The sequence below is a fragment of the Oryctolagus cuniculus genome, chromosome 13, assembly GCF_964237555.1.
Source record: "Oryctolagus cuniculus chromosome 13, mOryCun1.1, whole genome shotgun sequence".
Classification (NCBI taxonomy): Eukaryota; Metazoa; Chordata; class Mammalia; order Lagomorpha; family Leporidae; genus Oryctolagus; species Oryctolagus cuniculus.
In genome coordinates this window covers 98,635,918-98,707,573 of record NC_091444.1, presented here as the reverse complement: position 1 = coordinate 98,707,573, position 71,656 = coordinate 98,635,918, and the positions used below count along the sequence as shown (strand labels likewise).

The 71,656-nt window shown below is 49.0% G+C and overlaps 1 long non-coding RNA gene across 1 annotated transcript; it reads left to right on the top strand.

Moving 5' to 3' along the window:
• The first annotated feature begins 43,054 nt into the window (after nt 1-43,054).
• On the top strand, nt 43,055-59,959 carry LOC138845073 (uncharacterized). Its single transcript, XR_011381799.1, has 2 exons — nt 43,055-43,443; nt 59,658-59,959. It is a non-coding gene; the product is annotated as an uncharacterized lncRNA (long non-coding RNA).
• The last annotated feature ends 11,697 nt before the right edge of the window (nt 59,960-71,656 follow it).

Here is a 71,656-nt window from a genome sequence, read left to right as displayed (position 1 = left end):
GTGCTACCGAGGCTCAGCTAAGCCCTTCATGAAAACACACGGTGGCCATTTCTCACACTGGGAAGGAGACTTCTCGTGCAGTTAGACTGAGATGTTATATGAAAGCGGGGTCTCCTTCCAAGTCATGATGGAATAGAGCGGTGGTTATGAGGTCCAGGCTCTGGAGTCATTGTAAGCACATCCTGGTGCTCTGTGCACCTCAATGTTTCCATCTTTACAATGGGAATACTCACAGTGGCACAGAACTTATCCTAGTGGTACTGTAAGCATTAAATAAGGGCAGGTAAATAAAGTTCCTAGCACAGCTCTTAGTTACCACTCAATACATCACTCGGGCTTTCTTTGGCTAACAACTGACGTTATCCCATGTTTTTAAAAGGTGGGTTCACCTGTCTTTTTCTAAATAGGATTTGAAGCCGGCGCCGTGGCTCAATGGGCTAATCCTCCACCTTGCGGCGCCGGCACACCGGGTTCTAGTCCCGGTCGGGGCGCCGGATTCTGTCCCGGTTGCCCCTCTTCCAGGCCAGCTCTCTGCTATGGCCAGGGAGTGCAGTGGAGGATGGCCCAGGTGCTTGGGCCCTGCACCCCATGGGAGACCAGGAAAAGCACCTGGATCCTGGCTCCTGCTATCGGATCAGCGCGGTGCGCCGGCTGCAGCGGCGGCCATTGGAGGGTGAACCAACGGCAAAGGAAGACCTTTCTCTCTCTGTCTCTCTCTCTCACTGTCCACTCTGCCTGTCAAAAATAAAAAAATAAAAAAATAAATAAATAGGATTTGAAGCATCTGTGGCTTACAATAGATGAAAACAAAGCTAACTGATCGAACAGAACAGAGAACTAAAACAGGATGCAAATCTTCTAGCTGACATGGTTAATGTGATTGCCTAAAGACTTTTGCTCTGTCTGGCTGTCTAGGTTCTGAAGCTGCATGGCTTCCTTTATCAGAAAGGAAAAAGATAGTGGCAACTTCAGGGAAGACGAAATTTTCCTGACAATAAATTCCAAGAAGGATTCTAAAATTAGAATTGTCTACGTGGAGATCAGCAGTGCCATGGGGGTTGTTATTTGGGCCAGTCGCATTTTACAGTAAATGTTGACGAGGATTTTCAAGGCTGATTCTGAGGGAGGACATGATGGCCCAGACCAGTGGTGGAGCTCTGACTTCCAGAGCCTGAAGCAAAGTCCCGGATGCTACGTTCATTACGGCTTCTACCTGCAAATAAGCCAGGGTCCTGAGAACAAGTGCTGGCCACTGAGAGACAACCCACGGGGTCAGTGTGGAAGTCTGTTTCCTATACACAAGTCATATTCAAGACAAAGGGCAGAGAATGGACAGGGCGACGTACACCCCATGTCAAGAATGGGGGTGGGGGTGGAGTTCTTACAGTGGATTTAAAGCAACAGCCAGCAGCCAACTCCAGCTCTGGTGCTGCACAGAGGAGAGTTCTGTTCTTTTTTTTTGTTTTCAATTAATTTATTTATATTTATTTTCACTTTATCTGAAAGGCAGAGAGACTGAAAGAGACAGAGTTAGACAGAGATTTTACATCCACTGATTCACTCCCCAAGTGCCCACAACAGTCGAGGTTGGGCCTGGCCAAACCAGGAGCCTGGAATTCCATCTGGGTCCCTTATGTGGGTAGCAAGGATTCCAGGACTGGAGCCATCATCACTGCCTCCCTGGGTGCATACTCGCAGGGAGCTGGATTCAGAAGCAGAGCCAGGACTCAAACCTAGGTGCTCAGCTACAGGCTGCGTGCATCTCAAGCAATACCTTCACCACTGTGCCGAACGCCTTTCCCTGTGGGTGCGTTTTGAGCAGTGGCACTTGTACCAGACATCTTATAAATATTATCTGTTCTGTGGCACTCCATGGACTGGAGGTGGGTGAGCAACTCTGGATTTCTTTGTTTCTCTAGGTGTGCAGCGTAAATATCGATAGTATTGTCACTACAATAAGAAATCCCAAAGTGACCAAAACAACCTGCTAAGGTTAATGTGTCGCTGACTTCTGATGGTGCTCAAGGCGATAGAAGAGGGTGAGCAAGAGGCGATAGAAGAGGGTGAGCAAGAGGCACAAAGCAGCAAAGACCACACGGTGTATGGATTTGGGAAATGTTGCAATTGCACGGCCCTGACCTTGCTGCAGCCTCCCCGGAAGTGACGCTGTCCACTCATTGCCACTTTGTGGCATTGCTGTCACCTTTGCAGTTCAACCCCAGGATAAATCTGGGAGCCTGCAGTGCCAGTCTGGAGAACAAACGGCAGTGAACTCCAAAAGGAAGCCCTGGGGTTATCGCAAGTGCCAGCAGCGTGCGTGGTGTCACGCTGCCAACTCCGACACGGCTTGACCTGGAGCTGAACTCCACACTGCCAGGCTCCAGGGAGCCAAGTCCAGCAAGCACCGCCTGCCCAGCCAAGCAGTGTCCACCTAAAAGAAACCTGTAGCCTTTCCCCAAGAGAACTCAGCGTGTGTGTGTGTGTGTGTGTGTGTGTGTAAGTGGCAGAGTCACACTGTCTCCAGACTTCAGCTCCCCCAAACCGCAACTCTGTTATCACCAGCAAGGAGCTGTTCTCGTCTTGAGATTTCTTGGAACCCTGAGCCCAGGAGAAGCGCTTCATGGGATCCTCACTCCACCTTTTCCCCGAACGTGCCAAGATTTGAAGTTCAAGATTTGATGTCATGAAGATGATAGCTGCTTGACCTGTGTCCCGGGGTGAGCACACTGCTCACGGGCACACATGAATTCATGCAATCCTCAGACCGACCCTGTGGGTGCAGAGAATGGACATTGTCAGCAAAGCTGCACTCACAGCTGGGAAAATCCAGGCACGGAACAGATAGGAAACCTCAGCTCACAAGTAGAGGAGGCAGGGACCACCACCAGGTCATCTGAACACGGAGTCTGCACCTTAGCGTTCGAACACAGCTTCTTCTTTTTTTAAAAGATTCATTTATTTATTTGAAAGGCAGAGTTACAGAGAGGCTGAAGGCAGAAAGACAGAGAGAGAGAGAGAGAGAGAGAGAGAAAGAGAGAGAGAGAGAGAGAGGGAGAGAGAAGTGTCTACTCTCCGCGGGTTCATTCCCCAAATGGCCACAACGGCCGGAGCTGGGCCAGTCCGAAGCCAGGAGCCAGGAGCTTCTTCCTGGTCTTCCACTTTGGTGCAAGGGCGCAAAGGTTTGGACCATCTTCCACTGCTTTCCCAGGCTGAAGCAGAGAGTTGGATTGGAAGTGGAGCAGCCAGGACTCGAACCGGCACCCATATGGGATCCTGGCACTATAGGCAGTGGCTTTACCAGCTACGACACAGCATCGGCTCCGTAACACAGATTCTTAACCTGCTGCCTGAAAACAGTGGTATCACATATGGGTGCCTGTTTGATTCCAGGCTGCTCTGCTTCCAATCCAGCTCCCTGCTAATGTGCCTGGGAAAGCAGTGGAGGATGGTCCAAGTGCTTGGGCACTTGCCACTCATATAGGAAGAAGCTCCTGGTTCCTGGCTTCAGCTTGACCCAGTCCTGGCTGTTATGCCATTTGGGGAATGAATCAGTGAATGGAGACTCCTCTCGGTCTGTCTCTCTTCTTTCTTTGCAACTCCGCCTTTAAAATAAATAAATAAATTTTTTTAAAAAGTTACATAGAGACAGAGGCAGAGAGAGAGAGAGAGAGAGCGAGCCTGGCCCAGCCCTGGCCATTATAGCCATTTGGGGTATGATCCAGCAGATAGAAGATCTCTCTCTCTCTCTCTCTCTCTCTGCTTCTCCTCCCTTCACACCTATCACTCTGCATTTCAAATAAATACATCTTTAAAACAGGAAAACTCTTGATCGGCATTGTGGTGTGGCCAATAAAGCCACTGCCTGCAACGCCAGCATCCCATACTGGTTCCTGTCCCAGCTGTTCTTCCAATCCAACACCTTGCCAGTGGCATGAAGGCCCAAATATTTGGGCCCCTGCACCCACATGGAGACCTGGATGAAGCTCTTGGCTTTGGCTTGGCCCAGTCCTGGCCCCTGCAACCATCTGGGGAGGGAACCAGTAGGTGGAAAATCTCTTTCCCTATCTCTCCCTTTCTCTGTAACCCTGTCTTTCAAACAAATCAATAAAACTCTTTCAAAAAATAACATTAAAAAATTGGCACCATATCTGATAAACACCAAATACATGTGTGGATTTTTTAAAAAACCACTCCTCTACTAAACAGCTCACCCAGGTAGGGGAAGCCCCTGTTCAGGTGTGAAAGCAGGAAGGTTTGTGCTGATCAAATGCCAAGATGGTGATTCCAAATATCACCGGGGTCCACCACTTCCAGGTGCCCCCAGTTGACAGGATGGTAAAACCAAAGTTCTCAAACTGGAAGGCGGGTACAAGTGCCCTGGGTCCAGCTCAAATGCTGGTTCTGACTCAACAGGTACGGGAGGAGAAAGACTCGGGGGTCTGGGTCTCCAACAAGTTCCTGGGGTGCTGCTGGGGCTGTGGACCCTATGTGGAGGAGCAAGCCTTACAAAGCTCGACTTCACTTCGAGACTTGGTGTTTTGGATGATGTTCTACAAGTTGAGACAACCCAGAAACTTCTAGAATGTGTTCTTGTTTCTCAGGGACACCCATGAAAGAAAACGGCATGGATTGGCATGGGTTCTTTGGGTGGGAGGATTGTTTAAAATATTTATTTGGTTATTTTCATTTTTTTAATTTGAGAGAGAGAGAGAGAAGAGAGAGATCTTATATTCACTGCTTCACTCCTTCAAATACCTCCAACAACCAGAACTGGACCAGGCTGAAGCCAGGAGCCGGGAGCTCCACCCTGATCTCCCACCTGGGTGCCAGGGCCCCAAGCACTTGAGCTCTCACCTGCTGCCTCCCAGGGTGCACATGAGCAGGAGCTCGGTCAGAAGTGGAGGAGCTGGGATTTGAAGGAGGCCCTCGCTCCCGCTTGTGGGCATCACAAGTAGCAACTTCACCCTTGCCCCAAGCGCCTGCCTAAGGAGAAGCCTTTTAGATCCTAATAGTTTTAGGTTTCTTGACTAAGTGCTTTCCCATTACTTGGCAAATCTTTCCTATTGGACAGTGTTCCTGTCTCAAACAAAGACTCACTCCACCTCAAGGGAACTCCCTGTCTCGGAGCGTCAGCTCAGTAAAACCTGGCTGCATGGTTTATTTCATGTCTCCACATGTGCATTCCAGGATCGGGCTGCAGTGACGCGAGACGAGCATCCAGTCCGTTAAACCTGGAGCAAGAATCTTGAGCTTTTGGAGGAGAGTCATCTCACCTAACTTGAATCAGCAAACAACACAAGAGGCGCTGTGAGAGCCTGGGGTTTGCAGAAGCAGAGACCCCCACGCAGGTTCTAGCTCCGGCATGCAGGAGAATTGTCCTGTGTTATCCTGGCTCCCATAGGCAGGCGAGGATGTCATGACCAAAAGTGTGTTGATGAGATATCAAAGGTCAGACTTAGCCACCTGAGAATTTCCCCATGACAGGACCTCGAGGGGCCCCAGAAAAAGGCATGTAAGGTTGTCATCTGCCAATGAGAGGAACCCAACTTCCAATGCCCTACAGGAAACGCCTTCCTACCATGACCGAGAATCAGTCGTGGGCTCGTTGGACAGAACTTCATCTCAGCTTTCCCTGTGGGACCTGTGCATTCTGAATGCACCAATAGGGTGGGGCTTCGCGTGTGTGAGGCTTTCTGGGTGTTCCTGGCACCCCCATGTGGTGTTTATCTTCCTCGTGGCCATCTTGGCCTCGCCTCCTTCCTGGTCCAGATGGGATGCAGCTGCATCATGGGAAAGAGGGAGTATTGGATTGACAGGTGAGGGGATAGAGCTACAGTACGGGACTATGCAGACATTCCAGCTCACCTGTTCCTAGCTAGCTCCCTGCCTGGTTCCCCCATATCTTATCTGTGGGTTCCACATCAACAGATTCAACCAATGAAGGATGGAAAAGCAAAGAAAAAAAGTTCCATTGTTACTGACTTGTACAATGCAGTTGGGCCTGACCTGAACATACATCCTTTATTTTTTCTTCTGACTCCCAAACAATACAATGTAACAACTATTTTACACAGCATTTGCCTTGCCTTAGGTGTTACAAGGAATCTGGAGATGATTCGGAGTACACTGGAAGATGCACGCAGGTTTCACAATGTCATTTTACATAAGGGACTTGAACTGCACTGGAAGTTGTCCTCTCTGGGTTCCCATGGGTCACTGTACTTGGAAGACACCATTCAAATGATGGCTTTGGAGAAAACAGCATTCAAAAAACATTTCGCTTCCTTGGTTGAGTGCTTCCCTAAAGATACACTAATCCACCGTTGGCGGGAATGTAAAATGGTGCAGCCCTTGTGGAAGACAGAATGGAGGTATCTCGGAAATCTGAATATAGGCCTGCCGTACGACCCAGCCATCCCACTCCTGGGAACTTACCCAAACAAAATGAAATCAGCGTATGAGTTATTTGCACCCCTATGTTTATTGCAGCTCAATTCACAATAGTTAAGATATTCACAGTAGCCAGATGTCCATCAGCTGATGACTGGATAAAGAAATTATAGTACATATACATGATGGGATACTACTCAGCCATAAAAAAGAATGAATCCTGTCTTTTGCAACAAAATGGATGCAACTGGAAGCCATTATGCTTAGTGAAATAAGCCAGTCCCCATAAGACAGATACCATATGTTTTCCCTGATCTGTGATAGTAGTCAATAAAGTACCAAAAATGTAACGTATAGGAGTGAAGTTGAAACTTTGTGATTCGGTGATTCTTTGCAGTCCCTGTCTCTACTGTTGAGGAATAGCGTTATTTCCTTCATACTATTTGTTGAACTTTTTACTTAGTGTAGGGTTAATTTTATGTGTATAAAGGGAACTGAAATCAGATCTTTGTATAACTTAAGAGAAGGAATAAGAGAGGAAGGAGGAGAAAGTGTGGGAGTGTGGGCAAGAGGGAGGGTAGGGTGGGAAGAATCACTATGTTCCTGAATCTGTATATATGAAATGCAGGAGGTTTGCATACCTTAAATTTAAAAAATTTTTTTTAAAAGTATTTCCTCCCAGACTTTGTTTTTCTGTCTCAGTGTAACAATCTCTGATTTAAGGGGACTGATTTCAATGACATCCCAGCCCCATGCATTCAACCCAAGCTGTGGGTAATATCTCCGTTGGGTCACCAAGCAGGTGGAGTTCTCATGCACTTTCCAATGCTGCCAATCCCACCACCTCCATGGCAGCAAAAAAGGGTTTTGCTTCAAGAGTTTTTCTGCCCCCATGTGCATCCCAGCAAGCTGGCCTCTGGATATCTAGGTCGCTAGGATCTCCGGCTCCCAGGGTAGTCCTCAGAGCGCATCTCATGACCGCAGCCACAGCTGGTTCTTGAACATCTTGATTTTAGGGGAAGAGGTGAAGGAGCTCCACTTCCCGCCGGGGTCCAAATATTAAGGTATAAACAAGCCACACTGAGGATCGGTCTTCCATGCAATTGAATCCAAGTACTTGGGTCACCTTCTGCTGTTTTTTTCCAGCTCATTAGCAGGAAGCTGGATCAGAAGTGAAGCAGTCAGAACACGAACTGGTGACGTCACTAGCAGTGGCGTATACCTGCTACGCCAGGACGCCGGCCCCCAAAATGGGTTTATTTGCTGATTTATTTTTAAAATGATTTATTGGCTGGCACCGTGGCTCAATAGGCTAATCCTCCGCCTTGCAGCGCCGGCACACCAGATTCTAGTCCTGGTTGGGGCGCCGGATTCTGTCCCTGTTGCCCCTCTTCCAGGCCAGCTCTCTGCTATGGCCCGGGAGTGCAGTGGAGGATGGCCCAAGTGCTTGGGCCCTTCACCCCATGGGAGACCAGGAGAAGCACCTGGCTCCTGCCTTCAGATCAGTGCATTGCACTGGCGGCCATTGGAGGGTGAACCAATGGCAAAGGAAGACCTTTCTCTCTCTCTCTCTCTCACTGTCCACTCTGCCTGTCAAAAAATAAAAAAAAAATGATTTATTTATTTGAAAGCCAAAGTTACACAGAGAGAGGAGAGGCAGAGAAAGAGAGAGAGAGAGAGAGAGAGAGAGAGAGAGAGAGAGGTCTTCCATCTGCTGGTTCACTTCCCAATTTGCCGCAATGACTGGAATTGCACCGATCTGAAGCCAGGAGCCTGGAGCTTCTTCCGGGTCTCCCATGTGGGTGCAGGGGCCAAAGACTTGGACTATCTTTCCCAGGCCATAGCAGAGAGCTGGATGGGAAGTGGAGCAGCCAGGACTGGAACCAGCACCCATTTGGGATGCCTGCACTGCAGCTGGCGGCTTTACCTGCTATGCCAGGACACTGCCCTCCCCACCCTACCCCACGGGCTTATTTTTAAATGAGCGTATACATCACATGTTTCTGGCCGTGAATCTTGAATGTAAACACAATTACAACTGTAAAAAAAATATTTATTTTCTCCTGAAGCATTTAGAACTGAACATACAATAGTATGAGAAAAACATGTCCGTCACATCACAACACAGACAAACGGTTTAATTCCACCTGTTCCTTCTGAAAGAGCACCTGGGATTTCCTATTGTGTCGGAAAACTGTACGTGTGGTAACAATGGCCACACTGCCCCAGTGATGCAGCGTTTTTGGTAGCTATTCAGAGACAGACTGTTGTCAGCACAGCTTCAAAAGAACTGGCCTGAATTAGTCTCAAGCCCAGGAATCAATTGTTTGATATTATCTCCGACAATGAATTTCCTGCAACTGACTAATGTTCTAATCCAACGGACCAACCTTTGAAAAAGTTATTTATTTATTTTTGTTTTATTTGCAAGCCAGAGCTGCGGGGAGAAAGAGACCTTCCAGTCTCAGGGTTACTCCCCCAAATGCCTACAAGAGCTGGATGAAGCCAGGAACCCGGAACTCCATGTGGGTCTCCTGGTGCCAGCTGTTGTGGCTATTTGGGCAGTGAACCAGCGTATGGAAGCATTCTCTCTCTCTCCCTCTGTCTCTGTAACTCTTTCAGATAAATAAATAAATCTTTAAGAATAAATAAATAAGTAAACATGATGTGGATGGATGGCAGGGGCCCAATACTTGAGCCATCACCTGCTGCCTCGTGGGATGCACATTAACAGGAGGCTGGATCAGAGGCAGACGAGCCGCGACCCAAACCCAGACACTCTGACACAGGTTTCAGGTGTCCCAAGTGGGAAATCAATCCCTCTAGCACACGCCTGCCAGTGGACCAGCTGTTCCATTCTGACCCCGGGGTGTAATGATTCACTTGGACGATGAAACAGACAGGGGCCTGCTAGGACCCCGGTGAGATAGATAAATTGGAACTTTGGTGGGATAGAGGGAAATCCAGGGACTTTTCTGTCTATGGGCAGAGCTCTCTCCGTGTGAGGATATTAGTTGTCAACAGTGTCACTGCAGGCGGAAACACAGCGATGGAGCTTAAGTGGCTGTTGGACCACTCTGGGCTGCCGAGGTTGGCTTTTCTTAGCAGAGAGAGGAAGAAATGCATGGCATATCCTGCCACTGACCACAGCCGTGGCTTAAGCAGCGTGGCATCGCTGTGGATGCCGGCTAGGAATGGAAAAACACAACACACCAGGGCTCTGGACACAAGAAATCCTTGTGCTTCCTGCTCCGGCACAAAGGCTCTGCGTAGCAGGTGAGGATTCAACACCCTGGATGCATCCATAGCCCCCCGCAGCTCAGGACAAAGACGTCATTAAAACTTCCAAGCTTCACCACAAAAGCTTTCTTTGGCTCAAAAAATTTGTTCCTGCAGAGGCACATGTGTGGACGCATTGTCCAGTCGGAACCACCTCTCCTGGGGACCTCCCTGTCTTTCCTTCCCCATGGGACGCTGGCATTCCAGGGCACTGGGTGGCTGCTTGCTTTAAGGCACTCAATTCATGGCCAGTACGTCTAAGCAAGCTGATGTCCTTAATCAGGTGTGACACCTTGAGGTTGTGGCTGAGAGGCCTGGGCGAGTCAGGTGACTACACAGAAAGCTCACAGGGGCCTGATGGCCTGGGCACAGCAGGGTGTGTAGGAGCTCATCTGAGGTTCCCTGGAGGGAGGCGATGAGATGGAGAGCAGGAGCCACAAGGCTACTGGCTTGTAGGGCTCTGAAGTCTGCAGGGAAGAATAACGAGTTTATCCAGCAGCCTGCACAGGCTCCAAGTCCGTCCCAGGGGCTGCTCTTTGCCAACTGCAGGAAGCTTTCACACCAAGAAGCACAAGCTCACGCTGTTCTTAGGAAGAGGCAAAAAACTGGGGGTTCTCACCGGGCACGTTCAGGAAACTGAGCCTTTTATCAGGGAACGCACAGTCACATCCCTCAGGCATATCTCTAGCAATGAGGATTCTCAGCACACAAAGGCTTCACCTGGGGCTCCCCCCAGCGGTGTACTTGACCTTGACCCTGGTCTTGGTCTTGCTGCATGCTTCCCAGGCAATAGCTACAGACTTGGTGTGCACAGCTTCATGTCTTTGCTGGGAGCTGGCAGCGGATCCTCGGATGGGGCTCGTTAGCAAGGGTGTTATTTAAACAAAAGAAGAAAACTCCTAGCTTTGCCTGTTTCTTTCCAGTCTCAGTACAAAAGCTATGCAGAGCCCTGGGTGAATATTATACTGATTGCAAATACCCACGTGGGTGGCACTGGGGCCATCTTCCACTGTTTTCCCAGGTGCATTAGCAGGCACCTGGATCGGAAGTGGAGCATTCAGGACTAGAAACTGGCGCCCGTATGGAATGCGGGCATCTCAATTGGTGGCATAACCCCCTGTGCATATGCCGACCCTTGGAACATGAATTTAGTAGCCAGTCTGAAACAGTTTTGCCTGTACTGCCTTCCTCTTCAATGTTGCTATGGGAGTGATTATTTTAATTCTCTTTTGGATATTTAGATCCTAGTGGAGTGTTTGCTGCACATGAGACCGTCAGAATAAATTTTTGCAAAAAACAATTCTCACTAAGGTGTGAATGTCTGATATCAGAGTTTGTTCCAGAAACCAGAAAGAGAGAGAGAGAGAGAGAGAAGAAACTTGGGGTTCACTGGACAACTGAAATGGTGCAAAAGTTTGGTGGAGTCTTTGGAAATGTTCATTTCAAGTGGACACTGGAGACAGGTATAGGATAGGGGTGGGGCCCCCACCACGGGACCTGGCCACACAGAAAGGACCTTGGCTACAATAAAGCCACATCCCAGACAGCCCGAAGCAAACTGCTGTAGCTGAGGCTGGCTGACTCACTCTGCCCACCCTTCCGGATTCTTCTAGGGAGCAGGGCTGGGCCAGGCAGTGTTTCTCTCTAATTACTTTTGTCTGTATTCTCATTAGACTAGAGGATAAACAGGTTTATAATGGGCTTGACTTTCTGTGCTGAGATCAAAGGCAGGGCCGTTGGTGGAGAGAGAGGGAGAGGGAGGGAGAGGCAGGGCGGAGGGCGGGTGCTCCTGGGGCTGCGGCCGGGCTGTTCCGGGGCAGGGGTGAGCCTGCTGCGGCACAAGGGTGCCCACTGGCTGTTGAGAAATGCAGGCACCAGCTTGTCCACAACCACGCTGGCCACGGCTCAGGGCAGGGGCTTTGGCTGCAGTCTCAGGACACAACCTACTTGCTCCCTCCAGGGGCCTCTCCCCGCCTCCTTAGGGAACCCTCATTTCTCAACAGGGGACAGGAGCAGTGCAAATTTGATCTCCTCCAGGCCCTGCCCAGGGACCTGATGCCTGCCAGGCCTGCTGGTCCATAGCCCCGACTCCCAGATCTCCTCCTCTCTGGACAAGCACAGGGCGGGTTGTCCTGTGCCCTCTGCAGCCATGCCAGGGACCAGAGTCCCTTGCACACAGGTTGGCTGCCTGGGTGACTTGCACAGTGTACCTGCCAGTGTACACTGGCCCTTCGTGGCCTGATGTCCTTGATCCCTGGGGGTCCCAGAGCTTGTGGGGACTTCCTGTTGGGGATCGGGAGCTAGTGATCTAGCTGGAGCAGGTAGGCACAGGTGCCCAAGGCCAAAGCCATTTCAAGGGTGGCTGTGTGGACACCATGCTAGCGCACTTCTCCAAAGGAAGAAAGTTCCTTGAAAATCTGTGTTAAGAGTGGACCAGCATTGTGGTGCAGTGGATTAAAACATTGACTGCGATGCCAGCATGGCATCCCCTATGAGCACCGGTTCAAGTCCCAGCAGCTCCACTTCCAATCCAGCTCCCTGCTAACGGACCTGGGAAAGTGGCAGAAGATGGCCAAGTGCTTGGGTCCCTGCACCCATGTGGGAGACCCGGATGGAGCTCCTGGCTCCTGGCTTCAGCTTGGCCCAGCCCAGATCATCACTGCCATTTGGGGGAGTGAACCAGCAGATGGAAGATCTCTTTCTCACTCTGTAACTCTGCCTTTCAAATAAATCAATATATTTTTAAAATAACAAATCCGTGTTGGCAGTTTAAAAAATACCCAGCACACTCCAGAGGTGACTACTATAGCTCACTCACCCCTGATGGAGACAGCGTGGCCGCGATTAGCTTCCCGGGTGTTAGGAAAGGATTTTTGTTAATGGAATGAGTGATGTTCAATATGTGTATAAAACACAAACACAGACCATAACCAGGTGAGATGTGGAATGCTGATTTGCTTCAGGGGTCTAACTATTATTTTTCCCCACCTGTGCATCCCAGGGACCCGGCTTCACCCCAGCAGGGATCCTGGTTGTTTCCGGTCCCTATAGCCTGTGTGACTCCGGAAAAACCTGTGCATCCGCCCACAGACTGGGCCTTCCGCGCTCCCCACCCCCACACGCACCGTGCCCACTCTGCTGCTGGCCAGTGCATCTGTGCAGGGAGGGGCAGGGCTGGGCACAGCTGACAAGACCAGATAGGAGGAGGGGACACCCGAAATGAGGTGGGTGGCTCCCGCGCGGCGGATGGGCTGCAGGCCGGTGCTGAGCTGGCTTCTGATTGGTCAAGGAGTGAATCAGCTTCCCCATAGGTTAAACTGGAGTGATGAGTTGGAACCTCTTAACCAAGAGTGTTACAAGACTTCAGTTAGATAATACATACGATACATTATATATATGTATTTTATATTTATATATAAGGTTTCAATTAGCTGATATCTAAAATGTGTAATACATATTTATATAAGCTTTCAATTTGATAATATATAAAATAAATAATACATACATAAATATTTATACATTTTAAAATATATGGTTTCAATTAGATAATATTCAAAGTGTATAGTACATATTTACATATTATATATAAGCTTTGGATTAGATAATATATAATATCTATTTATGTTTTACACATTTATGTATTTATTTATATACGGCTTCAATTTGATTATACATATTATATGTGGTTTTTAAATTGTTTATTTCTTTATTGGAGACACAGAGTGCTCTCATCCGTTGGCTCACTCCACCCAGGGGCTGAAGCTGTGAGCTGGGAACTCAGTCCGGGTCTCCCACATGGGTGGCAGGGACCCAACCACTGGAGCCATCACTACCATCTTCCTGCATTAGCAGGGAGCTACAGTCACAGCCAGAGCTGGGATTCGAACCTAGGCACTCCAACGCAGGGCACAGGCATCCTAATCCATGTCTTAACCAGCAGTCGGGAAGTCCACCCCTAGACGAGACAACGTAAATAAGAGACTAGGGTCGGTGCGCTTGGCACAAAATAAGTGTTGAATACACAAAGCTCTCTTACTGCACCAGGAACCCCGATTCTTAGGAATCAGTTTTCTTTCACACAGTTTTGAGAAGAAGCTCAAAATGGCCAAGTGGCTGCAGAATTGCTGAGATCCAGGAGAGGTCCCCCTGCTTCGCCGTGGCCCACTGGAGACACGCACAGTCTCTGATCCTGGAATCAGCTGGCCTGGCGGTCTCGGGATGTGCTAATGGGTACCTTATAAAGGCCCCTATCACATGTTTCTCATTAGCACCCACTGCCACTGCGAGGAAGCAAGTCACATAATTTTCTATAACTGTCTTCACCGCAGAACATTTCCATTTGGCCAATAAAATAATGAGTTATTTAGAGATTTATGGGCCCGGCTTTTAAGGATATAAAAAGTGATTATTAAAGAGTGTTTTTCTGTTACTGCGAACTGGGCTTTCTCTGAACTTTTACTGCAGCAACAAGCCACCAAGTAAAAACACAAAACAAAAGCGAATGAGCCCAAGCTTAAAAAAAATAAAAATAAAAAAGCAGAAAACAAACAACAACAAAAACACAGAGGTTTCACGTTACGTAACTTAGTAGTCAAATAAGACCAGGACTCCTGGATCTGGATGGTTGGATCCACTTGGAAATGAAAAGAAAACCAGATGACACTGTCGCTGCTCCAGCCCAAGTGTGACCCAGGGCAGACAAAGCTGACTGAGCACACAGAACGCCTTCCAGATGTTGGTTTGGGTTAAGGTTTAAAACTCAGAGAGAGAGTAAAGGGACCCACTACACGGACAGAAGGACGGAGTTCACTGCCATCCGACATGGGGATCACACACAGACACAAAACCAGCTTTGTGGGAGATTGCCCAAGGGGGAAAGAGCAGAGAGGGGCCAGACGGAGACGACCCCTCAATTCTCTCCCAGATCTGGAAGCCTCTCAATCCCTGTCCCAGCCTTCCCAGCCCTCGGGAAGTCAGGCAAACTCAGCAAGAGATGCAATTTCATCTACACCAGCAACAGCAGCGAAACGTCCGTGGGAAAGAGGCGTTTGTCCCTTTCCATGAAGCAGGGAGTTAAAAGAGGAAGGTCCAGGGATGTTTATTTCTGATGAAGGGGCGGTCGCTCTTGTCCTAAAAACTAAAGCGCAGGGAGGGGGCGCAGGGTAGAGGAGAAATCTGCTTTAGATGACAAGAAGCCGTATATGGAGCTTGTCGTACCATCCTTAACAGCCGTGTGAGAGAGAACGTAGAGGAATGAGACTGTCAGGCAGCCTTAGCCTCAGAACACAGCCATATCCACCTTGTCAGTCTTCTAGAAGGGGCTTTTACCAAGTTTGCGGGCAGTGTGTTGAAGGCTTGGATCTTGTGACTTCTGAGGGGTCCTGCTAAGTGCAAGCAGCTGGTATCTGAACTTGGAGGACAGGGCCGGTGAGCCAGGAGATACCCACCCCAGCTGCAGTGGGTTCCAATGACCACATCTTGGGGGAAGGGCAGGCACACCAGGCATTCAGAATCCAGAGCCCAGAGAGACCTCCTATGGTATGGAAAACTGGAAACTGGGCAATGCACAGAGACGTCTCTGGCCTTTCTCAAGTGCCCAGATTCTAAAACTTGCAGAAGGGAAGAGAGAGAGAGAGAGAGAACTCAATGTCTTCTTCGGAACATTCAAAACCCATGGGGAAATGCATCAAGCTAGAATTGCCCTAAAGCTTAGAGCAAGGCTGACGCCAGCAGGGCCACTGCATCTCCTAGAGTTATGGTTTCCTTCTTTCCTGGTGTCCTTGTGTATAAAGTGCCTGCTATGCCATAAAATGTACAGGCCATAGGAATATGAACAAAACAGATTATGCAGAGTCAACAGAAGCAAAAGCCAATAGGAACACATCTACAGATGGAACCGATAGGGATTTTAAAATAGCAATATGGTGAAAGATGTCATACAAAGCTGAGCAACATGGGGCAAGACCTGGGAATTTCAGTAGCTGGATGGAAGTAATATAAAGGAAATCACAGACATGGTAGAGATACATTGATCTGCCAAAAGCCACCCAGAACAGGCACAGGTGTGCTAATGATCAGAAAAGGACATTAAAAGATTTATTATATCTGTATTTCATAGGGGGTAAAATGAGAACAGAGGCAAGAATGATGTAAAAAAAAAGAACTGAATTAATCTTTTATAAATGAAAACAACAGTATCTGACGTGGAAACACATGGGGTGGTATCAGTCGACAGACTGAGTTGTTAGAACACATTGGAAGATGCTAGGGCTTGGGTGTGGGGTGCTCCCTGGGGGCCTGTGTAGTGCAGGTTTGGTCCCTAGGTGGCAACATGGAGGCTGATGGAACGTTTAAGAGATGGGGTCTAGTTGGAAGTCCACAAGGCATCAAGGGGGCTGCCCTTCGGTAGTTCTTTTGAACTTGCTAGAGGAGCAAGCCTGACCCCTACGTTCTTGTCTGGCTTTCTGGATGGCAAAGTGATGCCTCCACATGTGCTCCTGCCATTGCCTGATGCAGACAAGGGAACCCTCACCAGGCCTGAGCCCATGCCAGGCCACCTCTGAAGCAGTGAGCTAACTGGCCTCTTTTCTTTATAAGTAGCCTACCTCAAGCATTTGGTTATGGTAATGAAAAGTTGACTGATACAGTGGACCTGAGGCCACTGGGAAGGTAAACTCATACAGCTGTTACACCTGTACCTGTACACACCTGTAAACTCATACAGCCATTATGAAAGACGGTATGGAGATCCCTCAGAAATCTTAAAGTAGATCCACCATATGGCCAGCCACTTTCCCAGAGCAAATGAAATCAGCAGATGCAAGAGTTATCTGTACCCCATGTTTACAGCAGCTCAACTCACCGTAGCTAAGATATGGAGTCCACTCAGATATCCATCAACTGATGTGTGGATAAAGGAATTGTGCTACATATACATGATAGACTACTACTCACCCATAAGAAAGAATGAAATCCTGTCTTTTGCGACAAATCGTTGCCACTGGAGGCAAGCAGTTATGCTTAGTGCAATAAGCCAGTCCCCAAAAGACAAATACCATGTTTTCCATGATTTGTGGTAACTAATATAAAGAACACAAAAATATGATGTATATGAACAAAATTGACATTATGAGATTTGATTATTGTTGATAAGCCTTGTCTAGACTCTTGAGGAACAGTGGTGTTGCTACTTACTACTTGTTGAAGTCTTTATTTGGTGGAAGGTTAAGCGTACAATTATAAAAAAAAATTGGAAGTATGTCATTGTAAAAAGTAAAAGAAAAATAATAAAAGAAAGAAGAGGGAAGGTGGGAGTGAGAGAGGAAGGGTAGGGTGGGAAGTAGTATTATGCTTTGAAAAAAGTATGTATGAAACACATGAAGTTTGTTCTCTTTCTATAAATTTTTAAAAAGTAAAAAAAAATAAAGAACAGACTCTACATAAAAGAACTTGGTAAATATTAATCAATTAATTAATTACAAAGGGGCAGGCATTTGGCCCAGTAGTTAAGATTCCATTGGGGATGCCTGCGTTCCATATCAGAGAGTCTGGGTTTGATAACTGTTCAACCCCCAGTTCTAGCGTCCTGTCAGTGTGGATCCTGCAAGGCAGCAAGTGGTGGTCCCTGCTGCTACCAGGTGGCAGAGTAGGATGGAGTGCCCAGGGCCTGGCTTCAGCCTGGCCCTGGCCCAGCTGCTGCAGGCATTTGGAGAGTGAACCAGCAGATGGGAGAACTCTGTCTTCTCTCAAATAAATACAATCCTAAAAATGCAAGATGACTCTTCTCTCTCTCTCTCTGCTTCTCCTCTCTCTGTGCAACTCTGACTTTCAAATAAATAAATAAAATCTTTTTAAAAAATACAAGATAAAATAGTAAAAAAAAAAAAAAAGAAGTAGGAGTGGTGCATAGTGAGTGCTAGGAAAGCTGTAAGTTGACTTATAGATAACACACGTAATCATGGTCAATGAGGAGAGAGAGGGAGGGACACAAATGTATTTGAAGATAAAACAGCAAAAGAATTCTAAATTTGTTGAAAACCATAAACTCATAGATCCAAGAAGTTCAACAAATTCCAAGCACAAAAACTGAGGGAAAATTTCAAGTCTCACGATAATCAAATTGCATAAAAGCAATGACAAAAGGAAATTCTGGAAAGCAGAGAGAGAGAGAGAGAGAGAGAGAGAGACAGATTTCCTGTCAAAAAACACTGTGGATGGGATGTGAGATGGCAGTGAGGTAACATATTCAATTCATGGAAAGAAGAGATGTGTCCTTGGGTATAATTACTGTCAACTGGTCGACCTGTGAGAAGTAAGGCCGAGTTAGCTTTCCCCAGCACACTCAACACACCATCAGAGAAGAGGCATAGGGCTGCAGCCGTCGACACTCTTATTCAAAACAGGGGACATACAGGTCAACAGAAGTCATTGGTCCACAATAATCCTGACCCCCCGCTGGGGGAACACCCAGGGCTCCTTGATTGGATTCCCAGTGGCAGGAATAGCTCTCCATGGGCTCTAGGCTCTGCCTTCTGGGATCTCAGCTCTACCACGTGAGTCAAGCTTCCTTTTCATGGTGAAACCGGTACCTGTTGGGGGCTCAGAGGTTTTTTTTTTTTTTTTTTTTTTTTTTTTTTTTTAGCATTTCCTATCAGAAGAACTGGGATTGCAATGGTCTCATCTCCTTTTGTCCCTGTTTCTTCCGAAAGAAACTCAAAGAGAGCCGTGTTTTTCTCGGGGGCTCAGACCACTGGCCAAATCCGCGCCCCCCCCCCCCCCCCAAGCCGGGTCTGTTGAAAGAGTCCTTTGCTGACTTGGGCTTCTGCAGAGGGCCATGCACGTGCTTTTCCTGGGAGCCCGGCGGTTCCATGGGGAAGGTGTGCGAGGCCCACTCTCACTCTCTTGCAGGGGCCCCTGGCGTGGCTGACTGTTCTAAGCTTTCTCTCTTCCTGAGATTTTAGTAGAAGGCTGTACAGTCAAACTCTTAGCTTTTCCTCATGTGGGCATTTCCCCCAGCCATTCTGGAAGCTCTATGTCTTTTTTTAAAAAAAGGTTTATTTATTTATTTGAAAGTCAGAGTTACAGAAAGAGAGAGAGAGGATGACATAAAGAGAGAGGTCTTCCATCTGGTGGTTCACTCCCCAAATGGCTGCAATGACTGGGGCTGGGCCAGGATGAAGCCAGGAGCCAGAAGCTTCATCCAGGCTTCTCTTGTGGGTGGCAGGGGGCCAAACACTTGGGCCATCTTCTGCGGTGTTTCCCAGGCCATTAGCCGGGAGCTGGATCAGAAGTGGAGCATCTGGGACAGGAAGCAGCCCCTATATGGGATACTGGCGTCACCGGTGGTGGTTCTACCCACTATAGACTACAACACTGGGCCCTTTTAGCATGTTTTGCCATTTGGAGAGACTGAGAATTTTTGAAATCAGCAAGTCTGATGACTTCTTTGTAATTCAAAAAATTTCCCCTTCAATTCACCTCTATTTTTGCACAATTTATTATAAGCAGGAAGAAGAAACCAAATGGGCTCCCACAACACCTTGCTGGGAAATAATCTAGATTACCTAGTTCTTCATTGGCAAGTTCTGATTTTCACATAATTTCTTTTTTTTTCCTTTTCATTTATTTATTTATTTATTTTTTGATAGTCAGAGTGGACAGTGAGAGAGAGAGAGACAGAGAGAAAGGTCTTCCTTTTCTGTTGGTTCACCCCACAATGGCCGGCTCATCGTGCTGATCCAAAGCCAGGAGCCAGGTGCTTCTCCAGGTCTCCAATGCGGGTGCAGGACCCAAGCACTTGGGTCATCCTCCACTGCACTCCCAGGCCACAGAAGAGAGCTGGCCTGGAAGAGAAGCAACGGAGACAAAATCTGGGGCTCTGACCGGGACTAGAACCCGGGGTGCTGGCACCACACGCAGAGGATTAGCCTATTAAGCCACGGCGCCAGCCCTGATTTTCACATAGTTTCAAGAAGCCGTACTGCTAAGCTTTCTATCACCATCTCATAAGCATCTCTCTTCCCCTGCTTTCCAGTACCGTGTCCCTCACTCTCTTCGCAGTCCTTATGGGCAGCAGCCTGCATACCCAGGTTTCCATTACCAGTTGAGCCAAGGCAATTTAGGCTTTTGCAAGGATTGTCTTCAAAATCTTTCTGCTCTTCTGCCCAGAGCCCAAGCCCAAAGCCATTTGCATATCTCTAAGCATTTGATCTGTCAGCTCTTTATCCTCAGCACCAAAATCTGTATTGGTTCTCTTGTGGAATCTAACAATCTTGCCATGAACTAAGTCATCTACAACCTAGCACACACTTGTTGTCTCTCAATTCCTGTGGGTCAGGGGGGCTGGCTTGGTGAAGCAAGGAACGAGTCAGCCGTGGAGTAGGACACACTTCCCAGTACGTACAGAATTCAGTCCTTAGTGGCCATTGGGCCACCAACAGAAATAAAGATTAATTATTTTATTTTGAAAGTCAAGAGTTACAGAGAGAGAGAGAGAGACAGACCATCCATCCAATGGTTCACCCTGAAGATGGCCAAAATGGCTGGGGCTGGGTTAGGCTGAAGCCAGGAGCCAGGAGCTCCATCAGGGTCTCCCACATGGGTGGCAGGAACCCAAACACTTGGGTCATCTTCCTCTGCCTTTCCCAGGCCATTAGCAGGGAGCTTGGTTGGAAGTAGAGCAGCTGGGACCAGAACCGGCACTCATAAGGGATGCTGGCATCGCAGGCAGCACCACAAAGCCAGCCCCAGGCTATTGGCTAGAGGTCGCCCTCAGCCCTTCACTGTTCCTTGCTGGGTGGGGAGGCAATGTGAGCGTTTGTGTCCAAGAAGGGATCAAGGAGGTGAGGGGCTGGAGGGGGACAAGCGACGTCACTGCATGTAATGCAATCACATGCACACAACCACCTTATAACAATCGCCACAAATCCCACCACAGGTGCTATGTCTCCTGGGTTAAAAGCAAGTCCTAATTCATGGCTAGGATCATGGCGAGGGGCTGACACCATCGTATGAATAGGAACAGGCCGGGACCCTCAAGACCCTCAGTGGAGATCTGTGCCACGCTGACCTGGTGGGATTCAGTCCTGAATTCCAGGCAGCAGTCAATTGGTGTGATTTACCGTGTCGCTGAAGTACCAAAGAAAAACCACGAATCACCTCTAGAAACACAGACTTATTTTTAAAAGTTTTCCCAACATGCACTGCTAAGAAACACACTTAGCTGTCTGGGAATGGACCTGAATTCCCTCCGTCTGATATAGGACATCTGTGAAAAGCCTGCAGCTACACTGTGCTGGAGGGTGCAGAATGATAAAGATAAGGAGGGGGGAGAAGAGAGGAGAAGGGAACCGTGCCTTTGATCTGTGAGATGACATGAAACAATCTCATACACTTGTAACTGGACTCCATGAACCAAAGGAGAGAGAGAATGGGGCGGTAGCCATGTGGGAAGTGACACAGCAGAAATGCGAGGCATAACCCAAATATTCAAGCTGCCCGGTGAGTTCAACACAGGATAAGTACAGAGAGAAAGACACGTAGGCATTTAAGAGTCCAACCAGCCCAGACCAAAGACAAAGAACAAGTCTTAGAAACAGCCAGAGGGGGAAAAAAAAGTGTGTTATATACAGTGGAATAAAGACATGGAAAATGGGTGATTCTCCAGCAAAAACACCAAAAACACGAAGACAATAGAACTGTATCTTTACAGTGTCTCAAAAGGAGCTGGTTTAGCTGCCAATTGCTACGCTGGTGTTACATATTCAATCCAACTTCCTGCTAATGTGCTTGGGAAGATGGCAGATGATGGCCCAAGTGCCTGGGTCCCTTCCACCTACATGAGAGACCCTGATGGAGTTCCAGGCTCCTGGCTTTGATCGGCCCAGCCCCAGTTGTTGCAGTCATTTGGGGAGTGAACCAGTTGATGGAAGATCTCTCTCTCTCTCTCTTTCTCTGAGTGTGTGTGTCCCTCTCCCCCCATAACTCTGCTTTTCAAATAAATAAAATAAGTCTTTTTAAAAAGATAAGCTATAAATATACAGTTAATTAAAATTTAGGCAAACCAGTGGATGGACTCTGTGTGTCTCTATCTGTCTCTCTCTGTCTCTCGCTCTCACAATGTCATTGAAGTAGATGAATGTGGGGAGCAATCCGGACTAGACTAAGTTACTCGAATTAAGACTTATTCTATGCATCTGCTCTCCTCTGTGGGGAGCAGCTCGGACTAGACTGTTACTGGAATTAAGACTTATTCTATGCATCTGCTCTCCTACAATATGGTGCTGGGAGAGGAGAAAACAGCTTCCGCACAGCTGCCTCCAGTTCAACCAATTAACTGTAGGACTTGCTCCTGATTGGAGAGCAGCGTACTCGGCGTGTGGGCAGCCGAGTTGGGATTGGCGGAGGAGGACTATAAAGGAGGAGAGAGACGGCATGCACCAGGAACATCTATGGGGAACATCTAGCTGAAGGAACACCCGTGCAGCCCCCCAGAGAGCCGGCCGGTGGTGTGCCGCTCCCCTGCGGAAGTGGGGAATGCGGCCAGGGGGAACTGCCCTTCCACGGAGGTGGAAGGGATAGTAGCCAACCCGGGAAGAACCAGCAGCAAACCCGGGGAGGGCCGGGCAGACGAAAGAACAGCGCAGGGTCCTGTGTCGTTCCTCCACGAAGAGGGGGAGCGACATAATGGTGCCGTGACTCGGATATGAAGCCTAGGCAGGGTTTAGTGTCGTTCCCCCATGAAGACGGGGAGCGACAATGAACATAAATAAACACTTAAACTTAAAAATAATATAAATGTTTTAGAAATTTTTCAGGCTACAAATATATCTCAACTTAAACCATACAGCTCCTGGGAGGAAGCTAGACCCCAAGGAAGAATAAGTAATTGGGGGAATATCATAGCTTATGTGTGTATTTGTGTACATGAATACTTTGACATTTACAACATTTGTGAAGGTCAGATACAAGACAACAAGAGCACAGGGTATGAAGAGGTTAAGTTCAATTGTATTTTTGTAAGTTTGCTACATTGTCAAAACAGACAGTGAACTTAAATACCCACATAATAATTTCTGCCACAACCACAAAGAGATAGAGTTAAAAAGTCAACAGAAGGGCCAAAAAGAATCCCAAGAAACCTTCTGCTCCTCCAGGAAAATCATAAACGTGGGAGCAGAGGAACACAAAGCCACGGGCTAGATGGAAAATCAATACCCAGACGGGCGATTTCAGCTCAGCTCTCTCATGGATCATGGGAACCCCGTGTGGCTTTCTCCCGTCATTCCCTCCTTTCTCCTCCTTTCTCCCTCCCTCCCTTCCTCCCACCCCCTGCTTCTTTCCTCTCTTGTTTTCTGCTTTTATTCTTCCTCCACCACCTCCTTCCTTTCCTGAATATCTAACCCAAAGTGTGAAAGATGGAGAGACGCAGAGGGAGACAGAGAGAGAGCCTTCCGCTGGTTCCCCCTGCCCATGACAGCCAGGACTGGGTCAGGCAGAAGCTAGGAGTGCCAGAATTCAATCTAGGTTTCTTATGGGAGTGGCAGCGATCTAGCGACTTGCACTCTTATCTGCTGCCTTCCAGGGTGCATTTTAGCAGGAAGCTGGATCTAAAGCAGAGAGAGAGAAGCTGGGACTTCCACCAGGCTGAGTGTCCCAGGCAGAACCTGAACCTTAACCAGTACGCCAAAGCCCTCCCCTCCATGGTGACACTGTTCCGGCCTGGGTCAGACTCACCAGTGAAGGTCAGGTTTTTTTCAGTGTTCAGTCTGAGCTCCAACATGCATGCAAAGTCGGAACACAAATCCATTCTAGGAGCGACAGCTGCAGTGACATTGGGCCAGCCGATAAACTTGCAGGGTGAGGTATGACTTAGTTACCAGGCCTACACGTTTCCATGCACAAACCTGTGTGTATACACAAAAACTGTTTGAAAAAAAAAAAAAAAGACTCATCAGCCTCAAAGAACAATGTTGAGTATCTGTTGGAAGTAGTGTCTTCTAGACACATTTTTGTTTATTTCTGGTTTAACTTAATGAAACCAAGAATCCTTTTATGTCATGGTAGGATGGCTTTGGTTTTGAAACTTTCTGGGAGATGGGTTTGTTTGCTGTATCTGGCTGTATCTCAGACAACTGGCTCAGTGGAATGCCTCCTTCTTCTCTGTTGCCCTCCTAGGTAGATATTTTCCAAGGCCGTGAAACAATGTGTGATGGCAGTGAGAATTAAGAGGAATGAAGTGGTGGCTGGCTCTGTGGCACAGTATGCTAAGCCTCCACCTGCAGTGTCGACATCCCATATGGGCGCCGGTTCAAGTCCCGACTGTTCCACTTCTGATCCATCTCCCTGCTAATGCACCTGGGAAAGCAGTAAAATATGGCCCAAGTCCTTGGGTGCCTGCACCCATGTAGGAGACCCGGAAGAAGCTCTTGGCTCCTGGCTGCATATCGGTGCAGCTCCGGCCATTGCGGCCAGTTGGGGAGTGAACCAGCGTATGGAAGACCTCTTTCTTGTGTCTCCCTCTCTATGAATGTAACTCTGCCTCTCAAATAAATAAATAACATATTAAAGAAAAAAAAAGAGGGGTGAAATAGACCACAGAACATCAGTCTGACCCAATGGTGACTTACTTTATGATCTTAGGCAATTAAATATGTTGAATGTGTAACATTATATCTAATACATATTTAACTAAAATATTAAAATGTTTAATGTATTTAGTACACATATGAAAATTTCTCTGGTCCTCGGTTTTCCTCCTCTTGCTCACCTGCATGCCTATAAAAAGGCAGTAGTAACAGTAGCATGAAACATTAGCTTTTGTATTGCTCTAATTTTAGATATTGGACTCGATCCTAACAGTCCTAGGTCCCTGCTCTAATTAGGAAAAGGGACTCCCTTCTGGAAATGGAGTTCAGTTAGTGTGGTGCCAAGGCTCTCTCTGGCCTCTTAGTTTCTGGAAAGAGGGAACCCCCTGCACATGGAACAGGCTCCTCCCCCAAAATGCTCCGTTGTCATTTGTGCCTTTGTGTCTTTGGTCCTCAGGTGGGCAGGGCCACCACATGCGAGGGAGCCTATGGCAGTTCCACATTGCCTGATTGGCAGGGTTATTCTGCTAATTCTAGAGCAGGGAGCCAGTAACACCTCCCACTAAATTATCTTGGGCAACTATGCAGCATCAGGAATAAAAGGGATCCTTTTGCTTTCCTATTTACTCCATCATTTTACCTTTCTATGTACACAAGCTCTGGTGGAACAGGGGATGCGGGTTTTTGAGGGCTCCTTTGAGACTCCAAAAGCTATCTTAGGGGGAAGTTTGTAAAGATCCCACAGCAGCAGAGAGGCATGCAGGGTAGCACCAGTGTTCTTGGTTCTGGGACCTGTTTGTCTCTGATTTAATCTCAGCTGCATCCTTATGCAAATTATCTCTTTCCCTCAATGATACCGTCCTTATTTTAAAAGCAGATTTATTTGAAAAGCGAGAAAGAGAGAGAGAGAGAGAGAGAGAAGGTGCATCCATCATCCATCTTCTGGTTCACTCCCATAGTGGCTGTAAGAGCCAGGGCTGCACCAGGCTGGAGCCAGGAGCCCAGAACTCCAGCCAGGTCTCCTCTACGGGTGGCAGGGATCCAGGGAGTTGGGTCATCTGCTGCTGCTTTCCCAGGTGCATTGACAGTTAGCTGGATTGGAAGCAGAGCAGCCAGGACCCTAAGTGCCACTCCAATATGGGATGTTGATGTCATGAGTGGCAGATTAACTCACTGAGCCACAGTGCTGGCTCCAACAACCTCCTCTTTAAAGAGAAGGCAAGGACAGCCCCAGCTGCATAGGGTGATTTTATGGACTGTATGAATTGGTCCATCCAGCACTTCCAATACTGACTGGCACGTGGTGAGCACGCCACGATTAGCTCCTACACTGGGGTTACACACAATACCTGCATTGCAACAAGCATTCACCAATCCATAGGTGTTAGTGCCCAGTGTAGCAGAAACATTTGTGTTGGCTAGGATAAGTAGGCAGAGTGTACAGACAGCTGTTTGCAAATAGCCTGGTATATCCCATGCCTTAAAGAAGCAACCTATTTTTCGCTCATGTACCAGTCCAGAGCAACAAAGGCTAATATGCACATAAGCGTCTGTACATAAGTGTTGAGAGTGGCTGCACTCATAAGCTTTCCTGCACACCACCTTGATGTGTTCCAACGGGAAAATGGCTAAACAAATAGGCATTTCCAGTAAAGCATTAAATGGCATTTAGTATTAATAAAGAATGAACCATCGGGACATACAACAACCTGGATGAATCTTTCAAGAATTACACTGAGCAAAACCATGGAAATCCCCCCAAAGATTGCATTCAGTGTGATTCCATTCCCATAACATTCCTGAAATGACAGGATGACAGTGATGGGGAATGGATGAGTGGTTGCACGGGTTTAGGAGGCGTGAGCATGGAAGGGAAGGGTGGATGGCTATGACAGGGCAGCATGGGGGGACCTGCGAGGTGATGGAGGCATTTTGTGTCCCGATAATGCCAACCTCAATATCTTCTTGTGGTATACTATGGTTTTGCAAAATGTGACCACTGAGGAAAACTGGGAAAAGAATACTGTTGTACCTTTTTATTTTATTTTTTTTAAAGATTTATTCGTTTATTTACTTGGAAGTCAGACTTACAGAGAGAGAGAAGAAAAGAGAGAAAGAGATCTTCCATCTGCTGGTTCACTCCCCAAATGGTTGCAAAGGCCAAGGCTGGAGCCAGGAGCTCCTTCCCAGTGTCCCACGTAGGTGACAAGGGGCCCAAGTACTTGGGCCATCTGCTGCTGCTTTTCCCAGGCCATTAGCAGGGAGTTGGATTAGAAGTGGAGCAGCTGGGACTCGAACCAGCGCACTTATGGGATGCTAGCGCTGCAGGCAGCAGCTTCACCTGCTATGCCACAATGTTGGCCCCTTTACTGTATTTCTTATAATTACACATGAACCTCCAACTATCTCCAAATAACTGATGAAATTTCCTGATTTATTTCCTAAAAGGGAAAAAAAAAACATAGAAGACACACCTTGGGCTTGTGAATGTAATGGATTTTCCTTTCTATTTGAAAGGCAGAAAGACATAGACAGAGGAAGATTTTCTATCTGTTGGTTCGCTCCCATAGTGCCTGCAGGAACTGAGATTGAGCCGAGCTGCAGCCAGGAGCTGGGAACTCAATTTGAAGATTTTTTTATTTTTTACTTTAGAGTCAGAGTTACACACACACACACACACAGAGAGAGAGAGAGAGAGAGAGAGGTCTTCCATCCACTGATTCACTCCCCAATTGGCTGCAACTGCCAGAACTGTGCCGATCCAAAGCCAGTAGCCAGGAGCTTCTTCCAGGTCTCCCATGCGGGGGCAAGGGGCCCAAGGACTTGGGTCATCTTCTGTTGCTTTCCCAGGCTATAGCAGAGAGCTGGATCGGAAGAGGAGCAGCCGGGACTGGAACCAGCGCCCATAAAGGATGCTGGCGCTTCAGGCCAGGGCGTGAACTCACTGCGCCACAGCACCGGCCCCTGGGAACTCAATTTGTCTCTCATGTAGTAGTAGCAATCCAAGTAGTTGTCTCCCGGGGTGTGCATTAACAGGAAGCTAGACTCAGAAGCTGAGTCAGGACTTGAACCCAGATACTCTGATATGGATGTGAGCATTCCTAACGATATTGTAACCACAGAGCCAGATAACTACTCCCTCCTAACTTGTATTGCTAAATCTCACCTGATTTTTAAAGATAGCTCAAAACCATTTCCTGTAATAAATGTTCCACACTGGAGAGCTTATTTTCACAGAAGAAATATGAAAGCCCTTCAAAAATTTCATGGGAAAATAGAACCAAAGGATAGGCTTACTTTGGTGCCCCGCTCTGATGGGGGAGGAGAAATTCTGGAGTTCTCCAAAGAGCCAGTTCTCAGTGCTTGGAAGTGCCAAGTGCAGATGGACAGGGGGAGAAGCCCCTTGGCTTCTCTGGCCAGTGACACATCCACCAGCCGCCATCATGGTCTCCTAGCCTCTTTTATGACAGCTCTTTCTCTGCAGGGCTGCGCTTGGTGTCTATTTTGACCTGATTTTTCTACCCGACTGTCCACTCAAGAGGTAGTCATTGCACACCAACACCGTGTCGGGCAGTGGGATGCAATGGTGAGCAGGGAGCTTATATTTTCTTTTTCTTTCTTTTTTTTTTTTTTTTGACAGGCAGAGTGGACAGTGAGAGAGAGAGACAGAGAGAAAGGTCTTCCTTTGCCGTTGGTTCACCCTCCAATGGCCGCCGCGGCCGGTGCGCTGCGGCCGGCGCACCGCGCTGATCCAATGGCAGGAGCCAGGAGCTTCTCCTGGTCTCCCATGGGGTGCAGGGCCCAAGCACTTGGGCCATCCTCCACTGCACTCCCTGGCCACAGCAGAGAGCTGTCCTGGAAGAGGGGCAACCGGGACAGAATCCGGCGCCCCGACCGGGGCTAGAACCCGGTGTGCCGGCGCCGCTAGGTGGAGGATTAGCCTAGTGAGCCGCGGCGCCGGCCGGGAGCTTATATTTTCACCACCTCTGTCTTACACTCTTCAGCGTCCTCTGTGAGCAATGCACGCTGTATGATGTTCCCTCGCCTTTGGAAGCCAACGCTGTCTGATGCTTGTTGTATGCATGAAGAAATGCAAGCCTGGGAACGTTCATTCAGGAACCGTGCCTCCCATTCACACTGTCGTATCTCTGTTTCTTCCGGCCTTGGACACCGCGGCTCTGCACCTGGACTTAGGACGCCTCACTGGATCTTCTTCTACTCACACATTTGGTTAGATATAATTCTAATGTGTGTTCTTGATCTCGCTGTCTTGTGTTACCCATGTTTCTACTTGAACCCAAACCGTGTGCTGGTGATCCCAGGATGACCACTTACCTTCAGTGTTGGATTCACCCATGCCCTGGAATCATTCTAAATCATTGGTCTGGAATCTAAGGAGGAGGATTGTTCTCACTTACTGTTTGCAAAGGTGGCAAGTGGGAAAATCTGTGAAAGTTGTCATCTTCTCCCCACCAGATCCATCAGATGACAGCAGACACGAGGGCCGGCTCCCTTTACCGGCATCATCTTTCCTTCTTATCTCCTCCCTGGGGAAACACTTAGCATAGCATATCTGTAGGGAACTGAGCTCTCTGGGATATTCACCATGAACATAAAGACACTGAAGTTGCGAGAGGTCGCACAATGTCCCTGGAGTTCCAGAGCCGGAAGAGGCAGGACTGGAATGCAGACTGCTGGCTTCTCTCCTGCGTGCACTAAGTTTCCACCAGAAAAGATGACACTCAGTGGATGGGGGCCCTGCCAAACTCCGTCCTCCATCCTCGCCACACTCCAGTGCCTTGATCCTTCTTACAATTTTATTCATTCATTTTCATTTTTTATTGGAGTTGGAGATAGACAGACATCTCTCATCTGCTGGGTTTGCTCCCCCAAGATACCCCCAACAGCTGGGGTTGGGCCAGGTCAAAGCCAAGAGCCTGGAACTCAATCCAGGTCTCCATGTGGATGGTAAAGACCCAACTAACTGAGCCATCAGCAGCTGGCCCCTTGGGTGAGCACTGGCAGGAAGCCTGGAACTGGGGAGAGCTGGAACTTGCACCCCGGCGCTCTGATATGGGACATGGGCACCCCGAGTGGCAGCCCGTGCACGCCCTGGCTGGCCTCTTCCTGACCACGGGCACTAGTGGGTCGGCAGGACGGACTGCTGAGCTCTTCTGAAGCGATTGCTAACCTGAAAAACCCTGGTGATTGCTACTAGTTTCTTTCAGAGTGATTCAAAGCTGCGGCTGTTGGGGTGGGCATTCAATATAGTGGTTATGATGCCAGTGAAGACACCTGTGTGCCACACTGGTGTATCTGGGCCCACGTCCAGGCTCTGGTTGTGGATTCTAGCTTCCAGCTAGTACACACCATGGTGGTGGGGGGCAACAGTGATGGCTCCAGTAGCTGGGTCCCTGCTTCTCACATGGGAGACCTGGGTTGGGTCCCCAGTGCCTGGTTTTGACCTGTTCCAGTTCCAGCTGTTGCAGGCATTTGAGGAGTGAATCAGTGGGTGAAGCGCTATCTGTCTGTCTCTTTGTCTTCAAGTAAATACAAATAGATAAATCATAAAATAAAAACTTGGGCTGCGACGTCCCACCCCATGTGGTTAAAGCCCACCTCACTGCTCCTGACTCTGGACCTACTTAGGGTTAGTTGGCTTTTCTGCATCTCTGTTTCTTTTATCCCCTGCAAAACAGGGCTTACCCAAGTTCCAGTCTACGGAAGCTGTACACCACATTTATAACTGGATTCAAGTCTGCCGCTCCTGGAGTTCCTGGAGGGTTTCCTTGCTGAGTTTTTGGAGAGGTCAAAAAATGGACCATTTGGTTTTCACGAGCGTTCTCAAAACGCTAAGCAGCTTGTAATAACGCTTCCCGTTCCCTGCCCCCCCCCCCCCCGCCTTAATGTGTCTCCTTTCCAGACTAAACTCTCCTAATCTTGGAAATCTTGCTTCCTTTGGAGCTGGAATCACATACACCAAAGTAGAAACCAAAACACTCTCCCCAGCCTTTATGCCGACCAGGGCAGCAAACCGGCTGCTCTCAGCAGAGCCCTTCCTGTGGAAAGACTAAAAAAAAAACGAAGGCAGCGAAGTTCAAAGACTCAGAGCCGCTGAATAAAAACAAAATCCCTTAAAATTACACTGATGGCTCTTCCAGATAAGCAGGTAATTCTTCGAGGTAATTTGGAGAGAATTCAACAGTGTTTATTACAGGTTCACTGAAGACAGCCAAACATCCATCCTTAAAAGCAATTTCAAAGCAAAACTCTAAACAGTGTTTTAGAGCAAGGAGGGAATTATATGCACACTCTTACCTCCCAGGGGTTTTGAAGGCCGAATGAGGGAAAATAGAAGCAAAGGGGGGCAGAAATCCCAGAACGACAAGAAACCTAAGAAATTCAGCATAAAGGGGACAGCTGCCAGGGTGTAAGGTTTGCCATGGGCTTCTGAGCAGATAGTAAATGAATACCTGTAGGTAAGTTGACTTCCTGTCAACTAGAACACATTGGAAGGCTTGGTCACGGGCAACCAGAGTTGTTGCAGAGAGCTGGACCCAGCTCAGGCACCTGTTACTTATCTTTCTTCCTCTTTTGACTCACAGGGGCCAAGGAGAATTCATATCAGCTCTAAAAAGATTATCTTAATAATTTCTTGGGGAGTGGGAAGAAATGAGACTATTTCACTGCTGAGCAATTAAAATAAAATGCATAAGAAAATGCTACTTTTTGTAATTCCCAGGGAGTGCCCCACCCTAGTGTGGGGGAGGTGAACAAAATATTCAAATGCTTGGGATTCTTAAGGAGGATGAATAGACAGACAGTGGGTGAATGTGAGGCCTGTTAATAAAGTATTGTGTTATCCTCAGCCTTCAGATAGAATACTGTGGGAAGTTATGCCCTTGAATAATTCTGATATTCCGTGAACTCTTTGGAGTTTGGGTACCTCCTCTCTCCATCTAGCTTCTGGAGTCATTACCACGTTCTCTCTACACGTGGGTGGGCGGTGCTTGTCCACACCCTCTTTCTAACAACAGCAGCTGTGTATCATCAGCAAGGGTCAGGACGGTGGAATTAAAGACTGGGAGCTGTACCTGCTTTCTGGAGTCAGGAGACCTAGCATCAATGGAGCAGAGTCAAGCACCCAGATTTGTGAATCAGAGACTGGGCTTGCATTGTGCCTCAACTCTTCACAAGCTAAAAGGCTTTAGCCACGTTGTTTAGCTTCTCTGATCTCCAGTCTCCCATGCCCAATGGGGAAAGTAACACACAGCAGGGTTGTGGGGATGATGAGCAGAACATTTGTCTAAAATACACCACCCTGGTGTCTGTGTATTGTTGATACGGGGTTTTTGTCATTGTGATAGACTGGGGCACTGAGCTTGGTTTATTGGGACATGCTGACTTTCAGTGATAGGGTTACTGAGCGTAATGTTGCTGTTGGTATTTTATCCCAAAAGGTGAAATTCTCTTCTGATGCCTGACTTTGTCCTTACTTGCTAACTGCTCAGTACACGAAAGCCTTGCTATTATTGTCTTTGCTACAAACCCATTTTGTTTTGGAGCTTGTTCAAGGCCAACTTGCCAATAAGGGTCACCAAGTCTGAAAGCCCCATTATCCAGGGCTTTTATTTTATGATATATTTAAGGGATTTTCAGAAAGGCACACTTAATCTATACAGACCAGGAGTTTAGAATTTTATAGTGTGAGACACTTATCTTTTTTTTTTAAACATGCGTGTTACATTTCTTTAGGGAATTTGAAAAATTGGCCTGCTGGATATAAAGCATTCTTATATCCAAGGGGTGCTCTTGGTCACCCAAGTGATCATTCAGAACCTTATTATTTCTCTGTGGAAAGAATGCACAGATTCTGATTAGAGCCTTTACCAGAAGGAAACAAACAATACTCCTCTTGCACCTGGAACCATTTCTCTTGCCACTTGATTCAGTAAGAAGTGGTTTAATTAAGAAGGTGCATCTCAAAGCAGCAGCTACTCTTTCGGAGCAGGAGTGTTAAGAATAAACAATTTGTGACAGAGAGAAAATTGCTGGATTATTACATGCTTCTCTGACAATTACTTTCCTCCCGTGCATCAACATCTCGTTTTGTTAGAGTGCACACTGAATGCCTGGGATTTCTTCGGAAAAGACCAAGTTACCTTGTTAAAGGAACAGTACTGCCTGGGATCAGGCCCTGTGCAGAACTGTTACTCTAAGAAGACATTGAAAAAGGAATCCAAGGGAAGCCAAGGGAGGCAACACGTAGCCACCAACCTCACAGATTCCACTATCCTCACTGCATGCGAAATGTGGCTGTGATCTTCCATCCAGGAGAAAGGAAGAAAGCTCTGAGAAATAACAGGAATCCAACCTCCATTTCTTATTTTGCCACTGCTTCCCTGAATAGCCATGGAAAATGCATGTAATTTTTTTATATCTTAGTTTTAAGACTATAAAAGTATTTAGTGACTTTACTTTTATATATGGACTTTGCAATAGTGATCTATGGCTGCATAACAAATGAGCTTAAAACTTAGGGGCTTGACAAAACAAGCATTTGTTAACTCATAGTATCTGTGGGCCAGGGATGCAGATGTGGCTTATTGAGTAACTGCCTTAAAGTCTTCCAATAGACTATAGAAAAAATGATGGGTAGGGATACTGTATCTATTTTTTTTAAAAGATTTACTTATTTTTATTTGAAAGACAGAGTTACAGAGAGATCTTCCATTTGCTGGTTTACTCCTCAAATGGCCACAATGACTGGGGGTAGTCCCGGCTGAAACCAGGAACCTCAACTCCATCCAGGTCTCCCATGTGGGTTGTAGGGACCCAATCACTTGGGCCATATTCTACTGCTTTCCCAGGAGCATTAGCAAGGAGCTGGATCTGAAGTGGAGAACTGGGGCCCATATGGGATGCTGGTGCTGCAGGCAGTGACTTTACCTGCTACACCACAGCGCAGGTCCAGAGAGAATGCTCTTCTAAGCTAACTCTCAAGAGTGAGCTCGTCTTGGGCTATGGGAACAAGGATCTCCATTCTTTGTTGGCAGTGATCTACTGAATTGGGGTTAAATCCCCTCTGTCCTATTCTGTTCATTAGAAGCACATCTCTAGGTCCAAGCACGCTCCAGGGTGGGGATCACACATGGCTGTGAATGCAGAAGTCCAGGCTGGTCTGAGTTCTCCTTGGGGGCCGCCTCCCATGGACTCAGGCACCTATCAGTGATCACCAGACACCATGCATCTAGACCAGACAAGGACTGAGATGTCACACTCTCCCATCGCCAGGACAGCATTCATCCATGCAAAAACATACTTTGAACATTTTATTGTCCCACCATAAAACACTTACTGTGGACCTGCTATTCACAATCCACCGTGGGGAGTGCTGTGATGAGGAGAAAGATACAGGAGTTGACAGTTGTGGTAGCAGAAAATCCCCTTTGACAGTGAAGCTGTCTCCTGCATTCGAGGTAACACATCAAAGCAGGACAACCAAGTCTGGAGGAGGGCGGAGCTGCAGCAGGTCTGCCTGCCTGTGACCGCGGGCTCAGGGTCCCTGACATGCCAGTCTTCTTGCTTCTTTCTCCAAGGCTGCAGCTCCTGGCCCCTGGGCCATGGAGACAATGGTCTCTCCTGGCACAATCCCCCGCTGTTTCTTATTCTTTATCATTTAAATATGAACTTTCTTGCTTGATTTTTCTGTGCAGCCTTCTGATCTCCCCAACTAGACAAGTTCTCTAAGATCGGAAGTTATTTCTTAACGTTCTTTGCATCTGAACAAGCTTTATTAACATAAAATAAGTGAAATAAATGATTTACCCTTGGCTGTCCCTCTCAGAGGGGCCTGCTGCTTTATACAAATGTAGGAAGAGGCAGCTTAGGATCATTAGTTGCAGGGCTAATGGGGTTCAATCTTATTCACGCATGTCCTTACTTTAAAAATGCATTTATTTGAGAGACAGATAGGAAGAGGGAGAGCTCACTCTCCAAATGCCTCCAATAGCCCCTACCTCGGACCAAAGGTGAGAGCCAGCGACTCAATCTGGGTTCCCCCACATAGGTAGCAAGAACCCAATCACTTGACCCATCACTGCTGCCTCCCAGGGTCTGCAATAGCAGGAAGCCGGAGTCTGGAACTGGAGCCGAGCCTTGAACCCACCAACTTCGATGAGGGATGAGAATGTTGAATTCACTGACATCGTAACTGCTGACACTAATGCCCACCCCTGCCCTGCCTGGCACAGTCCTTCCTTCTTTCTGGCTCTGCTTGAGTTGGGGTTAAATTTTCCTGCTGGTCACCTTTTCCTCTATGAGATCATATATTCCTTTCTAGCATGCGTGGTCTGAACCTGGGCTCTGCCCTTGCAATAGCTGCACCGGGTGGACCAAAGGCCATCACAGCCTCTCCCAAGAAGCACAGAGCAGAGCGACCATCTGCCCTTGTCATAGGTGGCACCCACAGCCTGTCCAGACACACACACGTGGGCAGGCTCCTTTTCGCTTTCTTCCTGTATTTTTCCGAGTTTTCCTATTTAAGCCCAGGGACACAGGTCTTCTTGGGCAGTAGTAGGCATTTTAATGCATAAATAGCTTTTCTCCACTTTGGGAATGTGCTTCCTGTTTTGACTTGTTCTCTAAATATATATAATTTTTAAATTATAGGTTTACGTCAGGGGGACAATTTAGTCAAGTATTACTTTCTTCACAAAACATGCCCTGGTTTCAGTACATAAACTGTGGAATGCGAGCAGACTCAGGGAACGCACGGATCCTGATCCCAGCCGCCTCTCCCTCACTCTGAGTCCATGCAAAGAACTACTCCCTGTGCAAAGGTTGTAGGGCCCCAAGTCCATGCTGAAGCCACCTGAATAGAAACACATTAAAATCCTGCAGCAGAGACGGACGTCTCTCTCATCAGAGGACTTCCCCTGCAGTCCCCCCCCCCCCCGTTGGCTTTCTGGGGGTCTGAGTTTCTAACCGCAGCAGCCATGGCTTTCCCAGAGGGCTGGGCTGTGGTACCTGTCAGGTGGCTGCACACCAGGGCACTCAGGAATGTTTTCTTTTCTGCATCTCTCTCTCTGTCTCTCTCTTCCTGCAGGGTTGGGTTGTGAAGTCTAGAGAAGAGCTTTTGATGTGGAATCCCAAGGCATAGCTTCCAAAACTGAGAGCATTCACATAGGAAAAAGGACCCCAGGACTTAAATGGGTCTGTTGATTAAGTCCAATGGCAGGAGGAAGGTATGAAGAGGTTGACTTGAACTCAACACAGGTAGAGTGATAGACTTCTAGTCAGGCATAGGTTGGGTTTTCTGGCAAATAGTTTCTGATGTGGAGATTTGTGGACGAATGTCTGACTAGGGGCAGTGATGCAACACCAGCAGGAGATGGGAGGGGCCAGCCATTGTTAAGCCACTGCTTGGAAAGCCCACATTCAAGTCAGAGTGCTTGGGGTCCAATCCAGCCTCCTCTTCGGATCCAGCTCTCTGCTAACTGCACCCTCTCGGTGGCAGCAAATGATGACCCAAGTACTTCTACCCCTGCCATCCACATGGGAGACCCAGAAAGAGTTCTGGTCTCGAGGCTTCAGCCTGGTCCAGCTCCAGCTCTTGAAGGCATTTGGGGGAGTGAACTTATGGATGGAAGTTCTCCCTCTCTCTCTCTTTCTCCCTCCCGCTTCCTAACAAATACAAATAAATGAACCAAAAGTGAGATGGAGGGAAGCAAGACAGGACCAAAGAGAAGTTGGGCCATAGCACAGTAGCAACAGAGGGCTCAGCTGATCCAACAGGACAAGGTGGCCCTGCAGGGTTGTGACAACCTGGAGCTTGAGAGCCAGGTTTTGTAACCCCCTCGTCATCTTCCTCAGTCTCTTTACCCTTGGAATGCTCTAAAGATGGGGGAAACGGAGACAAATCTTGGGCAACCCAACTGCTTTGAGGCTGAGGGCTACTGCCTAGTGGAACTTGGCTGTGAGCTAAGGGCGGCCAGCACGTCTGGCAACTGACAGAAGGGTTAGCACAGTCATGAGGAGGGAATCTGGGTAGCAGATCACAGCCTCCACTACACACACCATTTCCACGTGAAGGAATGAGAGCCAGACCAAAGTCTGGGACTGGAAGTAGAGAGAGTGCAAATGTTTCTCCACTTCAACATTTAATTGCTGTGCACACTTCTAAAAATTAATATACACAAACTGAATGCAAACAATGAAGCAGCTTCCAAGTGAATAGAGCCAGACATGTAGCTTTCTGTGGGACCCAGGCGAGGGAGCACCATGGTTGGTGATCATGCAACTTGGACAGTGGGGCATTGTAAACAGCGGTGGACAAAGATAATGATTTCTGAAGAATGTATGCAATGGAAGTCAACAGGAAGACACTTTTTTTTTCATGCTTCAACTTGGAGAGGTCAGTGGGATGCAGATGACATTTGTCTGACCCCAGGGTGTTTCATAGAGAGTCTTCCCAGGCATCTGACCAACAGCGTGACTAGGCACATTCATAGCCTTGGAATTTCCAGTATGTGCAGGGATTTGTGCCAAACAACTAGGGAAAATCACCAGCAAGAATAGAGTCGATGAAGTCTGTGTCGTTGAGCAGAAAGCTTCTGGAGGTTACAGAGACTCAGTTCTCAGTGCCTGTGGACAATTTAGGATGCTGACATTAGGAAAGCAGGTGCAAAACATGCACCAGGGTAAGAGGCAGAGCCCATCAGTGGCTCAGACCAAGTACGATGAAGGAAGAGGGGTTGGGTGCAGCCATGGGGAACATTGTGGGAGGGCAATGGCTAGCACATGGAGACGCCATTGGTAGTTTCTACCAGAACAGTTTAAGCAAATGCCATTTTGTACTATATAGATTGAGTATATTGTACCACTCATAGAGTGCATGAAGTTCTACTTAATGAAGCTTCTACTGTTTTGTTTAAAATCCCAAGTCAGAAGGAGAAAGAACAGGGAAGGAATAAAGTCATCCCATGGGTGTTGCCCATTTTTGGGGGCCCCCAAGTGGGAAGGCTGCAAGAGCAGCAGCGTTTAGAGAATGATGTCTACGTAGGGCACTCCCATGCACTGTACGTCCACTCCTTCTGTAATATGCTCACCACCCACTTCCAATAAAGAAGAAAGAAATTAGGACTGTGTATTAGCAAGTCTAGTTCTCATGCAGTTGACAGATGCTCTGGAAGTTTTCCAATCATCTCTTTCCCTGTGGACTGCAAAACCACCAATGCTCCAATGGGTGCTTCCAGTGGGTGTGTTTCCAGTGGGTTCTACAAGAAACAACATTTCAGAGAGTTCTAGCAGGGTTCAAAGATCAAACACTGGGTGCCAGACACGGCTGTCTTTTTGCATCTTTCTTAGAAGCAGGAAAAAACGCAAATGTCTGAAGGCCTGGCTAACAGCTTGGAGGTCGGTTCTCCTAATATTCTTCCTCCCAGGAACTGTCTTGCCCCGTCCCTGGGCTGAGACTGTCCACTCAATCCAGCCACCTGAACTTACCTTCAGAGGAAGTGGGATTCAAAAGCGAGGTCACCGTAGAGGAGCAGCCACCGGGATGTGGTGTTGGGGATGAGCTCTGATTTCCAGCTCTGCTACTTGCACCCTGCATGTCCTCTGGATTCCACTGAAGCCCCAGTAGCTTCAGGGTTTGCATCAGGAAGAAATCAAGACCAAAGATGCAGTGCTCAACACAGAAATGTTAGTTGTCAGGCTGGCGCCGTGGCTCACTTGGCTAATCCTCTGCCCACAGCACCAGTACCCTGGGTTCTAGTCCCAGTTGGGATGCCAGGTACTAGTCCTGGTTGCTCCTCTTCCAGGCCAGCTCTCTGCTGTGGCCCAGGAGTGCAGTGGAGGATGGCCCAAGTCCTTGGGCCCCTGCGCCTGCATGGGAGACCAGGAGGAAGCACCTGGCTCCTGGCTTCGGATCAGCGCAGTGCCGGCCATAGTGGCCATTTGGGGGGTGAACCAACGGAAGGAAGACCTTTCTCTCTGTCTCTCTCTTACCATCTATAACTCTCTCTCTGTCTCTCTCTCTCTCACTGTCTAACTCTGCCTGGCAAAAAAAAAAAAAAAAAAAAAAAAAAAAGAAATGTTAGTTGTCACTAGAAGTCTTCTTGGTTTCTGTGGATGTTTGCCACAGGAGTGGTGATGGATGCTGAAAAACCATCTGCCGGTGTGGTGGCAAGTGATCCCCTCCTGCCCCAGGATGAGTCCTGTCTCCAGATCTCCCCTCACCCGGCACTAGAGTCGCGTCATGGGGGAGCTTGGAGCTTGTACCACCCTCAGCTAGCTCTGATGATCAACAAGGCATAAAAGTTCATGGGAAATGCAGACTATCAAAAATCTATGTGGCTGTTTTTTGTTTTGTTTTCCACCAAATGAACTTATCTTTCCATTCCATTTTTCCATGAACTTTGGAAGTAGCCTTTGAATTTCTGGCTTTCAACTTCACGTGTGAGGCCCTAGAGAGATGTCTGCTGGCTTCCAAGTCCCTGATTTTTCTCCTTCCCTGGCAGGCGGCAGGGTGAGGGCACACAGGCAAGAGGAAGGGCAGGAAGGGAGCCAACAGACCCCCCCAGACAGAGTTCACAGATAAATCTGGGTCCTCAAGGTTTTGAGGCCTAGGATCTTGTCCCCTTGTCCTATGAACAGGATGCAATTCCAGGAAGCAGAGAAAGCAAAGGAATTCTCTAAAAGTTTCCCCTTCAGATGGGAACAAAGGGTGATAACCCTGACTTTGCAATATGCATGCCTCTTAGCCCTTATCACTTCATAGTCATCAAAAGCAGTCACTCTCCAACTTCCCCTCCCAGAACTGCTGCTCCACCAAAGCCTTATTCAGGCGTGAATTTCTTTCAGGCCATCTGTCACCCCCAATAGAGTGCAGACTCCCATACAATGGTGTTGGATTTAAGAAAGTGGGTGTGGGTTGAAATTCTCTTTTCTCATCTGTAGCATGAAATAAATGGGAATTATAATATATTTAAGACTCTGCCTGGCACCTAAAAAGTGCCCAATCACATTTTAGGCTGGGAAGGCATCCTCAGAAACACTAAAACTAGAAAAATAGATACCTTGTTTATGAGAGAGAGTGTGCACTGGGGCCTGTCCCTTGGGGCTGTCTTTCGTCCAGATGTGCCCAGAACTGCCTGAGACACCTACAATCACTGTGAATGGATGGATCACAGCTGGGACAGCTGAGTTCCCAAGTTCATCCTGGCCCTAGCTTGGCCTACGAACCTGAGCTTCTTCCCTTGAGGTGGGTTCCTTTGCAGCAGGAAGTGCTGGGCTAGGCCCCAGCAGTGGTTCTCAACATGGGCCGCCCACCTGTGAGCACCACCGAGGGTAGCTTTTAGAATCGCTGATGCTGGGGCTGGTGCTGTGGCATAGTGGGTAAAGCTGCTGCCTGCAGTGCCAGCATCCCATACGGGCACTGGTTCAAGTTCCGGCTGCTCCACTTCCGATCCAGCTCTCTGCTATGACCTGGGAAAGCAGTAGAAGATGGCACAAGTCCTTGGGTTCCTGCACCCATGTGGGAGACCTGGAAGAAGCTCCTGGCACCTGGCTTTGGATTGACTCAACTCCAGCTGTTGCAGCTAATTGGGGAGTGAACCATCAAAATGAAGACTCTCTCTGCCTCTCCTTCTCTCTCTGTGTAACTTTGACTTTCAAGTAAATAAATAAATCTTTAAAAAAAAAATCTCCAATGCTGGCACATCCTTTAAATCTGGAGATCTGAAGGCAGGTTCGGGCTGGAGACTTTGTTAAGGTTGCCCAAGAAATTTCAACTTTTTTTTTTTTTTTTTTTGACAGGCAGAGTGGACAGTGAAAGAGAGAGAGACAGAGAGAAAGGTCTTCCTTTGTCGTTGGTTCACCCCACAATGGCCGCTGCGGCCGGTGCACCATGCTGATCCTGAAGCCAGGAGCCAGGTGCTTCTTCTGGTCTCCCATGCACGTGCAGGGCCCAAGCACTTGGGCCATCCTCCACTGCACTCCTGGGCCACAGCAGAGAGCTGGCCTGGAAGAGGGGCAATCGGGACAGAATCTGGCGCTCTGACCGCGACTAGAACCCAGTGTGCCGGCGCCACAGGCAGAGGATTAGCCTAGTGAGCCGCGGCGGCCGGAATTTCAACCTTCATCTAAGCGTGAGCACTGCCGGATCAGTGTTTCTCAACCCTGGCTATGCAAGGGAATCGCCTAATATGTATTAAAAAAACAGAGACCCAGGGCAATTGAAATGGAAATCCCTCGGGGTTGATCCCCAGGTGAGGCTAAGGTGTAGCCAGGTTCTGGGGCAATCAGGCTTAGGCGATCTGCACGGATCCTTCCTGAGAAGCTGGGGGCGACAATCAGTTATCTCCACCAGCTGACAAGTGAGGCAACCCTCTCGGACTCTGATGGCTGAGCTGGTGACTTAAACCTCCCCCACGTTCATCTCTGCCTCCAGCTACCAACAACGGGGAAGGGTTCCCCCGCTAACCTATAAAACAGACACCCTAGACTTGACCTCAGTTCTACCATAGTAGCGCAAGTCCAAGCTCTGGAACTTTCTGATTCCAGAAAGTCCTTTGTAAACATCCGAACACTACAAGGAGGTGGTTACTTACACATCAAAACGAACAGGCAACTTCAGGGTGAGTTCTGAACCCTGATGCAAAGACGATTCTATCCCACTGCACCACAATATAGAAGTCAAACTGCTGGCTCCTGTTGATCTATTCTAAGTGCCTGTGATGACCAAGAAGCCTTGGGGATAATGGTAGAGAAGGGTTCTGGAGTCTGGAAGAAGCTGGGGTGGAGGCCACGAGAGGCCATGGACTGGCGGCTTAGACGGCATAGATTTCTCATAGTTCTGGAGGCTGAGAACCCTGGGATGGCCAAGCCAGCAGGCTTAGGGTCTGGTTGCTCTGTGGCCATTTCTGCACCGTCCCCTGCATGGTGGCAAGGTGCTGGGGACCGCTCTCTGTGGACCCTTTTATAAAAGCAGTGGCCGCATGCATGTGGTCTCTACCCTCCTGACCTAACCTCCCCCATCCCCTGACACCAGCATTTTGGGAGGCATAACAAAGGAATCTGGAGCACACAAACCCTTACCTGGCAGGAGCAGCCGCCTTGTCCTTGAGGAGAGCGGGTGGGTGCGGCGCGGAGAGGTTCTAGGTTTGTGAAGTCACCAGGAGAGGCCGGGAGTGTCCTGCCATCAGCCTGGGGAGGAGGTGAAAGATTGGAGAAGACGCCCTCTGGTCCTTCAACCCTGTTCTGGCCACAGCCTCTGGTCTCTGACTTCCAGACCTTATGGAAGCGTGAGTGAGGTGGGCAGAGGTACTGGGTATGAGGAGAGGTGCTCAGAGGCGTAAGGGCAGCCCTCAATGCTCCAGGAGAGCTTCATGCACAAACAACAATGTCTGCGTAAACTTCCCAGAGGAAGTAGCCTCCCACCGGAAGTGGCCGCCCACCGGAAGTATCGTTCCACCGGAATGGTGGTGCTATTAGCATTGTGGATACGTGAATGGTGGGGTCCTGGGGCTTCTCAAAAATCCTGGGGAGCTGCGCTCCAGGGAATGGAGGAAAACTGGAGACAGAAAGCCAGTTTGGCATAGTTTTTTGCCATTTTATTTTTTACATTTTTTAATTAAAAAGAATCTGATATATGGAAGGTGTACTTGTTTATAAGTTACTACGTGATGTGTTGCTGCATGTCTACATTGTATAATCCCCTATCTGGATACATATATTTATCCTTTCAAGCATTTAACAATTTTTTCTTTGCAGTGAAAACATCCAAAAATCCTATCTGCTACTGTTTTTTTTTTTTTTTTAAGCAGGCAGAGTGGAAAGTGAGAGAGAGAGACAGAGAGAAAGGTCTTCCTTTGCCGTTGGTTCACCCCACAATGGCCGCCGCGGCCAGCACGCTGCGGCCCGCGCACCGCGCTGATCCAAAGCCAGGAGCCAGGTGCTTCTCCTGGTCTCCCATGGGGTGCAGGGCCTAAGCACTTGGGCCATCCTCCACTGCAGTCCCTGGCCACAGCAGAGAGCTGGCCTGGAAGAGGGGCAACCGGGACAGAATCCGGCGCCCCGACCAGGACTAGAAGCCGGTGTGCCGGCGCCGCTAGGCAGAGGATTAGCCTAGTGAGCCGCGGTGTCAGCCTCCTATCTGCTACTTTTTAAAGAGAGAAATAGATGGTAAATTAATATTCACCCTACTGGGCAACAGAACCTCAGAGTTTCTTACTCTTAACTAGCTGTAGCCTAGTATCAACCTTTTCCCATCCCTCCCTCTAGGTTTAGAGCTTGCTCTGCAAAACAAATGTGTGTTCTCTGCCCTCTCTGATACAAACAAACACAGAAATGCTCTCTCTCTCTCCCTCCCTTCCCACTCTCGGATACCCAGAGGGATGGACTACAGGTTCCTCTGCACTCTTTGGAGGTGCTTTTGTGTTTGTAGCAGGTGCACACCAGGTGGATTCACCTACTGGCCTACCTGGGAAAGGCAATTAAAGAAATCCCAATGGGATGTGGAGACAGTGGCCCCAGGAGAAAAATGACACTGTCCAACTTCTACACCCAAGGTGGTCTCCTGTCTTCGGAGCCCTGGGACCTTCAGTGGAATTGTTCCCAGAGCCATCTGCCTGTCACAGTCAGAGTGACGAGTCAGGCGGGTGACAGCCTCTGGAGCCACAGCGTCCCATCACTGGTGACTCGTGGCTTTCGAGAGTGACACACTGGCAGTGTCACAACCCCCAAGAGCATATTTTCTTCTTTATTTGTCCGCCTGGGGAGGAGCAGCCTCGGGACACTGTCTGTACATCAGCCAAGCAAAGCGCCTTTCTGCCTTTTTCCCATTCCTGTTTTGCAACTACTGTTTCCAGCTGGGACGGGCAAATGTACACAAGCAGTATATATGGTTTAAATATTTACTTCTTGGAAAATAAAGATAGGTATCTCGTCGTTTCTTCCCATAAACCGAGGGATCCATGTCTTCCAGCCGAGGCATTTCTCACTGCATTACAAACCTGGCAAACTGACGCTTTGCTGCCACAGACTCTTTCTTTAAACCATTTTTTTTTTTTTAAAACAGAGAGGACTTCAAGATCTTCCTGGACTTGCTTCCCAGACTATTTGACGTGGGGAGAAGACACAAGTGGCTGTGGATGGCAGAGCGGGAGGTGGAAGTTCCCACTGGAAGGTAACTTTGGGGATCCCTGCCTGTTCTGCTGAGTTGGCCAAGTCCAAGTGAGACCCTTGCCACAGGAAACCAGAGAAAACCACTATTGGAGCCGAGAGCCCATAAGCTTCTGGTTTCCTCGCTTGCAGCACCTGAGCCCTGCGTGTTTGGATTTGGAGGAGCTGTGATTAGTCAGCAATTTTTTTTAAAGGTTTATTTATTTATTTGAAAGTTAGAATTACACAGAGAGAGGAGAGGCAGAGAGAGAGAGAGAGGGAGAGACGTCTTCTATCTGCTGGTTCACTCCCCAGTTGGCCACAACGACTAGAGATGAACTGATCTGAAACTAGGACCCAGGAGCTTCCTCCAGGTCTCTCACGTGGGTGCAGGGGCCCTACGACTTGGGCCATTTTCTGCCGCTTTCCCAGGCCATAGCAGAGAGCTGGATTGGAAGTGGAGCAGCCGGGACTCGAACCAGCATCCATATGGGATGCAGGCACTGCAGGCAGTGGCTTTACCCACTATGCCACAGGACCTGCCCCAATTAGTCAGCTTTGATGATATCCCTCCCTGTGACACTTTTCACAGACCTGGAACACATAACAGAGCTGTCGCGTCTATCACCCCTGGGAAGCTGTCACCCACGTGCCTTACTAAGATCCCCTTTGCTGGGTTTGACTTTTTTTTTTTTAATTTTAATTGAGAGCAGAGGGAGGCAGGCAGACAGGCAGACAGACAGAACTGTCATCTGTTGGTTCACTTCCCAGATGCCCACAATGGCTAAGGTTGGGCTGAAGCTGATTCCAGGAGCCAGGAACTCAATCAAGGTTCCCATGTGGGTGGGAGAGACCCAGTTACTTGAACCATTATCTGCTGCCTCTCGGAGTCTGCATTGGCAGGAAGCTGGAATCAAGAGCCGGAACCAGGATTCAAACCAGGCATTCTGATGTGGAACGTGGGTATCTTAACCAAAAGGCCAAACACCCACTCCTCTGCTTCATTGTTGTGTCAGCCAGAAGTCAGGGACCATACCAAGTAGCTGCAGAGAATTGACTACAGAGAACCCTTGACTGTATTGAAGACCTGAAAAGACAAACACAGAGCACTGGGGATTGAAGGAGTCAGAGACCGAAGCTGCCCCCTGTAGGGCTGGGGTTATCAAGAATGAGAATCTGGGGGAGGCACCACAGGCTGACACTCCCCCTCTGAGAAGGGGACGCCTCCCAGCTGCCTCTCAGTGTGTTGCTGTGGGTCTGGGTAACAGCAGCTAGGACTGGTCATCTGCTACTGGAGTGGAGTGTCCAGCCAGGGTGATGCTGACCAACAGGAAGGTGCACCTGCTTCCTCCCCAGCCTCTCTCCAGCGCCCCCTGTTGGCCACACCTAGCAGAGAGCAGTTGATGCCGAAGACGTGTAATTTGTAGCTCCCAGTTCCAGCCTCAGAAGCTGGGCAACAGTCATTTCAGGAGGTTCACTTGGGTAAGCTTGCCATGGCTTCACTGCCAGCGACAGAGTTCTGCCCTTTCTCTGACCCTTTGCCATAAGCTGTGAAAAATGTGCTCCATTTGCCTCTTTGAAGTGGTGAAGTTTAGGCTGAAAGTGCTTTTGAGGGAGTCCCAGCTTGCCTCTTACCCAGGAGTCTTCAACCTCAGTGCTGTGGGGTTTGCGCTGGATAATCCTTCACGAAGGAGCTGTCCAGTGCACTCAAGGATGTTAAGCTGTGGGAGGGCCTGTCGCTCCCCCTCTTCGCGGAGGAACAACACAGGACCCTGCGCTGTTCTTTTGTCTGCTCGGCCCTTCCCGGGTTTGCTGCTGGTTCTTCCCGGGTTGGCTACCGACCCTTCCACCTCCGTGGAAGGGCGGTTTCCCCTGCCACTTTCCCCACTTCCACGGGGGAGCGGCACACCGCCGGCCGGCTCTCTCGGGGGCTGCACAGGTGTTCCTCTTAGATGTTCCTGGTGCATGTTGTCTCTCTCCTCCTTTATAGTCCTCTTCCACCAATCCCAACTCTGCTACCCACATGCCGAGTACGCTGCTCTCCTCCAATCAGGAGCAGGATCAGCTCCTGCAGGTCATCACTCAAGTTGGCGAGAGGCAGCTGTGTAGAAGTTGTTACTCCCTTCTCAGCGCCATATTGTGGGAGAGCAGATGCATAGAATAAGTCTTAATTCCAGTAACAGTCTAGTCCGAGTTGCTCCCCACAGGGCCTACCTGCACCTGCAGTCTACCAAAAATGGGTCCAGATGCTGCTTGTATCCCCCAGGGCAAAAAATCGCCACCAGCTGAGAATCGGTGCTGTAACCTCAACATTGTTGTCCCGAGTTTGTTTGCAGCCGGAGAATTCAAACAGTGAAGCTGTCCATGCTTGCTCTAGGAGTTGACAGTTCTCCAAGCCCTTTCTGCTTTATTGAAACTTATTTAGGGGCCTGATTATGGCATAGTGGGAAAAGCTGCTACCTGCAACCCCTGCATCCCATATAGATGCCAGTTCGAGTCCCAGCGGGGCTACTTCCCATCCAGCTCCCTGCTAATGCACCTGGAAAAGCAGCAGAAGATGGTCCAAGTGCTTGGGCCCCTGCACCTGCCTGGGAGACCTGGATAAAATCCAGGCTCCTGACTTTGGCCTGGCCTGGCCCTTGTGGCCTTTTGGGAAATGAGCCAGCAGATAGAAAATTCTCTCTCTCTCTCTCTCTTCCCCCCCCCCCCCATAACCCCAGGAAGGACAGCCCTACTGTTGGCAAACCATGACTCAGAAAGCGAGACTGAGTCTCCTAGTGACCCTGGGGAAAGGCAGAAGCTGTGCTGTGCCCACGGTCCCATCCACACACTCAGCTTTCGCGAACGGAAAAGGGAGAGAGGTTAGGCAGCCAAACAGCAGGGAAAGGCCACGCTGTCCCTCCAAGCTACCAATAATGTTGCTTTTCTTTTTCCTCTGAAGTGCCCAACTGCTGCCAGGAATACCATATAACGCATCTTTATGAAGCAAGCGCGGGCCCCAGCAGCGTGCACCAGCTGGCCCTAAAAGGCTCCAGTGTTCCTAATGAACGCTCGCGTCCAGGGCTCCGGGCCGGCCCTGCCTGCACCCTGTCCCTCAAGTTCCGACTCCTGGCTGACCCGCCCAGGGCTCTGGTGCCTGTGACTAATAAACACTCCTGCTGTTTCTCACCGGGGCTGGCAGGGCAGAAATAAAAGTCGGTTCCAACTCACTGCGCTCCAGCCTGCACGCAGAGCAGAGGCGCTCACTCACAGCAGGCACTGGGGTGGGGGCTGGGGCGCCCCTCCTGGCCAGCAGCAGCAGACAGCATCCCGCTGTGGCCCTTGGGGGACAGCCACCAGACTGTCCTCATTCGCATAGCAGTGAATTCATTTCAGAGCCCCTGGGGCAGCCGCCTTCCTGCCCTCCTAATACCATGGGAGCTTGGTGCTTTCAAGGGCTAGGGGGTAAGGGAATGCCCACGTCCCCACATCAGAGTGCCTGGGTTTGAGTCCTGGCTCCTACTTCCGGCTAATGCGCACCCTGGGAGGCAGCAGGTGATGATTCCAGTGGTTGAGTCCCTGCCATTGACAAGGAAGACCTGATTGAGTTCCCAGCTCCCACCTTTGGCCTCACCCAGCGCTGGCTGTTGCCAGCATTTGGGGAGTGAACCAGTGGCTGAGAGCTTGCCCTCTCTCTGGCTCTTTCTGCTCCCTTTTCAAATTAATTAATTAATTAAAGCCACGGGAAAGATGGCAAATCCTGGACATGACAGAATGAGATCACGCATGAAAACAAGCCCTGTTGAATGAGTGTACATGTGTGTGTGTGAGTGTGTACATGCGTGCAGGCTTGTGCATACCCGTGTGTCCATTTGCATATGCATGTGCACATTGTATATGCGTGTCATGCATGTGTGTGCATGCATGTGTGCCTATGTGTGTGCATATGTGTGTACAAGTGTGTGTACACACTAATACAGGCCTTGGAAGTGTAGACCTTCCTCAACTATGTCTTGATTAGCCAGCTGACTCATTGATTGAAGAACCAGACACTAGAGGGCCAAAGACACCCAAGGATATTTTCGCCAACCTCCCAGTCTTACCCATGAAGAAATTAGGATCCGGAGAGGTTAGACAGCAATGGGGAAGGCTCAGGCTAGGACCCACGCCCACCTCCTGCACCTGAGGCTTACTCCCCTCCTAACCCCCTCCAGCAAGGGCTGTGGATCAGGACTGCGAGCACTCGGGGTGAGAAGGAAGGGCTGTTGGGAGGTGGCTGTGTTACCTGAATACGAGTTCATATCCAGATAACTTACTAATTTTTCTGTTATTATTCATGGTGAGCATTTGCCAAATAAAACCTGAGTGTCTGTCCTCATGGCTCAGAATTCGTAAGCATAAAAGCTCTATTTTGGTGAGGATTGTGCTATAGTTTTCATGAATTTCACTTGGCTTAAGTCTGGAACAGCGATAGAGCCATCATCCCAATGGTATTTATTAATCAAACAACTGAATGATGAAAATTAAAGAAGCTAATTTAAAAAAAAAAAAGATGTATGTGTTTATTTGAAAGGCAAAATGACAGAGATAAAGTCAGAGAGATCTTCTGGTAGTTTACTCTCTAAGTAGACACAATGGTGAGGGCTGGGCCCGGCCAAAGCCAGGAGCCTGGAACTTTATCCAGGTCTCCCACAGGGGTGGCAGGGCCCCACGTATCCAGGCTATCATCAAATGCCTACCCAGGCACATTAGCAGGAAGGAGTATGGGAAGTGGAGCAGCCAGGACCTGAGCCAACACTCCCATATCAGATGCCTGCATTGCAAGCAATGGCTCAGCTGACTGTACCGCAGCGTCAGCCCCCAAGACACTAGTGTTGGAAATGCTAAGTTAGCCCCTAAGTGCAATTGGTTCCAAAGCAGGAGCAGGATTGTCCTCATGTCTCTGCCGGTGGTCACAGCTCACCTGCTGGGTGGCTGCCGAGAAGCTGGGGCCTCTCCCAGGCAGAGGGTGCCAGTGCGTGTGACATTTCCTGGTGGAAGCCGAGTATCCCAGCGAGGAGCTGTGGCTAGCACTCACTTCTGTGCTATGTCACCCAAAGGACAACCACTAGGTCCCTCCAACATGAGGACAAGCAACTGGGTGTGTATGTCCAAAGGCTGTCGGGAAGGTGAAATAAAGGCGGGGTTTGCCAGGCACCAAGCAAACCGTGGGGCATCAGGCAAGAAGGGCTTGTTATTAACACGAGAGGCTCAAAGTCAAACCAAGGCCAAGGACACGGACCCTGTGCTTCTAAGGCTTCTCAAAGCCGCCTGAACACGCACCCAGGCATGGGGTGGTGACAGGGGGACAGCACTGACAGCTTGCCTTTTTTTTTTTTTTTAAAGATTTTTACTTACTTATCTGAAAGAGTTACACAGAGAGAAGAGAGGCAGAGAGAGAGAGAGAGAGAGGTCTTCTATCCGATGGTTTACTCCCAATTGGCCACAAATGGCCGGAGCTGTGCCGATCCAAAGCCAGGAGCCAGGAGCTTCTTCTGGGTCTCCCACGAAGGTGAAGGGGCCCAAGGATTTGGGCCATCTTTTACTGCTTTCTCAGGCCATAGCAGAGAGCTGGATTGGAAGTGGAGCAGCCGGGTCTTGAACTGGCTCCCATATGGGATGCCAGCGCTTCAGGCCTGGGTGTTAACCCCCTGTGCGACAGTGCCAGCCCCGAGAGCTTGGTTTAAGAGGTGTCTCGGTGCAAAAAAACCTTCCCGACTTGAGGGTGAATTCCAGTGACTGAAATGATGAAAAGCGAGGAGGCACCAGCTACCAGGATGACCAGATCTGGAACATACTATTCTTGAAAGTTCACCTAGGAAGAAACCAATCTACAAAAGAAATAAAAAAAATTTTTGTTTATGAAAGGAATCAAAAGTCTAAAATCCAGAAGCAAATAAGGCCCAAGTTTCTAGTTCTGCAGAATTAACCACTTCAATTTTGGCATCTTCGTTTTGTTCCTTTTATTGTACGCTAAAACTTTTATAGCAGCATCCATGCTATGTGGATAAGGCAAAAACATGGGTAAGCAGGCTGCAAAAAGTTCATGGAAAATGTGCTATATGAAAGAACTGGGCACGGATTTCAACTTTTTTTTTTTTGCATCAAAACAAAGCCTATCTTTTAATTCTGAAGACACAGTGACTGGAGGGAGGGAACAGTCAGACTCAGGAGACCTAGTGTTGCAAGGACAAGGACGAGGAGGTGAGATGTCCTGCCTTGATGGCCAGAGACAGGAGCCCCTGGGTGAGCTCCTCTGCACCGAGCACCGTTAGGAATTCAGGCTGTGTGAGGAACCCACCCCCACCCCCACCCCCAGTGCTTTTTGGTGTAGGTCTCGGTGAGTGCTGCTGTGGACTGAGTGTCTGTGTCTGCCCAGAGTGACCTTAGAGAAGTCCCCAGGCAGGACCAATGTCCTTACAGAAAGAGGTTGAGGGGCAAGGGTTCTGCAGTTAAGACGCTGCCTGGGACACTCGCATCTCGTGTCAGAGATGGGCTGCAGACCTGGCTCCACTTCTGATTCTAGCTTCCTTCTAGATACTCATCCTGAGAGACAGCAGGGGTTGGACCCCGTCACCCATGGGGAAGACCAGCGTGGAGATCCTAGCTCCTGGCTTTGACCTGGCCAGGATCTGTGTGATCCGTGGCTCCTGCCAGCATTTAGGGAGTGAACCAGTGGATGGAAGATCTCTGTCTGTCTGTCTCCCTGCCTTCCAAGTAAAATGAAAATAAACAATTTAAAAAAATAAGAAAAGGGGATGACACATGATCTCTCTCTCACTCTCTCTCTCTTTCCCTCCCTCCCTCTTCCCCTCTCTCTCTTTTCCTGTATTACCAAGGACAGCCCATGTGAGGATACAGCCTGGAAGATGCGGGGGTCTTTTGTCACCAGGCCCTCATCTGGAGCCGATTCTGGGAAGCCTGACACATAGAAAGCTCTGTTTCTGCAGGGGCTGAGTTAGGGGAGTGGAGCTCCCAACAGGGAGACGGGACAGTGGGGCTCCAGGGTGAGCTGTGCTGGAGTGACCCCGCCTCTTCATCAGCATCAGAAACACACCCAGAGCCTCCTGCACCTGCCGGCTCTTCCACCCGCTGGTGGCCTTGAATGCCAGATGGCTGTCCTTGGTGCTGGTTAGCACAGAGCAGTAACCGCAGAGGTGTGGCTAAGTTTTCCCACCATTCCCAATGAGCCATGTTGGGATTGTGTTCTTGCTTGCTGAGAGAGAGAAGAATGAGCAGATCCAGAAAAATGCCTCCAAGGGGAGATTCTGGCTGAAACTAACGTGGAGCATAAGACGTGAGGCTGGGGTCAATACTGTGGTGTAGCAGGTTAAGCTTCTGCCTGAGATGCCCGCATCCCATATGGGCACTGGTTCAAGTCCCGGCTGCTCTAGTTCTGATCCAGCTCCCTGCTAATGCACCTGGGAAAGCAGCAGAGGATGGCCCAAGTGCTTGGGTCCCTGCACCCATGTGGGAGACCCAGAAGAAGTTCCAGGCTCCGGGCTCCTGGCTTCAGCCCTGGCTGTTGTGGCCATCTGGGGGAGTGAACCAGGAGATGGAAAACCTCTCAGATCGCTCTCTCTATAACTATGCCTTTTAAATAAAATTTTATTAAAAAAAAGCAATAAAAAGATATGAAGTTAGAGGTCTCAGAATCAGATTCTGGAAGACCAGATACACAACACAGTGTGTGTGGACAGAAATATCCAACACCTAATCTGCACTAGTCTCTTGTATCTGTACCCAACAAGGGGAAATTTCTTTGCAACGCCTGGAAAACGCTGCTGCTGCTGCACACGATGTCGTGGTGTCTGGTTTTACAGGTTATTTGCAGATTCCAGCTGTGATTATAGTTTAGCTTTTTCAGATTGTGATCACAGAAACGTGTTGCAAACAGCCGCAGCCTAGAGACCCTGGTAGGGGAGGCTGGGAAAACAAACTCGTGGGCTTCTTTAAGCCAAAGACAGAAAATCAGAATGAAAACACTGCCCTAGCTGAGAACACCCCCTGCCCCCCCGGGTTGGGTGGGGCTTGCTCTGCCCACAGAGCCACCCTGTGTCCTGCAAGCCGATTCCCTGGCCGGGGGCTGTGGGACAGATGCAAACCGGACACTGCTGGGGATAGGGTGGCTCCCGATTGCCTATGAAAGATGGAGACCCACCCAGACAGCAGGGCACCGAAAGAGGCCAGTTTCCCGTAACACAGAGAGGCCCAGGTCGTCCATAGCCAGGGCCACCAACCTCCCCTGAGGCTTGCAAACTACAGAAGGGACATGGGCATCAGCAGTCACAGAAGCAGGCGGCTCCAGGAGAGGGGGTGTGGCCAGAGCCGCTGCTCCAAGTGGGCTCTCTGTGGAACACCCACGTAAGGCACAATCCTGGAGTCGGCTTTCCAGCTGGGTGAGCTCCAGCTGTTTCCTGCGTCTTCCCTGAGGACATCTGACTTCCCCAGCTCTTGTCTGTGTACTGAGGATCTACTCATGCTCGCTTGTTTGCCTGTCTGCTTGCTTTCTGAAGAGTGTCAGAGAGAGAGGGAGAGACAGAGTGAGAGTGAGAGAGAGAGAGATCTTCCACCTGCTGGCTCACCCCCCCCCCCAAATGGCCACAACACCCAAGGGCTGGTCCAAGCTGAAGCCAGGAGCCTGCAGCTCCATCTGGGTCTCCCACATGGGTGGCAGGGGCCCAAGTGCTTGGCCATCTTCTGCTGCTTTCCCAGGGGACATTAACAGGGCGCTGGCTTAGAAGTGGAGCAGCCAGGACCTGAACTTGTGCTCATACAGGATGCTGGCATCACAGGTGGCACCGGACACTCCCTCCCTGCCTCAATAGCGTCACTCTGCCTCTCCCTTTGCCTCATCCAAGGCCACCGTGTGAGTGTAAGGGGAACAGAAGGTGGATTCTGGACTGTGGTGGGAGATGCTCTGTTCAGGTCTCTGTGAAGCGACCAGCACAGGTGGGGTCATCCCCAGCTAGCAGAAGCCTTGTGATAAGAGCCAAGCTCAGGATGACCTTGGAAGAACTTAGGTTGAACACGGTCTAGGTGCCAAGCAGAATCTCCTTGGAACTTAGCAGTGCTGGCCTTCGCCTGGCTGTTCTTGTCACTTCTCGGCCACATGGACCTTTGGAGTCACTTTTTCTCTCCACGCCTTGTTTTTCACAGCTGCTAAATGGAGCTGTGGAGGCAGGAAAAGGGTGCAGTGGGTGAGGTGCAACTCTGCAAATCTGCATCCCGTATTGCAGTACCTGGAGCGAGTCCTGATGGTTTCACTTCCAATTCCAGCTCCCTACTAATGCACACCCCACGAGGCAGCAGCTGATGGCTCAAGGACTTGGGTCCCTGCCACCCACATGGGAGACCCAGATTGAATTCCAGTCTCCTACCTTTGGCCTGGCTTAGCCCCAGCTGTTGTGGGCGTTTGGGACATAAACCAGCTAATGGAAGATCTCTCTCTCTCCCTCTCCCTCTCTCTCTCTCTCTCTGTGTGTGTGTGTGCATGTGTGTCTGCTTTTCAAATAAATCAAAATACATAAACGTAAATAATAAGCAGAGCTAATGCCCCTTACTCTGTGTATCTACATGAAACCATGCATAAAAAAGTACAGAATTCCAGGCCAGTACCTTTGCTGTGGCTCAGCAGGTTAAGCCTGCCCCTGTGGTGCCAGCATCTCATATGGGTGCCGGCGTGAGTCCTGGCTGCTCTACTCCCAACTCAGCTCCCTGCTAATGTGCCTGGGAAAGCAGCAGAAAACAGCCCAATTGCTTGGGCCCCTGCCACCCACATGGGAGATCCCGAAGAAGCTCCTGACTCCTGGCTTCGGATTGGCCCAGCTCTGGCCGTTGCAGATATTTAGAAAGTGAGCCAGCGAATGGGAGATCTTTGTCTCTGTCTGTTCCTCTCTCTCTCTCTCTCTCTCTTTGTAACTCTGCCTCTCAAATAAACAAATAAGTCTTTTAAAAAAAAAGAATTCCAGGCTGTTCTGGAAGCAGTAGGTACTGTGAGTCATAGGATGCTAAAAGGCTGGATGCATACAAGGGTCCCAGAGGTGGTCCCTGGCGTAGTGTGGGAACGCACCCCTCCCCATGTGCGTGCACACACACACATACACAGAACCGAGACCACGCTTCACCCTGGATCGTCCCTCAAGGGCAGAGAAAGCCTTCTCTAAGGGATGCCACGAACACCACACATCCTCCTTGGGGACCACGCAGCCACCCACGCTGAGGCACTGCCCCTTTGTGCCAATGCTAGGGGCTCGGATGCCCTGTGCTGAGGGCACCACTCTCGGACATCGCGAGAGCTTAGTGGTTTCACCTGGGTAGGGGGAACCTACAGGAAATCATTCAAGCAGACACAAAGGGGGATTTTTAAAGTTTGCAGATGGCGTTATTCTCCCAGATGCAGGAATACATGCAGGAGGCAGAACCTTGCTCTTGGCTCAGTCAGCACCATAGGCCTTGCACAACCTCTCCGAGTAGCGAGGATCGTGAACACCCCCCGGCTTGCCCAGGACGCCTGTGGCCATGACAACACTGAGACTGTCCTGGGGAAATGTCTGCTCCATACCCAGAAACCCCACATGGTCTGGACGCCGCCTGCTCTCTTGTTTTGCACTTTTATCAGGTTTGTCCTATCGCTCAAAATTGTGGTTAGTTCAAACTAAAAGGAGGTAGAGAGTAACCTCCTCCCCATAAACAACTTATAACAAATGTTAATGTGAAAGAGAGTGAGGGAGAGAGAGAGAGAGAGAGAGAGAGAGAGAGAACCTGCACCCACTGGTTCACTCCCCAAATGCCAAGGCCAGGCCAGAGCCTGGGGACCTCCATCCAGATCTCGCACCTGAGTGGCAGGGGCTCAGCTACTTAAGCCATACCTGCTGCCTCCAGGGGCCTGCACTGGGCAGAATATGGAGTCAGGAGCCAGAGTTGGGAGTTGAACCTAAGCACCCAATGTGGGATGCAGGTCTCAGCTGCTAGGCTAATGGCCCCATCCAACATGTTTTTTTTTTTTTTTTTAAGTTGCTTATTTGAGAAACAGAGAGTGACAGACAAGCAGGGAACTTCCATCTGCTGGGTCGCTCCCTAAATGCCCAGAGCAGCTGGGGCTGTGCCAGGGCTGAAGCTGACTGACGGGAAAATAATGCAGATCTCTCAGGGAAGTGGCAGCAACCCAACCGCTTGAGCCATCTACTATCCCCAACAGGCTCTGCACTGGCAGGGACTGGAGTTGCCAGGAACGGGACCCAGAGACTCCCAGCTGCGAGCTGAGTGTCTTAGTGGTTGGGCTAACCACCACCCACTCCCAACAATTTTTTTAAAGGTTTATTTATTTATTTGAAGGTCAGAGTTACACAGAGAGAGAAGGAGAGGCAGAGAGAGAGAGAGAGAGAGAGAGAGGTCTTCCATCTGCTGGTTCACTCCCCAATTGGCTATAATGGCCGGAGATGCACTGATCCAAAGCCAGGAGCCAGGAGTTTCTTCCACGTCTCCCATGTGGGTGCAGGGGCCCAAGCACCCAGGCCATCTTCTACTGCTTTCCCAGGCCATAGCAGAGAGCTGGATTGGAAGTAGAGCAGCCGGGACTTGAGCCAGCACCCATATGGGATGCCAGCACTGCAGGTGGCGGCTTTACCCACTATGCCACAGTGCTGGCCCCTCCAACAATTTTTATTTTAATAAATATTTTGACCCAAAAGGAGACTACTGGTTTCCAAATTCAGACTTTAGGAATTCCCGGAAATCAGGGAAATTCATGGAATTGGGGGAAAGGAGAATTGTCGGATACCTAAAAAAGAAAATTATCATAATGACAAAGCATTGAGTAGAACCCAATCAATGTCTTCACTTATTAGGCCCAAGCCCAGGGTCCACTAAATGGACCCATGCAGTCATGAATGAGTGAAGGAATGAACAGACCGAAGGATTGGAGCTGTCACTGGTGGTCACCTGTGAATCTAGGCCAAGAGCCTGGTCCTCTGCCGCAGGGGCTCCAGCTGAGTCTGTGACCTGGCCATGTCCAGTCGCTGTGAGTGACAAAGGGAAACAGACAGGTGTCTCCCCCTGCAAGCAGACAGGGCCCTAGTGGTGCGAACCAGGCTTCTTTCCCCTTCTCCAGCTCACGGTGACCCCCGTGCGGTGGCCGAGCCTGGCTTTGAACTTGGAGGGGCAGCTCTCTTCAGTCCCGGGGACTCCTGGCAGAGTTCTCATGGTTTCCAATTCCCTGGTGGCCGTCCTATCTCTGATCAGAGTGCAGGAAGCATTCAAGAGAATGCTTGATCGAGTGACACCAGCGAGGGCTTTGAAATGAATCTGCGCTCCTGTGGCCACTGTTGGTCCCTTGAGGGGAGTGTGTTTTGGGTCATGTTTGGGGGGAGGCACGTGAAGATTATTACATCCAAACTCAGGGGCCGCTGGGGAGTGGAGGGGCGGAGCAGTGTGGGCTGGTCTGGGAAGATGAAAGCAGCACTTAATTCTAGAGTATTTTCATCTTTATGTTTTTTGTCTTTTTAATGCGCAGAATGATCCTCCCATGGGGACAGCGAGGGCTTAGGGAGTCAAGGCTCAGCCAAGGGGAGGGAGAGAGAGAAGGTCAGTTCATACCCTAGGGCTCTGTCCCCAGGGCCACTGCCTGCCTTGGCCATCCCTGCTTTCTGAAATACCTTATCCAGGCGGTGGCTTAGACTAGAGCTGTAGTCATTGCCCACATGTAGGGATGGCCAAGGGAGAGCCCCCTACGGCTGCTTCCACGCCAGTGGTGAAGCAATGGGCAGCTACAGGAGGACTTCCAAGAGTTCATGCTAAGTTTATTCCAGCAGGAAAAAAAATATCCCAGGATTCATGGTCAGAGGCTGGCGTTGTGCTGTAGCGGGTTAAGCCACCGCTTGCAACTCCGGCATCCCATCATCAGAGTGACACTCCAAATACCAGCTGCTCCACTTCCAATCCAACTCCCTGCTAATGCGTCTGGGAAGTCAGCAGCAGATGGCCCAAGTGCTTGGGCCCCTGCACCCATGTGGGAGATCTGGTTTGAGTTTCTTGCTCCTGGCTTCAGTCTGGTCCAGGCCTGGCTGTAGTGGCCATTTGGGGAGTGAAACAGATGATGGAAAACCATTCTCTCTCTCTCTTTCTCTCTCTGTTGCTCTGCCTTTCAAATAAATAAATCTTTAAAAAAATTAATGCACACTGTTTTCAAAATCTACCTTTTCCATGAAGTTTAAAAATTATTAATTTGAGAGGTGGAGAGAGAGAGCGAGAGCCTTCCCATCTGTTGGTTCGTTCACTCCGCAAATACTGAGGAGTAGGCTGGCAGCCGTGAACTCCATGCAGGTCTCCCACGTGGGTGGCAGAACACAAGTACTTGAATCATTACTGCTTTCTCCCAGGGTCTTCATAGCAGGAAGCTGGAGCCAGGAGCTGGAGCCGGAAACTGAACCCATGTACGCAGATGTAGGAAAGGGGAAGGCATCGTAGCTGCTTGACCAAGTACTTGCTCCTCCATGAACTTCTTTTTTTTTTTTTTTGACAGGCAGAGTGGACAGTGAGAGAGAGAGAGAGACAGAGAGAAAGGTCTTCCTTTGCCGGTGGTTCACCCTCCAATGGCCGCTGCGGCCGGCGCACCACGCTGATCCGATGGCAGGATCCAGGAGCCAGGTGCTTTTCCTGGTCTCCCATGGGGTGCAGGGCCCAAGCACTTGGGCCATCCTCCACTGCACTCCCTGGCCACAGCAGAGAGCTGGCCTGGAAGAGGGGCAACCGGGACAGAATCCGGCGCCCCGACCGGGACTAGAACCCGGTGTGCTGGCGCCGCTAGGCGGGGGATTAACCTAGTGAGCCGCGGCGCCGGCCTCCATGAACTTTTTGAAGACCTTTGGATGCTCTGGGCAGCCGGTCATAGAGCACATGGGAAGACAATTCCTATTGCACTGTGCAGTGGTCTCCCCAGCTTCACTTGGTTGGTCGTATACAGAACCCACATACACAGAGGAGTCACTGCTAGCTAGCACGCAGTCTAAGCGCCTGTGGAAGTTCAGTTTCCTTGTGGGCTTCACAGGGTCCTTATGTGTTATCGAGGCTGAGTGGGGCAAGATGGTGGTGGTGGGGATCCATACACAGGGAGCCATGCCCACCACTTAGAGACCTGCTACTCTAGATACACAGATGCACTTGCCCAAGAATTAGGTGTCACCGCAAGAACAGGTTGACACGGGAGACATAATAGATCTTGTATCCGTTGATGCTCACATTTTTTTTCCTACTCGGCCAGTTTTCATCGTGTAAACTGGATGCAAGAAATCAGCTCCTGGGGCACTGGCACTGTGGTGTGGTGGGTGAGGCCACTGCTTGCAGTGCCAGCATCCCATGTGGGTGCTGGTTCGAGTCCCAGCTGCTCCACTTCTGATCTAGCTCTCTGCTATGGTGTGGGAGGGCAGTGGAAGATGGCCCAAGTCCTAGAGCCCCTGCACCTGTGTGGGAGACCCGGAGGAAGCTCCTGGATCCTGGCTTTGGATTGGCCCAACTCCGGCCGTTGTGGCTATTTGAGGAGTGAACCATCAGATGGAAGACCTTTCTCTCTCTCTCTCTGCCTCTCCTTCTCTTTCTGTGTTATTCTGACTTTCACATGAATAATTAAATCATAAAAAAAGAAAGCAGCTCCTGGTGGAGTACTTTTGCACCCTGTGACTTGCAGGTAGGCTCCCAGCAAACTGTGTGGTCACTGCCCGGAAGCAGCCCCACTGTTCTTCCTTGAATTCCCACTGGTGTTTGCCACACTGACTGGCCTCAGACCATGTCGATGTTCATCCTGACTCATGGGCAATTCAGGAGTTCACTGCTTTTTAGCTTCCTCCCTCTCTCCTCTGCTGTTGATAAGTCTGTTTATTATTTTTAGGTTATACAATCAAAATAAGTTGACAAAGGCATCTTTGTTGCTGAGATTCTTGCTAAAAAAATAAATAACTCTGTAGCTGGGAGCCTGGAACTCTAGCTAGCTCCTAACCCCTCCCTCCCACCATCACCACTGCTGTTTTCTCGTTGAGCTCACCCTGTGGAATATGATTCAGAAATCATAACGTGAAGTGTTTCAGGAACAGGGTTTCCCCACTGGGGCGATAGTTGGCTTGGGATGTTTCGGTTTTTGTGCGACTTTGATAAGCTAAAGTGAATTCAAGGGGACAGACAGAAGCGTATGTGAGTAGGGGTTGGCTGTTGTGTGGATGTGACCCTCAGAGCTCAGCTGTGCTCCTGCAGGGTACAGGAGCCAGACCACAAGATCATCCCTGGATGGAGTCAGATCACAGCTGTCCCCAACCAAGAAAGAGTTTTCTAAAACAGAGTTGTTCACACACAGAACTACCTCGTGCAGCTACCTCGTGCAGCAATGCTCAATCCCCTCCCGCACAAGAGAATTGACAGGAAGGCTTGCAAAGCACTCTGCTGGCAATGCCACCATCTAGAATTCTCCAGCAGGATTCTGAGAGTGGCGGGGAGTACTCAGGTGAGTGGGTGGAGCCATGGAGACCCAATGGGACCAAGAGGGAGGCAGGCAACCCGAGCCCGGCTCAGATGGGGGCCCTTGAGTCCCTCCTGGCTCTGCTCTTAGACTGGGTGTCCGTGCCTGTCCCTCTCGGGGGTGGGAGTCGTCACATCCCTGAATTCGTGGTTGCTATCTGATGTCAACACTGGCCGAGAGGGACACACCTTCTTCCATGGGTTCCTGTGGAATGCCCAGTGCTCTGATCCCCCAGGAAGCAGACCCCACTGGGGCCCCTGGCATTAGGGGAGCTCCTGGGAAGGCCTGTGTTGGTCACGTGTGTTTGGGTTCTGGCTCACTGGTGTCCAGCTGGGGTGTGTGCGTGAGTCATCTCCTAGAGGAAAAGATAATCACATAAGGAGACCATTCCTATGCAGGCGGTGTGTCCAGTGCTGATGCAGAGCAGGGTGCTATGCCACTTGGGGACGGACTCCCTACAGGCCAGAAAGGAGATAGCCAGGGAACATGTTCGAGGAGGCGATGACTTCACACAGTTTTGGGGCACAAGGGATGCATTCTCAGCTGTTTTCTTACGTAGCTCTCCAGCTGGCCTATTACGATGTTCTATAGGCAGAGGAAGGGGGCGCAGGCAAAACAAGCCACTTGAAAACACTCAGCTGCTCAAAGCCAGTAAGGGACACTCCTGTCTCTAAGGTTCAGCAATGCGACTGCCACTCTGGTCTTTTTCCTTTCAGAAACACAAGCTTTGGTCCTCAGCCTCGGATCTGTCCAAGCTCCAGACTCTGACTCAGGCCACGTGGGGAACCAGGAGACTGCCTCCACCACCTGTGGGCAGCACTGCCACGTGAGGACCGTCGTTTGGCTGAGAACTCCAGGGCTGCACCTGCTGCCATAGGCCAGATGTCAATCAAGGGTGGCTTTAAAGAAGATGATGTTATTGTTCCCTCCCTGGGCCAGAGATGGCGACATTCGATGCAGATTTCAAATACCATCCTCATTCATCTGCCCCTGTTACTATCAGATTTTTCTTAATCTATTTTGTGTGTGTGTCTTTTTTCCTGCTGTTAAAAATAATATCCTGACAGCAGAAATTTAATTCACTAAATAAAATTGTAGAGGACAGGTGGGCATTGGGATGCAGAGGGTTAAATTGTCACTGGGGATGCCTACATCATATCAAAGTACCTGGTTTGCATCCTGGTTATTCTTAAGATTTATTTGTTTATCTGGAAGGCAGAGTTACAGAGAGGCAGAGGCAGAGAGAGAGAGAGAGAGAGAGAGAGAGAGTTCACTAGTTCACTCCTCAATTGGCTGCAATGGCTGGAGCTGTGCTGACCTGAAGGCAGGAGCCAGGAGCTTATTCTGGGTCTCCCACATGGGTGAAGAGCCCCAAGGACCAAGAACTTGGGCCATCTTCTACTACTTTCCCAGGCCATAGCAGAGAGCTGGAGCAGAAGTGGAGCAGCCAGGACTTGAACTGGCGTCCATATGGGATGCCGGCGCTGCAGGCAGCAGCTTTGCCAGCTATGCCACAGCGTCGGGCCTGTCCTGGTTATTCTTCTTCTGATCCAGCTTCTTGCTAATCTGCATCCTGGGAGGCAGCAGGTGATGGCCTAAATGCTTGGGCCCTTGCCACTCATGTGGGAGACCTGGATGGAGTTCCAGGATCCCAGGTTTGGCCTGGCCCAGCTCCTACTATTGCTGGATTCGGAGAGTGAACCAGTATACAGTAAGATGATCTCTGTCTGTCTGATGCTATGCCTTTCTAGTAGATTAAAAATAAAGAAATAGGGCCAGTGCTGTGGTGCTGCAGGTCAATGCCCTGGCCTGGAGTGCCAGCATCCCCTATGGGTGCCGGTTCGAGTCCCAGCTGCTCCACTTCCCTACCATCTTTCTGCTATGGCCTGGGATTGCAGTAGATGATAACTCAAGTCCTTGGGCCCCTGCACCTGCATGGGAGACCTGGAAGAAGCTCCTGGCACCTGGCCTCGGATCAGAGCAGTTCTGGCCATTGAGGCCAGTTGGGGAGTTAACCATCAGATGGAGGACCTCTCTCTCTCTCCCTCTTCTCTTTCTGTGTAACTCTGACTTGCAAATAAATAAATAAATCTTTTAAAAAATAAATAAAAATGGTAAAGGAAAAATGAAGATAACCTATGCATAACTCAAAACAATAAGTTACACGTTTTAGATGTTGACCTCACTGATTTTCTCTGATGGAGTCCAATACCGTGGCCAACTACACAGCTATTGTAGGCCCCATGACAGAGGATTTCCTTCTAACATCTCAACATTCAGGCCACAAGGTCAAAAATTAACATAAACTGACCAGAGAGTCCTTCATCCAGGAAATGGCCAGCTGACTGGACAGATCCAACCTCAAAGGATGGGGTAGGTGAGCAAGGCAGCCTGCTGATGGCACGGGACTTTGAATTGTAGGAATAGCATCTGGTCCCCAGTTAGGATGCAGTAAGCTCTTACAAAGACGTCACACAGTTTTGCGTTCTTTTCTAAAGAAAGAACTCTGTTCTGCACTCCAAATAAGAGAGGCTTGAGATTTCCTTGTGACAGAAAAGGGAAGGCAGAAGGCAGAATTTTTTTTTTTCAAAAAGTAAAGGAAAACCAACTTTACATTCTCTTTTCAAAGTGTGATGAAATTTTGGATTACCATTCACAGCAGGAGTTAATTTTCTTATGCACTAGTACACTATTGTATTCTTTGTGACTGTTCAACATTGGGTGACAGTATATTGGTTCTGGGCCTAACCCGTGGATGCCATGGCTGCTTCCGCTTTCTCTCACAACCCTACCCAGCCATCATGTGAACAAACACAAGCTACTTTGCTCAGGAAGGAGCAGAGATAAACCATTCCACCTGAGATGATCTCACCAACAGCCTCCACCAAACAGCATCTGGCCACACACACATGAAAGTGCCCAGTCAATACCAGATGAACCACACAGCTGAGCCCAGCCCAAATTACAGAACAGCAGATTGTGAGCAAAAACAAAAAGGTGATTGTTTTGTGCCATGAAGTTTTGACATAAATTTTTTTATGTAGTGAATGCCAAGGACACACTATATCATCTGAGCTTATTGAGAAGTTTAAGAGAACAAGTCATTTCTGTAAAAATTTTATAACTGGCCCCAGCACGTTGTAAACTGTAAGTCTGTTTTCATTGTCATCATCATCATCATCATCATTCAACCTTTAAGAAATCCTCACGTTCCTGTGAAATATTTGGAAAGAACAGAAAGAAGTCTCAAATATCAGCTTAATGAGGATATTCTGACTTGCATTTTATATCGAATCTAACGATATGCAAATTTGTAGATTTATCTGTACTGATATTTTCGTTGTAATAGCAATGGCGCCAATGTGGCTGGTACCTTTTGGCATATAAAGAAATGTCTTTGCTTTGCCAGGGGGATTAAAATTGTTTGAATTTCTTTACAAGGAGCCTCATTTTGACTTGCTTAGACCCCTTGGTTGGAAGTATATTATGTTAAGGTCAGATGGGTTGGAAGGAAAATTCACTCATTTCATTCTCAGGACTGGAAATCAGCTGCGTCAGCCAGAGAGAGGTTGAATATAATTTCAGAATTGAAAGCAGTGTTTGTTCTTTCCTGTAGGAACAAGCGTTTAATATATACTTATATGTTAGTACAATTATTCATAACATCAGATTATAACAATTGCTGTTTTATAAGCATAACTTTCCTACAGCTTGTTAGAGGCGATGTTATGCCAGTACCAGTTTAACAGAAAACCTGAAGAACAGCAAACGTGGCATGGCTGGAGACTCGAGACAGGCTCTCTGCTGGTCTTTAGAGGGTGCGTGGATTGCTGAGGGCTGCTAGAACCTGCCTCATCCACCGAAGTCTTCGCTGGACGTTTTTCTCTGTTACCCCCTGTTGAGCGCAGCAGCCTCCACTTCACCTGTAAAAACGCCATGGCTCACTAGGCTGATCCTCCGCCTTGCAGTGCCGGCACACTGGGTTCTAGTCCTGGTCGGGGCGCTGGATTCTGTCCCGGTTGCCCCTCTTCCAGGCCAGCTCTCTGCTGTGGCCAGAGAGTGCAGTGGAGGATGGCCCAAGTGCTTGGGCCCTGTACCCCATGGGAGACCATGAGAAGCACCTGGCTCCTACCATGGGATCAGCACGGTGTGCCGGCCGCAGCACGCCGGCCGTGGCGGCCATTGGAGGGTGAGCCAACAGCAAAGGAATACCTTTCTCTCTGTCTCTCTCTCTCACTGTCCACTCTGCCTGTCAAAAAAAAAAAGAATTATTTTATTTATTTCGAAATACAGAGTTACAGAGCGAGGTAGAGCCAGAGAGAGAGAGAGAGAGAGAGAGAGAGAGAGAGAGAGATCTTCCATTCTGCTGGTTCACTCCCCAAATGACCGCAACTGCCAGAGCTGAGTTGATCCGAAGCCAGGAGCCAGGAGCTTCCTCCGGGTCTCCCACGGGGGTGCAGGGGCCCAAGGACTTGGGTCATCTTCTACTGCTTTCCCAGGCCACAGCAGAGAGTTAGATTGGAAGAGGAGCAGCTGGAACTTGAAACAGCACCCACATGGGATGCTGGCACTGCAGGCTGAGGCTTTAACCCACTGCGTCCCAGTGCAGGCCCCTGTAATAACATCTTACAACTGCTCTGAGTGTTCGGTTGATGAAACACTTGTATGTGCCACATTGTTGTTGTCTGGTTCCTTGACAATCTAGACAGGAAGACCAGACATAGATAATTGTCCCCATTTTATAAGGCAAAAAGATGCTAGGTTTGGCACACTCAAAGTCACCTCCTTAGCAAGTGACACCACTGGGCTCGAATGCAGATTTTCTGATCCTGAGCGCTTTTTACAGTATATTACCTGGCTCTCTGTACAGCCCCTGGATAGTGAAGCGACCAACAGCCAGAGGGTGGTCGGGCACATCTGAGTTTGAATCCTGACTTTCCCGTACATTAGCTGTGTGGACCTGGACAAGTTAATTAACCTTTTTGAACCTCATCTTGTTCTATTTGTGTATGTATGGAAGAGAGAGGATAATGTTACCTATAGAATTTTAGTTAAGATTAAGGAACATGATCCATGAAGCGTGCTTAGCACTAGAAGTGTTTAATACACACGCATCACATCTCTGCTATTTTGCTCTTCTCACTGCTATTATGAGCCTGGTAGCAGCTAAATCCCATGTCTGAGACTTCCGGTTTCCCGGCCTCTTGATGGGGTGCGTGACTGTGCAACTCCTCTGCAAGTGAAAGGGATGGAGGTGCGACTGTGGACTGTGTTACTGTCTTCTGGGGCTCAGTCTGCAGGTATGCAGAGCACTGAAGAGATTTCTCGCCCAGCTTCTACTGCTTTCTTGTAGGAATGATGTCATCTTCACTGGGGATACCCAAGGGGACCTCAGAAAGTTCATGGAAAACAGAATGAAAAGATCAATGTATTTTGGCTGTAAAAAATTTGAGCTCCATGCATAGATTTCACAAAAAGCTCATACACAATGAAAATTATGGAAAAACTGTGCATGGGTAAGGTGCATCTGATGGAGGGGGATTTAGGCTAAGCCAAAGCCATTCTTGGACCTCCTGCAAAGGATATTGGAGTGTGATACTGGCTGATCATAGTGCAATAAAAAAAAAAGCATCATTGGCTGAAAACTGTCCTGTACTTTCTAAGCAATGGAAAATGGTGATTGCATGGTTGCCTCATCTTCTGCCTTCTGCCACCTCTCCTCGTACAGCTACCTGGAACTTAATTAGTGCCTCTTATTCTAGCTTAAAAACAATTGCTTCAAAATTTTTCCACTAGGATTGCTTGTGAGTTCCTGGGCACACTGGGTATGGGGGTGTGTGTGTGCACATGGAGGTGGTTGTTTGCACTTTTCTCTTTACCTTAAGATGATCACCTTGGGAGCCAGTGTGTGGCATAGCAGATAGGGCTCCTGTTTGTGAAGTTGGCATCCCACATGGGCACTGGTTCGTGTCCCGGCTGCTCCACTTCCAATGCAGCTCTCCGCTAATAGCCAGGGGAACATAGCAGAAGATAACCCAAGTGTTTGGGGCCCTGTCACCCAGGTGGGAGACCCAGATGAAGCTCCTGGCTCCTTGCTTCAGCCTGGCTCAGCTGTGGCTACTGAAACCATCTGGGTCCTGGATGTTGCAGCCATCAGGGGAGTGAACCAGCAGTAGAAGCATCTCTCTCTCCTCTCTCTCTCTCTCTCTCTCTCTTTGTTGTCCTTCTCTCTCTGTAACTCTGCATTTCAAATAATTAACTCACTAACTAAATCTCTGAAAAATATTCACTTCGTTCTACAACCCAGCTAGTTCCATCTCATTCTTCAAGAATTCTCTCAGGCATCAAGTTGATGATGGGTGGTTTTGACTGTCAACTTGATTAGGGCAGTGGATGCCCAGGAAATTCCTCCAGCCTTGACCCTGTGTGCACCTGAGACGCTGCCTCTGGCTGAGATTAGTCTGGGAATCCCAGACTCCTAGACCGGGAGAGCTCATGGCCCTGCTTATCTAACCAGGTGGGCCTTATCTAATCAGGCGAAGGTCTGGTTAGGACACAGCAGCTGAGCCTGCCATGAGCAGAGGGACCTCCTCTTGCTCGGTGGCCTCAAGCTGGGACATTGGCTTTGTTCTTTTTTGGACTCAACCACAAACATTGCTTCTCCCTGGGCCTCAAGTCCGCTTGCATCTGGACTGGAGTTACACCATCAGTTCTCCCAGTTCTCACGCCTTTTGAGTTGGGCTAGAATGACCAGATGTGTTCTCCTGTGTCTCTAGTTTATCAACTGCTGATCTTGGAACCTGTCAACCACCATGATTGCAAAAGCTAATTCCTTGCTACGAACCTTTCTCTTTCTATCTGTATCTATCCACTTGATTATCTATTATGCATCTATTATCTATCTACCCAGCTAGTAATCTATTAGGTTATCATCTATCCATCTTATCTATGCATCCATCTATCTGCCTGCCCATCTATCTATCATCTCCGCAACTATTTGTCTATCATCCATCTGTATATCCATCATCTGTCTATCATCTTCCTATTTATCCATCTATCTAGCTGTCTACTCATCTATCTATCTATCCTATCGGTTCTACTTCTCTGATGCCCTCTCAGTGTTATCCCAATTCTTTATACAGTTTTCTAGCTTGGACCTCATCATGTAGCAGCCATGGTCTGTTCATTTGTCTGCTTCCTCAGCTATGCTGAGAGATCTTGGGAGGCTGCAAGTGGATGAACTAATTAACTTGAGAGACAGAGAGACACACCAGCAGATAGAAGGAAAGAACTCCCATCCACTGGTCCACTCCCTAAATGCCCATGACAGCCAGGGCTGGGCTGATGCCAAGACCAGGAACCAGGAACTTCATCCAGGTCTCCCACATGGATGACAGGGACCCAATTACTTGAGGCATCACCACTGCCTCTTGGGGTCTGCATTAGCAGGAAGTTGGTGTCAGGAGATGAGCTAAGTATGGAACCCAAGCACTCCAATGTGGGACACAGGCATGTTAACCACTAGGACAAACACCCACTCCCTCTTCAATCTTTGAAACTGATACACGAAGCTTTGGGTGCTTGAGAAAGTGCCTACACCTATCCGATGTTCAGTCTCCCTGGGAATGCCTATGAGAGACGCAGTAGCAAAGTCACCCACAGGCACAGTTGCATCCTTCCAGGGCCCAGGGTCCCTAGGTGGATTTAGCTATTAACCCTCGGGGCCTTCTGAACCTCCTGTCCCGGCAAGCCGCCTGCAAGGCAACTGTTCTTCTCGCCTCTCAGTAAGAGAACTACAGAAAAGCCAGCCATCTCCACTTCTCCCTGGATCTATGGGGTTGATGATGGAAAAAGCTCAGGGCTTAGAGCAATGAGAATGTCTGTTTCCCAACAGGTACACAAGGAGTAGAAGGATGCCTAGGCAAAGACAGGAAAGTGCTGGCACATACATGACTTGTATTCCCAAATAACCCTCCTCTTAGAAGGTCATGCCCACTACAGCATGTTCCAGGGCAGATGTACTAACTCACCCAGAGGAAGGAGATGGACAAATGGATAGTAAGACAGTGAGATAAAAGTTGCTTGGAGGGGAGGTGGGGAGGCAGAGGGCAGGGAGAGCATTTTTCCCAGCTTTTAAGACGCCACTGGGATGCTGCGTCTTGCCTGTGTTGGAGTTCCTGCTCTGCCTCCAGTTTACCTTCCTGCAAAGGTTCACCCTGGAAGGCAGCAGGTGATGGCCAAGGCCTTGAGCCCCTGCCACCCGCATGACAGATATGGATTGAGTTCCTGGCACTAGGTTCAGCTGGGACCAGTCCCCGATGTTGGGTGAATTGGAGGGAGTGATCTCTCTCTCTCCTTTTCAAAATAAAAAGAAAATAAATTTAAAAGTATAAAAAAACACATTAAACATGCATCCATTGTTCAAAGTAAATGCATTTCTTGTTTGGAGGGAGGTGCCTGTTTTACTGCATAAACATTTATGCAACAAAAATGTTGCCATGTTTCAAGTGCTCAGCCTAGTGGCATAAATTACTTTCAGATGTCATTCAATCAAAACCAGTATCTACTTCCAGAAATCTTTCATCACCTCAACTCAAACAGAAACTATGCCTCCACTAAGAAAGATCTCTCCACTTTCACTTCCTCCAGCCTCTGGTCTCCACTAATCTGCTTTCTGTCCTTACAGATTTACAAAGTCTAGATTAAATGTGTTTTGTTGTTGTTGTTGTTGTTACAATTTTGCTTCTGAAATTGAGAAAGGCATTTAAACTTTAAATTGACTCTAATCAATAAGTACCTTCAGGTAATCTTGTAAAGTGAAAAAAATCTAAGCCCCAAGTTGCTTTTAAATAATGACTTTTGTGGATAGTAAAGCTTGACGATTAAAAAGGAGGATATGTAACTGCATTTTTGGACCAGCAATGTGGTGTAGTAGGTTAAGCCTCCGCCTGCAGTGCCAGCATCCCATATGGGCACCGCTTCGAGTCCCAGCTGCTTCACTTCCAATCCAGCTCTCTGCTATGGGCTGGGAAAGCAGCAGAAGATGGCTCAAGTCCTTGGGCCCCTGCACCCACGTGGGAGACCTGGAAGAAGCTCCTGGCTTTGGATTGGCGCAGCTCCGGCTGTTGCAACCATTTGGGGTACGAACCATTGGATGGAATACCTCTCTCTTCCTCTTCCTCTCTCTGCCTGTAACTCTGGCTCTCAAATAAATAAATACAATCTTTTAAAAAATTATTTTAAAAAAGAAACTGCAGTTTGCAGGTATAACACATGATTTACTTATTTTCTACTTCTTGCGTTTCAATTTTTTTGGGAAAAAAATACTTGATGCTCACAAAGTTATAAAATAGTAGCCTGGGCTGGTGCCGTGGCTCACTTGGTTAATCCTCCACCTGTGGCACCAGCATCCCATATGGGCGCCAGGTTCTAGTCCTGGTTGCTCCTCTTGCAGTCCAGCTCTCTGCTGTGGCCTGGGAAGGCAGTGGAAGATGGCCCAGATGCTTGGTCCCCTGCACCCGCATGGGAGACCAGGAAGAAGCACCTGGCTCCTGGCTTTGGATTGGCACAGCGCTGGCTGTAGCAGCCATTTGGGGAGTGAACCAATGGAAGGCAGACCTTTCTTTCTGTCTCTCTCTTACTGTCTATAACTCTACCTGTCAAATAAAATAAAATAAAATAAAATAAAATAGTAGCCTGTTGCCAGGTAGTCTTCCTCCCATCTGTCCCAGTGATAACATCTCACACAACCATAGTTCACGGTCAAAGCCTTATTTGCAGGGCCAATGTTGTAGCACAGTGGGTTAAACACCACCTGCAATGCCATTGTCCCATATTGGAGTGTCAGCTTGATCTGCAGCTGCTCCACTTCCAATCCAGCTTCCTGCTAATGTGCCTGGGAAGGCCATGGAGGGTGGCCCAGTTTCTTAAGCCCCAGGTGGGAGACCGTATGAATGGGCGATACACACTGAGAGCTGCAGTGGGCTCCAGTGGGGAGTGTGTGTGTGTGTGTGTGAAAGAGAGAGAGAGAGAGAGAGAGAGCGAGTGAGCTGGTCTCCTCAATGTGAAAGCATGAGTGACAGATCCAGCGCTGTGCTGGGGAATGAAAGCCTATAACGGAAACATTTTCAACTCCTGCTGGTGGTAGCTTGAGGAAATTGATTTTAAAAAATCTCTCTTTCTGCCTGTCTGTTATCTCCACTTCAGCCCTGCAACCCAGCCACTGTCCTCTTATCTGGCCACAGCACCCTGCTTTCCACCTGCTCCCGCTGTGTGACTTTCTGCTAAAATCCACTTCTAGCAGCATCCCATGGTCTCTGCAGCTCTCCCCTTGTCTTAGCACCGAAAATACTTCTTTTAAAGATTTATTTATTTATTTGAAAGTCAGAGTTACACAGAGAAAGAAAAGTCAGAGAGAGAGAGAGAGAGAGAGAGGTCTTCCATCCGCTGGTTCACTCCCTAGATGGCTGCAATGGCTGGAGCTGCACCAATCTGAAGCCAGGAGCCAGGAGTTTCTTCTGGGTCTCCCACACGGGTGCAGGGGCCCAAGGGCTTGGGCCATCTTCTACTGCTTTCCCAGGCCATAGCAGAGAGCTGGATCAGAAGTGGAGCAGCCGGCTCTTGAACCGGCACATATATGGGATGCTGGCACTGCAGGTTGGGGCATTAACCCACTGCGTCACAGCGCCGGCCCCAGCCCTCCTTCTGTAAGTCACCCAACAACATGAAGATCCTCTTGTGCCCAGTATCTGGAACATTCTGCAGAGTGTGTGATCTTGGCAGATAGTGATCCATTGGACAAATGAATGCATGTGCACTTGACTGAGAAACTGCCCCCTCCCCCAAAAACTGGTCTCAGCAAGACAGCTGCTCTTTTTTCACTAGTTAATTGCTCAGCAAACCCGAACGGGTAGAGCAGCTGGGAGCAGGCCAGTTAGCAAGAAGATGTGGGAGATTTAGAAATCCATCCAACATACCGAGCTCGAAACCTCAGTGCCGTGGAAAACACAGTTGAATCCTGCGTGGCCACAGTGGTTAGGATGTTGGCTTGCGCCTGAACTTCCTGGAGGAGAAGGCTCTCTCTCCTTTTTCTTCCCCTGTTGCCATGCCTGATGTCTTGGTATGCGCAGTCATCGAAGCCACAGTCCAGTGGGAAGAACGTGGCAGAGAGACGGATGTTCCTTGCCAGTGCTGTAGAGGAATGAATCCAGATCCACTCAAGCCCGAAAGTTCACCCCTGGCAGTTCTCTTCTTGGCTCTAGCACCCTGATGGTGAGACCAGCCAGCTCACCTGGGATCAACATTGCCTGCTTCGGCAAGAAATGCATGCGCTCATCTATTGATGGAGGTGGTGGGAGAGGAGAGGGTGCAGGGTTGATGATATGTGGCATTGGGGGTCAAAAAGCAAAGCAAATTCATGTTTGGTAGGGGAAAAAAAGAGATTTTTCTCCATGAAAAAAAGATGAAAAGGGGATGGGCACTGTGGCACAGCAGGTTAAGCCACTGCCTGTGATGTTGGCATTGTAAATTGGAATATGGGTTCAAATCCCGACTGCTCCACTTCCAACCCAACTCCCTGCTAGTGCACCTGGGAAGGCAGTGGAAGATGGCCCGAGTGCTTGGGCCCCTACCACCATTGTGGGAGACTCAGATGGAGTTCCAGGCTCCTGGTTTTTGCCCTAGCTCCGCCTACACCAATGTGGCCAGTTGGGGAGTGAACTGGTATCTCCTGCTCTCTCTGTGTCACTCCACTTTCAAGTAAATAAAACAAATATTTTTAAAAAATGATGAAAAACTTCTTCCTTCAAAGAAAAGAAAGGAAATGAGATTTTTCTACTCTTAATTGAGGAAAAACAAAACTAGTTTCCCCAGTGAAATATGTCTGTAGCATCCTGATAAAACCAGGGCTGGTCTTTGGTGTTAAGGAAATACTTGGCCACCCAGAGAGTAACTTATTTCTGAAGGACAACATTACTGAAATAATAATGCTGTTTCCACTACTGAGAGGAGTTCCCTGGGGTGCAGGCTAGCAACAGTCTCACTAAAGAGTCCTAGCACTTACGCAACCCTAATGCAGTAGAGGAAGCCAGTTTATCTAATTAGGGTTCAAGGTCATACGGAAAAACAGTAACCAAGGCAGGGAAAGGGAGAGTCAGAGTTCAGGTCCCTCTGTTCCTTCCCTTTGTCATTCATTTTTTCACCAGCAAACAGTGGATGTCCCTGTTGGGGAAGTGATGCCAAAAGTACTGGGTCTATGGGGGATGCTGTGATGACCCTGGCACGGATCCTGTCCTTAAGAAATTTAAGTCCAGTAGGGCAAAATGGGTATAGGTACCTGTTAAGATCACATAGAAGGCTGGTGCTGCAGCTCAATAGGCTAATCCTCCGCCTGTGGTGCCGGCACACCGGGTTCTAGTCCCGGTCGGGGCACCGGATTCTGTCCCGGTTGCCCCTCTTCCAGGCCAGCTCTCTGCTGTGGCCCAGGAGTGCAGTGGAGGATGGCCCAAGTGCTTGGGCCCTGCACCCCATGGGAGACCAGGAGAAGCACCTGGCTCCTGGCTTCGGATCAGCGCAGTGCACTGGCAGTGGCAGCCATTGTGGGGTGAACCAACGACAAAGGAAGACCTTTCTCTCTGTCTCTCTCTCTCCCTGTCCACTCTGCCTGTCAAAAAATAAAAAGAAAAAAGAAAAAAGACCACATAGAGAAAAGCCACAA